Source organism: Coptis chinensis, chromosome 4 (assembly GCF_015680905.1).
Source record: "Coptis chinensis isolate HL-2020 chromosome 4, ASM1568090v1, whole genome shotgun sequence".
NCBI classification, from domain to species: Eukaryota; Viridiplantae; Streptophyta; class Magnoliopsida; order Ranunculales; family Ranunculaceae; genus Coptis; species Coptis chinensis.
In genome coordinates this window covers 11537167-11609255 of record NC_141459.1, presented here as the reverse complement: position 1 = coordinate 11609255, position 72089 = coordinate 11537167, and the positions used below count along the sequence as shown (strand labels likewise).

The 72089-nt window shown below is 35.7% G+C and overlaps 4 protein-coding genes, 1 long non-coding RNA gene and 1 pseudogene across 12 annotated transcripts; 4 read left to right on the top strand and 2 right to left on the bottom strand.

Annotated features, from left to right (window-relative positions):
* Positions 1-3518: 3518 nt before the first annotated feature.
* On the top strand, positions 3519-7077 carry LOC147501886 (uncharacterized). The gene is made up of 3 exons (XM_086606899.1): positions 3519-4296; positions 5175-5285; positions 6669-7077. The coding sequence occupies exons 1-3, from the start codon at positions 3667-3669 to the stop codon at positions 6864-6866; spliced, it is 939 nt and encodes a 312-aa protein (XP_086463025.1). The 5' UTR covers positions 3519-3666; the 3' UTR covers positions 6867-7077.
* A 3178-nt stretch (positions 7078-10255) lies between these two features.
* Positions 10256-11333, bottom strand: LOC147501885 (uncharacterized). Its single transcript, XR_015221505.1, has 2 exons — positions 11203-11333; positions 10256-11128 (listed from the first exon to the last, which is right to left on the bottom strand). It is a non-coding gene; the product is annotated as an uncharacterized LOC147501885 (long non-coding RNA).
* Positions 11334-11347: 14 nt separating this feature from the next.
* Positions 11348-12462, top strand: LOC147501884 (uncharacterized). Its single transcript, XM_086604407.1, has 2 exons — positions 11348-11815; positions 11899-12462. The coding sequence occupies exons 1-2, from the start codon at positions 11348-11350 to the stop codon at positions 12460-12462; spliced, it is 1032 nt and encodes a 343-aa protein (XP_086460533.1).
* A 27500-nt stretch (positions 12463-39962) lies between these two features.
* Positions 39963-42320, top strand: LOC147501883 (serine carboxypeptidase-like 45; annotated as a pseudogene).
* Positions 42321-46334: 4014 nt separating this feature from the next.
* LOC147501882 (ATP synthase subunit B) lies at positions 46335-62146 on the top strand. Of its 3 annotated transcripts, none has more exons than XM_086606897.1 (15): positions 46336-46523; positions 46613-46678; positions 46751-46805; positions 46883-47013; positions 47907-48008; positions 48717-48785; positions 48875-48978; positions 49077-49158; positions 50132-50224; positions 59120-59184; positions 60125-60137; positions 60226-60306; positions 60815-60923; positions 61016-61135; positions 61780-62146. In XM_086606897.1, exons 1-14 carry the CDS (start codon positions 46416-46418, stop codon positions 61132-61134), a joined length of 1197 nt encoding a protein of 398 aa, XP_086463023.1. In that variant the 5' UTR covers positions 46336-46415; the 3' UTR covers position 61135; positions 61780-62146. The 3 variants fall into 3 exon arrangements, with proteins under 3 accessions (XP_086463024.1, XP_086463023.1, XP_086463022.1); XM_086606896.1 differs by having other exon boundaries at positions 46336-46526; XM_086606898.1 differs by lacking the exons at positions 60125-60137; positions 60226-60306; positions 60815-60923; positions 61016-61135; positions 61780-62146 and having other exon boundaries at positions 46335-46526; positions 59120-59188.
* A 4354-nt stretch (positions 62147-66500) lies between these two features.
* FBW2 (F-BOX WITH WD-40 2) lies at positions 66501-69558 on the bottom strand. 6 transcript variants are annotated; one of them, XM_086606894.1, is made up of 5 exons: positions 69394-69532; positions 69210-69288; positions 68148-68477; positions 67201-67913; positions 66501-66784 (listed from the first exon to the last, which is right to left on the bottom strand). In XM_086606894.1, the coding sequence occupies exons 3-4, from the start codon at positions 68456-68458 to the stop codon at positions 67244-67246; spliced, it is 981 nt and encodes a 326-aa protein (XP_086463020.1). In that variant the 5' UTR covers positions 68459-68477; positions 69210-69288; positions 69394-69532; the 3' UTR covers positions 66501-66784; positions 67201-67243. The 6 variants fall into 6 exon arrangements, with proteins under 6 accessions (XP_086463020.1, XP_086463017.1, XP_086463018.1 ...); XM_086606891.1 differs by having other exon boundaries at positions 66626-66784; positions 69210-69524; XM_086606892.1 differs by lacking the exon at positions 66501-66784 and having other exon boundaries at positions 67064-67913; positions 69394-69558.
* Positions 69559-72089: the final 2531 nt, after the last annotated feature.

Below are 72089 nucleotides of genomic sequence, written 5' to 3'. Positions count from 1 at the left end.
TAATTAAAAAAAAAAACACTCTTAAAAATATGAAAATTTCAAAACAAACCTGTGATAAAAATTTCAATTTTGTTATACGAAAGAAATCTATTAATTAGAACCCCATCACAAATTAAAGTGAAGTAAAGCATAAGAAATAGTCGAATTAACACTGAATCACAGCATCACTCTATATTAGAAATGAATTCAGACTACAACACTAACAAAAACAAAAAGTTGGATAAGTTGCCTTTAAATATATATCAGTTGCTTTGTAGAGTCCATCATCAATAACTCGGGTATAGTCAAACAAGATTTCAATGATAGTAATGAATTTCCGTAGATCTAACATGGATCAGGCGCAATTTTCGCTAGATAAGCATCAATGAGTCGTCCAACCTTTAGGACTGAGTCATGACTTGGAGAACCAAAACCTTCAAATTCATACTCAAAATGTGATGTTTTTTTAGATTTTTCGTCTTCGATTTATTGCAAAAGAAACCAAGTGTTAAGAAATCTTTCATTTTGTAATTGTAAGTGGAACGAAAGTACCGATGAAGTAGCTTAAGGCTAACAAAAATATAGTAAAGCAACACATGTGAAAGAAAATCAGCATTATATTATATTAATAGCACATCTGAATCTAAGAACATACAAAACAATCAGGTTAGAAAATCAATCAAACGTATCCAACTAGGTCGAAAAACGCAATACTGACTGCTTTAACTTTAAGATACATTAAACATTAACTTTAACCTTAGAAGTACAGTTTCAAGTTTTGAATATATAGTCCAATAACTTCACAAAACACAAAACTCAGTTATATCGTATTAGATTTGCAAAGTTTACTTATGATTATGATTATGATTATGATTATTATTATTATTATTATTATTATTATAACTGAGTTTTCAGCTCATTTGGAAATCTCTAACATGGGCAAAAAATAATTACAAAAATTCAACATTTCTGGACTGTTAGATTTTTTTTTTAAAGATGACAACAATTTTTATCTATGTTAGACGTTTCCAAATGAGTTGAAATTTTGGAAAGATAATCATTATGGTAAGTGCTTCATAACCACAAAAAATTAGGGTTGAATTCATTTTGTAGGTGAAGTTTTACGTACGTACTTATTTTCAGTTAACTTAAGTAGCTACTTTTTAGATATATATATATTTTTTAGAATATATATATATAAGGTTGAATATATAAGGGTAGCTATATATATATATATATATTATATATATATATATATATATATATATATATATATATATATATATATATATATATATAACATAAAACATACCCTAAAAATAAGAAAACCTCATTTAAGTCTACTAACTTACCTTCTGTTGAAGAATCTCCTATTTGTGTTTCCATGTAAGAATCTCCTATTTCTGGCAGTGCCACTGACACTCCTTGAGAAATTTATTTACTCCAAAATACCATCGGCATGCAAACTACTAACACACAAACCTTAAACATGTACAAAGTAATTCATTCCCACTTGAGTACACTACTAACACCAAGAACCCCATTCAAAATTTAAACAACGATTATGAACTTATCAGATTATACAAATATAACCAAATAACACAACCATGAAAGTAAGTTTGGATTACTTCAACTTCTAAAGATATTATGGATAGAATCATTGATGTCTACCCATGCATGAATTGGACTAGAAATGCTCTTAGGAAATTAAAAGTGAAGAATAAAAAATAACAACCACATATTGAAACAAATAAAAACAATATAGAATATGGGGAAAAAACACTTGGTTATCAGATCCATCAATAAGTAACTACATTTAGATATTTAGGATGCACTAAAATCTTATTATTATGTCAAAAGAAGTTTATCCATTAGCATGGATGGGGCATGCTAATAACTATAGAAAAAAGAAATATAAGTCTTAAACACATTATATAAAATACAACTAGTAGATGAGGATTAGGTGAGTGAAAATAGTTACTTGAAAATTTTTATTGATCAAGAATTGCTCATATGAAAGAGAAGTTCAAAGCTTCAAAAACTATACATGTAAAGTTTAAAGTTTTAGATCCACTTACTAACGTTCTTATGGAACATACTAAAATATGTGGATAGTATATAGATATTGACGACTAAAATAAATAACTTAACCTTCTCCCTAGATGAGGAAGTAAATTGAGTTGGTAAACAATTAGGGTTGGTATATATACGTAAAGTGTATGGTTTGTCAATCTTTGAAGTCACAGTCAAATATTCTAATGTTAGACCTGCATTACCTTCTCCCTTAACACTCAAAACTTTATGGTAAACACAAATAAAAAGAAAGAAGACTTTTGAAATCAGCACATATTGGGGAGGTAGAGAAAGAAGACTTATAGAAATAAGACTTTTGAAATCAGCACAATAGTTGTACATTGAAGAACTCGAGAATATGAGATACTTAGAAGTTCAAGAATTGAGACTTTTAGTTCCTATTTAGTTTTTTTTCTTGCAGCTTGTTTCTCTAGCTTTTTTATCAGCAATTTTTTCTCTTGATTTGAATAGAGTCTCTCCTCTAATCTTTATTATTCTTTATTTGGATATGTATAGATTAGGAACATGAAACATAATTAATTAGGACTCTTGAAGAAGAGAGTCTCTCCTGTAATCCTTATTATTTTTTGTTTGGATATGTATAGATTAGGAAATATGAAACATAATTAATGAATTAGGACTCTTGATAAGAGATTTAGTATATAAAAGAAACATAATTAATTGAGACTCTTACTTACTATTTTTTTTCTCCTATTTTTTCTTAATCTCACTGCTTATGTGGACAGCCCTAATGATCCCGAAAAGGGACTGCTATTATATATATATATAAAGATTATGCAGAAAACATGTCTCTAACTTTCACTCCGATGGATTAATTAGCTCACTCTTCGTGTGGGGTGTAGATGAACAAACTCTTAAACTCTAGATAGAAAAATTCATTTCATAGTACTCATGGATGGATAGGGCTTTTAATGGATTGATTTTGGTCGGGTTCTAAAAAATCTGAACCCGAATCCATAAGAAAATTGGGAACAGAAACTGAACCAAATCGATAAGAAAATTGGAAACCCGAAACCGAACCGAATTGATAAATATATGTTACAAATGCAAACCGAACCGATCCAAATCGCAAACTATAAAATCAATTAAATCCAAAATTAAATCAATTAATTTCAGCAACACAATTGATAAACATATACAAAATTAATCATAAATATTACTAAAATGTCATCATATCGGTTCGGGTTCATATCGGTTCGCTGGAAGACAAACCCAAAACCAAACTAATATTTTATCAATTTGGTTTAGTTTCGGGTTGGTGGAGAGCAAACCAAATTACCGAAACTCAAACCGTTTTTTATCGATTGACAAACCAATTGACGTTGCTACTCATGGAGTAAGGGTAGATCACCAAACTAGTTTACTTTGGAACTATATAGGATTATAGGCCACTAAGTATATGCACTATTGCATCACTTAAAAAAAGAGTTGCATCCTACCACCATGTGAACACATTGTACAAATCGTCCCACCTGTCTTTTTATTCACACTAAAATTTACAAAAAATCCACACTAGTATTTCTACTTCCTCTGGAAATCCAGCAAAACAATTAGAAAAGAGAAGACGCAGCTGATTCTCTATGTAATTCAATCATGCCCATTTCTACTCAAAACCTCTTACAATCAAATCTTTATTATTTCCATTCACCCTCTCACATTCTTCCTAATTCTCTTAAACCCCCCCTCAAATTTCCTCAAAAAATCACAAACTCATCAAAATTGAAAATTGAGTCCTGCCCAAGTCGTCAATTGTTGCAAATGAGAGTATACAACTCAAATGGTTCATTACAAGGACAAGATGGTTTTGAGTCTAAGTTTAATTTTGATTATTTTTTATCAGTAGCTGAAGTTGTATGTTTAATTCCATCTGCTATAATTTCAATTGGGTGTATTGTAAATTGGACTAGTACTCAAAAACTAGTTCAATTGAACAGTAATAATAAGATTCTAGTTTGGCAAATTGGGCTGTTGGTTTTTGCTGTTTTTATTGGTGGAGTGATTAGAAGAAGACAGTGGGGGAGAATAAATCGAGGAGGAGGGGTGTCGTTGAATTCATGGCAGGGTTTGGGGTTGTCCAAGTTGGATTTAGTTGGGAGAATTGAGAAACTTGAGGAGGATTTGAGAAGTTCTACGACGATTATTAGGATGTTGTCTAGGCAACTTGAGAAGCTGGGGATTAGGTTTAGAGTTACTAGAAAGTCTTTGAAAGAACCCATTTCTGAGGTAATTAGTTGTTTATATCGTGGTTAAAATGTGGAAAGTGATGTACATTGTGAATGCTTGTTTGCTTGTTCAGTTAGTGTTTAGTCAACCCTTGAACTGCATGCTAGTCAAGAAATTGTTGCTGTGAACATGTTTATATTTGTAGATTTTTTATCAGTTATATCTTGCTTCCTTATATGCATGAAAAAAAATGAGACGGAAAAAAAATTATGTTAGTAGTGTTGGTATTGGGTTATATTCTTGAAGAACAAGTGACTTAAGTTTAGATTATTTGTTAAGAATTGTGTTTCTTAAAGTAAAAGATGCTTAGCTTTGTAAGACACCCCTCCACCCCCTCTGTCTATTGTTTGTCTTGTCCCCCTCCTTTGTCTATGTTTTGAACGGATTAGAATTAGTAAAAACAACTAGACCATCAGTTTACGCCCCTGGAAATGCATAAAATTTCGAGGTTACAACAGTTCTTCTGCTCCATACTTGCTCAGCTGGGTTTAGCAATTCATTTTTCTGAGTCTTGTTAGTCTTATCATATCTCAGAAACTAAATCTAATGAATGGATACACTAAGTTCTCAATAAAATCTGTTTTCCACAAACATTACCTCATCAATCAACCATACCTGTATTCGTCTAATGGGGAAAACCATCTTACCAATACTCAGTAAATTGGAAGAATTGTTTTGTATTTCTTACAGTTATATTACCAATCACAAATCTAACAGTAAGTTATGAGGCAACTGTTAACCTGCATATATTGGAGCTGGCCTATTATTCGTAGTCAGTAGGGTTTCTCTTGTATATTGCTTTTATAACTGTATTCAGCGCCAATATATAGAAAGAGGTCTTATTAACTAGAACTGTCAACTTTTGTTATTGTTTGCAGGCTGCGGCATTGGCCCTGAAAAATTCTGAGGCCACTCAAGCTCTACAAATGCAAGAAAACATTCTTGAAAAAGAACTCGGTGAAATGCAAAAAGTCTTGTTGGCAATGCAGGTTCTCTCAGGATATTATTTAACTGCTTTATTATGTATACAAGTTATATAATATCTAAGAACACTCGCCTACAGTGTACTTCGGGCTTCGTTTCTATGAAAATTTGCTTTGGCCTTAACCACTAGGCATGGCCTTTGTTACTGACATTGTGAAAGGTACCTGGAAAGGATAAACCAACCTTGTATTTTAATCAGGTGCGGATCAGAACCCACTTAAGATTTGCTTGAGAGAATTGAAACTCAGTGATAATTCTGACTCTTAGAACAGTTGGTGTTTAGCTAAGTTATATTGAGACTGATACGTGTGTCCGTATACGACACGGCGAAATTTTAAAAGTTGAGGTACATCACATAAAATATATGTCCGTGTCATGTCCAACATGAGCATGTGGATACATATCCAACACGGGTTATTTTAAAAATATCGCGTGTCCATGTAACATAGTTGTTTAGAAACTTAAAGCACCAAGTTCCTACTTCTTTGCATTATGTCTTGTAAGTAGTTTCTTTCTTTAAGAGCAAGTCCAATGGAGGGCTACTAAAACCATGCCACATAGGATTTTTAGGGTTTATACCTTGTCGGCCAAATATGGCAAGCCAAAACCTTGAATTTCATTCCAATCGCCCTTTCTGTTTTGAAGTGCTAAATAGATACGGACGGTACAGTTTCTGCCATCCATCCATTAATTTGTAACTTGAGTTGATTTTTTTTTTGGACAAACGACAGAAAGTCTGTTGTCCGTCGAAATTTAGCACACGGACGACAGAAAGTCTGTCATCTGTCTCCCGAAACTTAATTATGGCAACTGCTAAACAAGGCCACAAATTTGGCTGGGTTTATCACACCAACCAAATTTAAGACCCTTTTAGCAGCCCTATTGGAATGGTCATTTGGTGTTTGGGGTGCTATATGGCTTTAAGCAGCCCCATATAGCACCTCATTGGACTTGCTCTAACAAATAACTTTGACCAATAATGATTGTAACTTTGTAAGCGGTTTTCATGGTTAGACCTTGTAATCTGTGTTATATAAAGATAAAATAATCGGATGGTGATCAAGTGAACTATTTGAGATCCTATTTGTTGGTTAGAATCCGAGTTGGTACTGTGGCTATACCAGTTTTGAATACTTGGAACCTGGAATCTAACTCTAACCTTCAAAACTGACAATCAATTTGATGAAATCCTCCCAAGATGCCTAATAAGTCACTATGCTAATAAAATGTTGGTGGCTTCACTGCAACTTTCTGCTGCAGTAAATTGTTTGTGGCTGACAGATCCATAAATTGACTTGTTTCTTCATTCAAATCCTTTGTTTCTATGCATATCTTACACGAATCGCTGATATTGGTTGTCCTTGTTTCTATGGACTATGTTTCAACAGGAACAACAGCACAAGCAACTCGAGCTGATTCTTGCTATTGGGAAGGCGGGAAAGTTGAGGGAAAGCAAGAAAGAATCTGTTGTAGAAGGTACAACACAACCATTAAACTCAGTTGCAGGGAGCAAGGAAGGAAAGCAGATGGAAGGCCAACCTAAAACTGGGGTAAGACAGAGGATAGTAAGCAGCGAGAGTGCATGACTGTTTGAACTTAAAAATGCAAGCAGGAGGGGATCGTCCTGATGGAATTTACAAGTTTGATTTATTTGATATAAGGTGGTCTAAATCACTGATCTCCGCATATTCGTGTTGGATCAATCAGTTCTTCCCAATTACAAAATCTCAAGGACTTGTTCAGATACCTTTCACATAAATGTCACCATTGTAGCTTTCTTGTACAAGTTTTTAAAAATGAGACCGGTTCCTCTATAACCGGGTACCACACACACACATCTCGTATCTCGGCGTGCACACACACATCTCGGAGCATATACACAGGTATCGAGGCACACACACACCTTGGATTTGGATCAACGGCGAGATAATACAGTTACAGAGATGATCTCTGTACCGGTTGTAGAGATCTCGAGTCCTTTTAAAATTACATCTTGTAGCTGACTTGTTCATTGCATCATCATTCCTTAATAATAGTTCTTGAATATACTCGTATTGAAATGGTTGGTTATAGCAAGGCCGAAAGTTTCGGGATTTGAAGATATTTCAAACCCTCCCAAAACCAATACATATCGGAAAAATTGAAAAATCGGATTGATATATCGTTTTTGTCATTTTGGTAATAATATTCAAAAAAATTGAAAAATCGAGATATATTGGAAATATTGTTGATATATATCGGGATATATCAGTCAACAGTCAACAAAATTGGTCAAAAGTCAAATTGTCTAACTAAGTCAAATGATATATATATATTAAATATATTGTTGATATATATCTTTTATATCGGTTTTACTGATATATATCGATTTAAATTTAATTTAATTTTAGGAGCTGATATTTCAAATGTTTTGAAATCGATAGGCTGAAAAAATGATAAATATTAGCAAAAAATTGATTTTTCGACCGATATTTTCGGCCCTGGGTTATAGTCTCAACTCTGGGGTCTCTAGTGTATTAGAAGGATGCCATGTGTTATGCACGTGTTTCATTATTTTGGCACATCTGTTGTGTCTCTTAGAGCATAATCAACGCATTGCCAAATCTCATTTCTAATGTAACGAATGGAAATAAATTTGGCAATTTTGACCCCCTAATGCTTGGGCTGTCAATGGGCCTGGCCTAGATTGAATCCAACCGATAAGATAGGGACGTAGAACTTTAAATGTTGTATGATAAGACTATTGGGCCAGTTATAGATATACCCCGTCCGACCCGATAGCGAACTAAGGTTATTTTTTTAGTTTTTCAAATAAGTACTATTAAATTTGTAACTACTAGTATACATAAAATGTTAGAGTCCGGTTCCTTTAACCGGTTACAAACACACACACACACGTATCTCGGCCTTTTCACACACGCCTTAAATTTTTCGTCGAACTCTCATGAAGTTGTATACTCGAACCCAAAATGTTAAGAGGCTTGATGGATTAGTGTTGTAGTGCCACCTATAAAGCTTAGGTTTGAGCCTTACTACACTCTATTTCAGTTTTTTTTAGAGAAATAATAAAAAAAATACACTATTTCCATGTAACCTTATTGGACCTAGACCAGGCCCGAATCCGATAATGTCCAACGGGACCTAGACTGAGACTTGGACCTTCTAAATTTAAATATAATTTGGACGAGACTTGGACATAGGTGAGTCCTGTTCAAGTTCGACCCGTTAACAACCCTACCCAACGTGCTGCCAAAACACAATTTTTATTCTAACAATTGTCAAATTCCAAACCATAATACTGAGAAAAATAGAAATGAGTCGCACGGGATAAGTTGTCCCGTCCAAACAGTTGATGATGTGTCACAACGAGTTTAAATAGAATTTTAGAAACGCGACAAGTTTAAATAAATTTTTTTGTCTGGATGGGATAAGTTTTGTCGTCCAGAAATAGAAACCACAATTTCTCTATTTTTGCGTTGGTATGTAAAGTTAATTTAACCATTTGGATTGATCTAAATTGTTGATGTGTCACAACGAAATTTAGAAATGCATTGATGATGCTCTTAGTTCAACTGAAATAATTGACCAAACCAAAAAGTAAACATGATTTCATTAGTCGCCCGTGGTCTTAGAACCATTTCATTTTCCAATAAACCAAGGTTCAAGTCTATAAAGGTTAGTTTTTTTTTCCTTTTGTATGGGTTGAACGACATTGGACGCCGTTGACCGGGGCCTTCCGGCCTCTCCCGGGCCGTTGACTTACCAGAAAATGGAATCCTCTAAAGGTACTCAAGCTAAAGAGGGGTGCTTTTGCCCCTAGTCTTTTTTAGATGGTTTAGATAAAGCATCAGACAAAACAGGAGGCTTCGTAGTCTACAACAACGGTGGTTGAGCATGAAAAATCCAATTCCCCTTCCAGATCCTATGCAAATGTTACCAGAACTAAACATGGTTGAGATGTTGATACATCAACTCTCCCTACCCCAGGTATGCAAGGAGAATACCCAACAATCACCATTCAAGTAGAGGATGTTGAAAAAGGCATTAACTTTTGTAAACTTTCTCTGGTGGGGAGTTTAGACTTGGTGAAAATCAGTCTTGATAGAGTTAAAGAAATTGCATTAACTACTTGGAAACCGAAAGGCAAATGGCAAATTACTCCTCTTGGAAGGGGTTATATCATGATTCGATTAACAAATTTAGAAGATTATGGTCGTATCTGGGGACAAGGGACTTGGATTTTTGATAATCAAGTACTTCGCTTGAGCAAATGGTCTCCCAACTTCTCCACTGATAGAGAAAATATTTCTAATGCTTTAGTCTGGATTCATTTCCCTGGCCTCAGTCTAGAGTACTGGGAAGTGAAGACTCTTCTCTCTTTGGGTAAAGCTCTTGGACGACCGCTTCATGTTGATGATAACACTGCAAAGCGCTCTTTGGGTTACTATGCCAGCGTATGTGTGGACTTGGATTTGTCTCAAAAGATCCCTGATAAAATTTTTGGTTGAAGTAACAATTTTATTTAATATTTACCATTATATTTCAAATAAATATGGAAAGGAAAGAAAAATAAAATAATATATCAAGAAATTCTATAATATTTTAGATATTTTTTGATATTTTAGAAATATCCACTTTTCCATGGAAACAAAATCATATATCCTCAAAGGTTTATATCCACAATACATCCCCGAAAATTTTGTGGAAAGAAAATATCCCGATAGATAGATGTACTATGCTACTAATACACCAATGACCCAATAATTCAATTATTCCTTTTCATTTCCCGCTTTTGCAAAACAAATATGATTATTCTTTTTCCCAGTTTTTACTTTCCTTTCCCCAGTTTACCAAACACATACCATTTAAAATTATTTCCTTTCCATTCCATTCTATAGTGGACCACCCATTTTATTTCCTTTCCTTTCCATGAGTTAAAATTTAACAAACACACCCTAAGTTCTGGCAACGCGTAGAGCATGGCAAACTCCCCAAATTTTGTAACCATTGTAAGACAGTTGGTCACTTAGTTACTGATTGCAGAACTCTGAAAGCCTCTCTTGAGAAAGACAAAACAAGTGAAGGTTCTTTGCCGGAATCAAGCACATAACAGCTCACAAAAAATCAGAAAAAGAGAAATAAAAAGAAAAACAAACAATCGACTTCTACTGCTTAGTGGAAACCAGTTGATACTGCTCATGCTTCTCCCTCAGCTACCAACACCACTACTTCCATTGGTGGTGACCCTAGCGCCTTTACTATAGCTGATGCCTCTCCGGCAGTGGTTGAAGTCATTAATATTTCAGATGTGGGCTCGGCCTCACTGTCTGATGATAGTCTTCTTCCCCCTACAAATCCAGATGCTGTCGATATAGAACTGATCAATCCACATGATCAAGCAGACACTCAGATTGTGCCCCATATCAACACTGAGCTTCGAATGAAACAGCGACAGTCATATACATACTGAAGCTACCAATCAGCTTAGTCCCAAGGAAGCAGAAATTTCACCAACTGATGCCCTCATGGAAGATGCCACTGGTGTGGATAAACAGGTGGTACCCGTGGAAGCTGAGAATCAGATTGTGTCCTTTATTCACTCTACCACGACCACTCCACCTAGAGAAGAACTTCTGACCAGCAATAACTTTGCAGCTTTTGCTTTAATGGATGAAGTCACTTCCCAAGAGTTCCTCAATGAAGCATGGCAGGATCTTACAAAGAGCCCTTAAAAGCAAATCAACTCTTCGGCTAGCAAAAAGAAGAAGACTACAGGGAAGAGTAAACCTCATATTCATCCCAATCAATCTAAGCATCAACAGCAGGTGCACCCTAACTCATCTCGTTCCTAATGAAGATTATTTACTGGAATGTTAGAGGTTTTAGAAAATTAAATTATGTAGATAGAATGAAGGATCTTACCAGGTCCCATTGCCCTGATTTATTATGCATTGCTGAACAGATGATTGAACCACAACATGATTATCTATCTAGATGTGGTATCAACTATTATGAAAATACTATTCTCCACAACCACCTACCCAACCGTACTGGCAACATCTGGGTCATGTGGAGGAAAGGAATAAATGTCTCTTTTATTTGCTCATCTGATCAACATATTACAGTGTTTTCAGATAATTGTTATATATCTTTTGTCCATGCTAATTGCTCTTTGATTCAAAGAAGAAGATTATGGGATGAGCTCAAACTTCTCAATCAACTAGGTCCTTGCCCGATTGCTGGAGATTTCAATGCAATTTTGAGATATGAAGAGAAAAAAGGAGGAGGAAATCCTAACAGAAGATCTATGGCCGAATTCCAAGATTTTGTGAACAGCTACAACTTGATTGAAAGCAACCAAGAAGGAATCACTTTCACTTGGTGTAATAATAGAAGGGGCACAAACAGAGTAGCAGCAAAGCTGGATAGAATTTTCTATAATGACCTTTGGAATCGAAAATACGCTAGTTGGAAATATAAAGCAGGGGCAAGACAGGCCTCAGACAATTATCCTCTTTTGGGATTCCATGCTTATGTACCTAAACCAGCAAATGCACCGTTTCGATTTCAAAAAGTTTGGTTGTCTCACCCAACTTTTATGGATCTGGTCAAACATAGCTGGTCTCAAGACTTATATGCTCCACCACTCCTAAAAGTCATGAAAAACTCCAGCGTCTGAAAGCTCACATCAAGGCTTGGAATACATATGTTTTTGGACAAATAGATGTGACTATCAGAAAAGCTCAACATGATCTTCTTGATGCCCAACTTCTCTTGGAGCAAAATGTAGAAGATGATGACCTTATTGCTACTGCAGTACAGAAGGAAGGAGAGCTAGGTGCGACCAGAAATAATAGAGCAAGTCTATGGAAACAGAAGTCGAGAATAAAGAGTGATATAGAAGGTGACAGAAACTCAGCTTATTTTCACAATATATACAAAATCAGACAGGGTGCTTCGTTTATCACTGAGCTCCACAATGATGAAGGAAACATTCTTACTGACCAAGATCAAATCAAAAGTCACATTCTGCAGTTTTATGAAGAGAAGTTTAAGCAACTTCCTACACAACAAGACTTCCACCTTCTAAGCTTGATTCCAAACCTGATTTCTGCAAAAGAAAATTACAGCTTGTGTAAAATCCCGATTATCTTGAAATTCAACAAGCTATTTTCAGCATGAAGGCAAATAGTTCCCCAGGACCTGATGGTTTTCAGGGACACTTCTTCCATAGCTGTAGAGATATCATTAAACAAGACACTTGTGCTGCCATACAATCCTTCTTCACTCAAGTCTCGGTTCCGGGAGGACTCAATGCAAATTTTATCAGTCTCATTCCCAAGGAAAAAGGTGCAAAGAAGCTGAACCACTTTAGGCCCATATGCATGGGCAATTTCCTTATGGAAGCCATTACTAAAATCATGCAACTTAGATTGAATGTGATTGCTCCGAAGATCATTTCTAAAGAGCAAGTGGGTTTTGTCCCTTCAAGATGCTCTCAAGCAACTATTGGGCTGGCTTTTGAACTCTTTAATGATCGAGCTGCAAATCAAAAGGCATGGAGGGAATGTGGCCATTAAAATAGATATTTCCCAAGCCTATGACACCATGAGTTGGGAATTTCTATTTGTTGTTCTCTCTAAACTGGGTTTCTCTAATATTTGGATGAACTGGCTTAAAGCAATTATGGAATCAGCAAGCTAAGGATCTCTATTCTTTTCAATGGTGGTCCGATTGGTTTCTTTGCTATGGAAAGGGGGCTTAAACAAGGAGATCCCATATCTTCTCTTCTCTTTGCTATTGCCGAGGATGCTCTTAGTAGATGTATGCATTATTTATCACAAAATAATCATTTAAGACCTCTTATTTCTATTCGAGGATTTGCTGCTCCCACTCACTTGTTATTTGCTGATGATATTATCATTTTCTCAAATGGTAACATCAGATATTTGAGAAATATTATTATCCTGCTGGAATCCTATGAGAAAGCTTCAGGTCAAGCTATGAACAAAGCCAAATGCAAGATTTTTATGGGTGGTTTTTCTCAAAGAAGAAAGGATAGAGTGGTGTATGAACTGGGCATTGAAGAAGGTATTTTACTTGAAAAGTACTTGGGAGTTCCACTGGATCAGAAGAAAGTCACGAGAGCCCTTGTTACTCCTGTTTTGGATAGAGTAAAGAGGAAACTCACCAGCTGGAAATGTTCTATGATGTCTTTCCAAGGAAGAATTATCTTTATTAACTCGGTCCTTAACAGTATTCCTGTCTACAATATGTCCATTTACAAATGGCCATCATCTATCATCAAAGAAGCTGAGAACACTATAAGAAACTTCTTATGGACAGGAGATCCATCTCAATCAAGAGTTACAATAGTGAGTTGGGATAGGGTTTGCAAACCACTGAGAGAGGGTGGTCTGGGCATCAGAAGATTGAAGGACATTAATTCCTCAATGATTATGAAGATGGCTTGGCGGATACTGACTGAAAAGGATGACTTCTCCACTTTTCTGAAACTGAAATATTTCAATAGAGACGGTGATATTATCTAATACTACAAAGCTTCATCTATATGGTCGGGTATTCGCGCAGCTCTTCAAGAAGTAAAGGATAGAAGTCAGTGGGTGATTGGAAATGGTTATAAAACAGACTTGATTAGAGGTAACTGGCTTGGCACTACCTCCCTTCAAGTAGCTCTGAACCTCTCCACTTCTTAACTTAGAGGGTTTAATGCCAAAGTAAGTTATATTCTAGTCAATAATTCTTGGACCATTCCGACTATTCTCCAAAATATGCTTGATGCATCAGGCTTCAACATTTCCAAAGTGCACAGAATTGACCCAGAATAAGATGATTACCTGATTTGGTCCCCTGACCTAAAAGGTGTTTTCTCATGCAAGTCGGCTCACCATTCCATCAGGACACCAACTAACCTTATTGCTTGGGCAAAATATATTTGGAATCCTTATGTGCACCCTAAACTTGCAGCTAACACCTGGAAGTTTTTCAAAAACTGTGCAGCTACATATGTCATGGTTCAAAAAAAGGGCATCCACATGGCCTTTTCTTGCAGGTTTTGCAAATCTGACATCGAATCTCTGCAACACATTCTTTGGGAGTGCCCCTTCTCAAAAGAACTATAAGTATGGACCTCAAGCAGATTTCAAACCTGTTTCGACCCCCACCTACGTGGCAAACGTCCATTAGTAGGGGCCTCTATTTTATTCGTTTAATCAACAGGGCTAAAGCCCAATTTGCAATACCATAGATAAATGTATAGGCCCATTAACTCATGTGTCTAAGGCTGAACCTTAGCCGCATGGCTTGCCACTAATGTACATTGATTTATGTCCAGATTCATTTCTTATCAAAGAGATAGTTATCAGTTGACGGTTATGCTCTATCACAATTACTCAAGATACAAGATTACTTGAGCTACAAGGACTCTCTACTCTATCGATATAAATACCAAACCATTTTTCATAAGGAACTACGTGGAAACTTGATCCCTAGAGAACAGATCTTGGGTACGTAGGAAGCCATTATTTGGTTCAGTTTCATCTCCCCCAACATCAAATTCCTCTGTTTCTTAGTGTGTTCTTTACCATTGCTCGTTGTGTTGAAGCGGTTTCTTGCCGAAACATAATTACGCGCCCGTGGGAATTTAGAATTCATTATCACGTTGAAACAATCAAGATGGTAAAAGCGCAAGAAGCGGACCAAATAGTCAACATATTCTTCCCGCTAATAGGAATTGCAACCCTCGAAATTCAAATCGCCAATGCAAGAACCGTTGAACAATCAAGTTGCTCTAGTGGTAAGATCAATTCTCAACATCCAACCGTGTAGCGGCCAATACCACCATACGCATCATCCTCCTCCGCTACCGCCACTCCTAATACGGTTGAAGCGTGAGTTACGACGAAGTCATGATTAGTGCACACTCTAAGAGTAATGACCTCATTACCCGTACTTATGGGAGAATCGGATTAGCGAGGGATAACTACTACCCTAGACATGTTCGATCTCAAATGGAAGATTTACCTCGGAAGCAATTTCGGGGAAGACCGCCATCCGAGATATGTCCGACATGACCGGGAAGGCGGGCATCCCGCAAAGAGCAACAAAACATGGAGAAGTGGTATAATTATACCGCCACCCGCCAAGGGTGACTACCGCCTAGACAGCCGGTTACTGAGGGATAGACAAAGGCAATCACCGGTCGGAGCGATCGTCGCGTGCATCGCCAAGGATCTCTAACTCCAATAAGAGATAATGGAAGGTATCCTTCTCCACATGGGCACGACCGGGCGTCCCAATTTTTCGATCCAATACTTTAACTCTAACGTAACAACAAATGAAAAGAGTTGATTGCAAAAGAACTTAACGATAGAGTCAAGGGATGTAAAATGAAAAACTTGACAATGATGATGGCGTGCTTGATAAGTTTTATTTCCGACATTCAAGAAGCTTACCACCATCCCGACTTCAAACAACCAGATTTTAAACTTTATGATGAGAGTCCTGAAGGAGATCCCGGCTTGCATGTTCTATCGTTCAAAAATAAGTTGGTGTTATGGGGTGGAGATGATCCGCTCATATGTAAGCTCTTTCCATCAACTCTAAAAGGAGAAGCATTACACCGTTTTAATGAGTTGCCTTCAAGATCGATTCACCAATTCAATGAACTAGAAAATCGGTTTTGTTAATCGTTTCCGCGCCACAATTGCAAGACGCGTCAAAGAATGTCGGGCTCACTTCTAAACATCAAGCAATAACGGACGAAAAGTTACGTGCTTTTTGTTACTAGGTTTTGAAGGCGCTAAGACCGCCGCTTACCGCGAAACGGCGATACAAATGCCTCCGGAAGAAAGCGCCACGGAAGAAAGTATAAGGAAAAACTTCATCCCGATTGACCGACCGACAGGGAAGGCCGACCTCGCAGATTTGCGAAAAATTGCCATCCTAGACAGGTCCGTCCAGACAGGGAAAAAAGGCGTCACGGAAGAAAGTATAAGGAAAAACTTCATCCCAGATTGACCGACTGACGGGGAAGGCCGACCTCGCAGATTTTGGAAAATCGCCATCCTAGACAAAGTCCGGCCCGCATGGGAAAAGGCGTCACGGAAGAAAGTATAAGGAAAAACTTCATCCCAGATTGGACCGACCTGACAAGGAAGGCCGACCTCGCAGATTTGCGGAAAATCGTCATCCTAGACAGGGCCGTCTAGACAGGGAAAAAAGGCGTCACAGAAGAAAGTATAAGGAAAAACTTCATCCTGAATCGACCGACTTGGCGACAAGGCCGACTTCCTCAGATTTTGGAAAATCGCCATCCTAGACAGTCCATCCGCATTGGAAAAAAAGCGCCACGAAAGAAAGTATAATGAAAACCTTCATCCTAGATTGGACCAGACCGGACAGGAAGGCCGACCTCGCAGATTTGAGAAAAAGCGCCATCCCGCATGTCCCACTGTGCAGGGATGGAAGGTGTCACGTATAACTAGAGGGAAGACCACAATCCCGCACAAACTACCGACCTAGATAGGTTGGTTACCGCAAAAAAAAGACAATCTCCATTCCGGACCCAAAGTGTGTAAAAGCCCTAAAATCTCTAACTCTTGTAAGAGATAATGGCGAGTGTCATCTTCCACATAGGACCGGGCGCCTCAATACTGTTTAAATCTTACGGGTGAAATGGATTTTACTCTTCAATACAATTTTTTCCGATCGTTGGAAAAATAATGGAGGCTTATATCGATGATATAGTCGTTAAATCGAACAATCTGGTGATCATCTTTTTCCGATCTTTAACTTGTTTTGATAGGCTTAACAAGTTATAACATGATACTCAATCCCCAAATGTTCTTTTTGGGCCTCTCTTACGGAAAATTTCGGATACCTCATGACTCGTAGAGGTATTGAGGCTAATCCCCGATCAAATCGCTACCGCCGTTATTGATATGCCATCATCCAAAAATAAAGAAGGAAATTCAACGACTTCGGGTCGGGTTTGCCGCTCTTTATAGATTTATTTCTAAATATTCCGATCGTTGTCATCCCTTCTTCCAGACTTTAAAGAGGGCGGCAACTTGGAACATTGATTGTGAGATGACATTGCAACAACTGAAGAAATACTTGGTTAGTCCTCCTATATTAACAAGTCCTTCAATGGGTCAACCTAGTGGCATATAGATCGAGAAATACTTGGTCAGTCCTCTTATATTGACAAGTCCTTCAACGGGTCAACCTAGTGGCATATACCTGGCAGCTACAACTCAAGCTGTTAGTGCTGTTCTTTTCATTGATGATGGTAGACCCGTCTTTTTCATCAGTAAGACTTTAACCGGAGATGAGTCTCGTTATTCAAAGATGGAATAAATTGCACTTGCATTTGTTCGTGTCGCTCGCCGATTGAAACCATACTTCCAAGGGAGGTTGGTCATAATTATACTGAAAATCCCTTACGCAAGATCTTTCGTGATGCACAAGAATCAAGTTGATTAGCCGAATGGGAAAGTTATCTTAGTGCATATAGCATTGTCTTTGGCCATACTACTCTTGAAAAAGACGACATGCTCCGCTTTTGATAGTTGATTTTCCGATTAATGATTCTCCTATTGATGATTTCTTGCGCCAGAAGAATCTATGGAAGACATTCTCAACCAATAACTAGGGGCTTACGAAGACCAACATGAAAACGCAAATTCCTAATCCCATTGACTTATGGATTGTTTATCGAGATGGCTCCCATAGTAATCTGGGTTTGGAATTGGATGCATTTTTGTTAAACCCGGCGGGAGAAAAGATTGGGAAATATGTACGACTTAGTTTTGCCGCTTCAAATAACGGTTTCGTATGAGGCTACCATTTGTGCCTTGAGAATAGCTTTTTGACAATGGGGCGCCGAAAGCTCGGTTATACACGGATTCTCGCCTTTGTTGCCAATCGGTTTGGTGGGTCTTTTGAAGCAAGAGATGAAATATGGCGGCTTATCTTAGTTTGATAATAGTCTTGCTCGACAATTTGATAGCATCTCTATTACTCAAAGACCACAAAATGACATGCGTCATGCGATTCATTGGCTTATCTCTCCGCCCCGTTAGAAGCGAAGGTCAAGACACATCACTTTTGCGTCATCTTTTTCGTCGGTTTAAGTTTAAAAGCGTTTTTACTTTTAGTTCATTACTATCATTACTGAAAAAATCGACAAAGTTACCACATTTAGCCGTCGGTTCACGTTTGAACGTTTTTTACGCTTCGCTAGTTCATTACTATCATTACTTAAAAAATCGGTTTGGTTACCACATTTAACCGTTAGTTTACGCTTTGAACGTTTTTTACGCCAATTAATCATTACTATCGCTCGACAAAAATCGGACGGTTACTACTTTTAACTTCGTCCGGTCCTAAGTTTGAACGCTTTTAATCATTACTATCATTACGACAAAATCTAACGAAGCTACTACTTTTAACTTCGCCAGTCTAAGTTTGAACGTTTTGAATCATTACTATCGCTACGACAAAATCTGACGAAGTTACTACTTTTAACTTCGCCAGTCTAAGTTTGAACGCTTTTACGCTCGCTTAGTTCGTTACTATTGTTCCGACAAAATCTGACGAGGTTACCACGTTTAGCTTTGTCAGTCTAAGTTTGAACGCTTTTATGCTCGCTTAGCCTAATTTTGCAAAATTAAGTATGCATTGGGGGCGTTTTTCTCTACGTGGGGACATCTCGTTCTATTTCATTTCAACTATATAAATCAACAACATTGTCGGGTTTTCCACGGGTATGTTATCTATCACAACAACAACATTCAATAGCAAAAACGATACTTTATTTTTTTTTCATCAAAAGAAGTTTTAGCTCTATGGTATTACATTCACACAATTACCTAATCAATTGTCTCACAATTATCTTACGGATTAAACTCAATTAAATCTTCATTTTCTTCTTCGAAAATCTGCATTCGGCCGCTTTAGCACTTTCGGTTAATTATCTTCCGCATTCATTATTTTTTTCTAAGGCATTTGCGCCGCTCTTTCTCAACGAACTTTCCGCGGCTTCTAAGGCATTGGGCGATATTTCGAGAGATTTTTTCATCAATTTTTCTGAGCGAAAATTTTCTCCGACTTCTTTATTTCTTCTCGGCGGCATTGCGGGCGCGATCACCCCGAGCAAAACCTTTCTTCATCTTCCTTTATTTTTCTAAGGCCTTGTGCCGATCTTTCTAAGTACAACTTTTCGAAAGTTAAACTTTCCGACAGCTTCATTATTTAATTTCTTCTACGACATTACTTGACATCTTTTTGCGCGAAACTTTTCTCCGTCGACTCTTTGTAACTATATTTTGCTCGTAATTCCGCCATTTCAACCTGCGACAAAAATACAAATCATTTCGTCGCTTTTTCGGACTTAACCACAATTTTACGATAATTGATAAATAAAAATACTAACATACCTGTTTCATGTCATCAATAATCATTGGCACCGCTTTTAAAGTATTTTTCGAAGTTCATCCACGGTGAATCGACACTTTTTCTTTAGCCATTGGTTTTGAATAGTCACCCCGACATTCTCTATCATTCTTTCCTTTACAATCCAGTTCTTTTATTTTCCGCTTTCGGTTAACTATATTCCGCTATCGAAATATATATTCGCTTCGCTTAGCGCTTTCGGTTAATTATTTTCCGCAGTCATTCTTTTTCTAAGGCATTGTGTCGCTCTTTCTCAACGAAACTTCAGTCAGCTTCTTTAATTCTTCTACTTTACATTAATTAACGCCTTTCAGTGCTAAACTTTTTTCTCCATCGACTCTTTATGAATATAATTTGCTCATAATACCGCCGTTTCTCCGTGCGGCGAGAATTCGCATTACGTCACATTTTTTCGCGAAAACTTTATTCAGCTTTATTATTTTTTCTAAGGCATTGTGCCGATCTTTCTCTGAAAAATTTTCCGAAATAAAATTTTCGTCGTCGTCATCATTATTTTTCTATGGCATTGTGCCGATCTTTCTCCTCAAAAATTTTCCGAAAGTGAAAATTTCCGTCGGATCATCATTATTTTTTCAAGGCATTCTCCGATCTTTCTACTGAGAAATTTACCAAGTGAAATTTTTGACAACTTCATTATTTTAAGGCATTAAAGTTTAACTTTCGAGTGGATTGAAAATTATCTTCACCTTATTTATTTTTACAAGGCATTGAGATCATGCGGAGGCTTAAACTTTTCTTCGCGGTATTTTCGAAATATTCTTTCTCCCGTCGTACCCTGTTTCTACCGCGGCGACAAAAGAATAAATTTTTCGGTTTTTCGGACTTAACCAAAATTTTACGACAACTTATAAAAAATACTAACATATCCTCGTTTTACACCGCCTCTGTTATATTCTTTCCGTTGTCTCCGTTTTCTTCGTCTTCGACAAAGCTAAATTTAAGTTTTATCGAAACTCAATAATTTAAAGCAATATCCTAGCCGATCCAATTTGAAGTCGCTTTCGATCCCGAAGCTAGATTATGTCGTGGCCTCGCGGTATTCGTTATATCCGTCACCTTCTTTCCACCTCACCAAGTCTGCGATCGTCATCGAAGTTTTCTTCTCAGTGTTTTTAAGCCAGATATAGTATCACGGTAGTTTCTACCCAAAAAAGCAAATAAAACCGGATCGGATAGGTCAAAAATCGGGTCGAAACCTCAAAACCGGGTTCATCGGGCGTTATTAATGGAACACAGTATGCGGTGCCCTTCCTTTGCTGGTGTTGCACCGTATCTTGTTTGTTATTTCATATTTCGGATGCACCGGACCAGGTTGTTAAGTGCGGTTATGATGCCCTCCTTTACTAGAGATGCACTATATCGTGTTTAAAGTTTCCCTTTTGTAACCGCCAGCCAGTAATAGCTTTCTTCCACGCTCGTCTGCTTTTCACTTCCGTGAGCCTCCACATTATTATAAACGGCAAGATATCAACAATTCAAGGATTACACTGTTGCATCAAGCCATTACGCAACATGTCACACCCCGAATTTCGACAGAGCGTCAATGGGGGCAAATAAAACCCCAGATTCGCTTTTGGTTTTGTTGTTTTGCTCTAGTTGGATTTTGGTTGTTGTATTATTGTTGTTGGGGTTGAGTCTGGTTGGTTGTTGGGAGCCTTGAACCTTGAACAATCCGCGTATCCGAACGCCATTCTTGATATAATCGAGTTGAACTTTTGTAGTTTTCATTGGTTGGATTTCGGCCGGCCAAGGGTTAGTTTGGTTGTTGATGTATGAGGGAAGGTCGAATTTGGGTGGGCTGTTGGAAGCTTGAAGCCCGATAATTAATGGCGGCAAGAAATATTCCTAGATCTAGTTTTGTGATGTTTGGATTGGACGATTTGGGCTTGTTGTTTTCATTAATGTTGTTTGGTTTCTTATGGGAGTCTAACCGAATTAATGGAATGGGAGTGGGTGGCCGGAAAAAAATTGGTGGCCGTGGTGGCGGAGGAGAAGAAGAAGAAGCATTGGCGCTTGGCTTGGGCTGGGTCGGTTCGATTTTTGGGCGGTCTAATTTCATAAGTGGTTGGTCGAAATGTTTAGGTGGCTTGGCGAAATTTCGATGGAGGAACTCCAAATTCGCTTTTAATTTTTGTGGGCGAAATCTAATTTAAGTGGTTGGGCCATTTCTATTTGTTTTGTAATTTGTGGACCCGGTTCGGCTTAAATTGATGGGCGAACCATTTGTGTGTTGGACCGGTTTGATTAGTTTCCTTTTGGGCCCGATCAACTTAACTATTTTGGGCGGTTCTAATATTGCTTTGGACGATCCATTGGACTTAAAATAGATCTGTTTGGGTTTTCCAATGTTTAAACTTTCGGGTTTTAAGGTTGGACTTCGCCACAAGGTCCGAACCACGACCGTGGTCATGAGCCCAATGAAGTCATGCACCCTTGACCTTTTAGCCATGAACCATGGCTATGATCATGAACCCGTCGAAAATGGAAACGACAGGTTTGACTTTAGCGATGACATTTTGACTTTGACTTGGACGGTTTTTGACTTTGACTAGATGCGGTTTGACTTTTGACTATCGACGGTTGACTTTGACCTTTGACCATGGACGGTTGAATTTCACCTTTGACTTTGACAATGACAGTTTGACTTTGACTAGGACAGTTTGACTTTGACCATCGACCGTTGACTTTGATGGTTGACTTTGACCTTTGACCATGGACGGTTGACTTTCACCTTTGACTTTGACGATGACAGTTTGGCTTTGACCATGACATGTTGAGTTTGACCTTGACCATGAGGTGTTGACCTTTGACCGTTGACTTTGACCGTTGACTTTGACCGTTGACTGTGAATGTTGACTTTTTCCAGTTTTTCATATGTTTGTTTATATGGATATATGTAGTAATAAAAATACTGTCGGATATTGTATAACTTGGTTGGTAAATTATCTAATTTAGATTTGACGTGAGTAGTGTGTAAAGCATATTGGGCTTTGATTGTGGACTGTGGACTGTTTAATTGTGCTACGTTTTATGTGTATATTATATGGACACATATAGTAATAAAATGCTATGGAAGCTTGTATATATTTGGTTGTCATTATCTAATAAAGATTTGACATCGATATTGTGTATTTTTGACACGCGTGATATTGAGATGTTAGGAGATATTATATTCCTAATAACGTTATAATGGATGTGATCGTTGAAGCATTGTGACATGATATAATATGCTTTAGATAGTTGTATTAATGCAATATCTTGGAGAAATGTATTTACACTCCATTATTTTATATGTGAGATGCTAATATAGCATTGGTGAATATTTGCCAGGGAGTGTGGTGTAGTCTGATAAGATATTGGCACGTGAAAGTATGAAATATGGTTATGAGATATATTGAGATATTTCTAGAGATTGTGGCTTAGTGCAATAAGGTAATTGACCCGCACGTGATATAGTAGAAATGTTTATGAGTCATAGATGTATGACACCGAATAAATTACGTAAATCGAAAATCCTAGAACCTCTACCCACAACTCATGTGATTGGCCGCCTCGGCGTTTCGATTAAAATTTGAATGGCCTTGGTCCGGGCGCGTTTGCTTAAAATTTGAATGGCCTTCGGCGACCCCTCGGGCGAGCGAATAGTGGCTTGATTATTCCGTTCAAGCAAAATAGAACGATGATGCATAATATTTTATGCCCAATAATTGGCGAAGGCTTACATAGATTTGGCTTCCGTGTGAGGATTTACGGTGTCGCGGCATCCCGGCCAGTGGTGGTTACGCACGGAGTGGCTCATTATGTAAAGGGAGGCATGTGGATGTACATGTTACATGTTGGGTTCGCGATTGTGGTAGCCAGGAAACTAGGTAAGACATAGATACGACGTGATTTTAGGGACACGCAAAGAAAGCCCGAAATAATCTAATTATGGTAATATATTTAGTTGGTTATTTGTTTAGTTAGAACCTAAAACCTCGATGGAGGAACTACATGCCTTATTTATTATAATGTATAGTCCGGTTGGGTAGTTAGTGAGAAGTTAAAGGCTTCGATGGAGGAACTACACCGCCTAAATTATTATACTTAAAAGATGTTGTAATAGTTGTTGAAAGTTAAAGCCTTCGATGGAGGAACTAACTGCATTATGGTTTGTGTATATATTGGTATAAATATATGTTGTATTTTAGAGCTACTCACACCAAAGATTTTATAATGTTGACCGATTTGCATGTTTGCTTATCGGGTGTGTTCATTCAATGAACATAGTTGATAAGTTTTGACAGTTTTAGTGTTGAAGAAGATCGGTTCTTTGCTTGTGGTTTTCATAAGTTAGCATTGCATCTCGTGTTGTGTTTTGTTTTCCTTGAGGTGATATAGATTTTCAGTTGAGATAATATTATTTGCATTTTCATTTGTAAATTGTTTTATAATGAAGAGGACTTTGTTTAAGTTAAAATTTTTATTGGTTTTAATTATCCGCATATTTTAAATCATTTATATGGGCTTTTGGAAGTGGAGAGTCGTCACACCTCGGAGATCGAAGAGTCGGGGAACAAATAATGTTTTTCCAATTCTGTCGAAAATCGGGGTGTGACAACAACAGTCTTGTGACCAACCAACTTGAGCACTACTGGCCGATCCCACAATTGCTAGAACTTCGGGATGGAGTAACATCAACGTTTTTCGACTCCAGCATTTCCCCGGGCGGTTGTTTCTCCTTGTGGTTCCTCCTAAACTCTAGCATCAATGAAGAGAAGCCTCAAAGTCAGTTGACTCGATTGCAACAGGAAGAAGACTACCTTGTTCATCTCTAGCTCCAAAGCCACCAGCTCGTACAACATCGTCGGCTTTCATGTTCACTTTCACCGATCTGTTGGTAGTGTGGCATACTATCGGCTAGTTTGGTTATGGGATCAAGTCGTGCTAAAACACTTAACACCACCAAAAACAAGCAAAAACCAACCCAAAAACAAAAGAGGTTGTGCTGCGATGCGATCCAATCACGACAAACACATACCTCAGTACAAGCAGTAATGCACAGCAAAGCAGTACTAACCTTTTCTTCGTCTACACGCAGCCTTTCTTCGTCGAAACTAATGGCTGGTTTGGATCGAGCCTCTCTGTTCTCTGTTTATATATTCTTTGAGCTGGTCCCGTATTTCAGTCCATGTGTAATTCTATTAGCTAAACCAAACCGAATTCATGTGCAAGACTTGATGATAAGCATTATCCAATCCGGATTTAATTTTGGAGTCCTAGTTTCTGTGGTATTTTCACGTTCACATCTTCTCGTTATTTCGGACATATTCGAATTCCAATTATTTCGTTCACAGACATTCGCGGATTTTTCTCCACAGTTTTCAACGGTATAATCCGAGTATCGCTATTCCGTTGGCACGCTTCATCGCATTCAAATTTCGCGTTATCACGTGACGCGTTCGGTACATTTTCGCCAATCAATTTCTTTTGCAATTTTATTTATGTGCATCTTTTATTTTATCTTTGCATTTTTGGCCATTTTTTATTTAACTACGTCATTGCGTCCCGTATACGTTAATTCGTTAATTTGACATTTTTTCATTTCCGCTAATTCACGAATTTTTTCCGATTGTCCATTTTTCTTATCGCTTTCGTTCACACGACATTTTGTTATACACTTCTCTTACTCTTTTATTATTTCAAGTTTTCCATGATTTTTCTTCTCTTCTTTGCCATGTGAACTTTGTTCGCATGACAAAGAGGGGGCGGTGTTTCGACCCCCACCTACGTGGCAAACGTCCATTAGTAGGGGCCTCTATTTTATTCGTTTAATCAACAGGGCTAAAGCCCAATTTGCAATACCATAGATAAATGTACAGACCCATTAACTCATGTGTCTAAGGCTGAACCTTAGCCACATGGCTTGCCACTAATGTACATTGATTTATGTCCAGATTCATTTCTTATCAAAGAAATAGTTATCAGTTGACGGTTATGCTCTATCACAATTACTCAAGATACAAGATTACTTGAGCTACAAGGACTCTCTACTCTATCGATATAAATACCAAACCATTTTTCATAAGGAACTACGTGGAAACTTGATCCCTAGAGAACAGATCTTGGGTACGTAGGCAGCCATTATTTGGTTCAGTTTCATCTCCCCCAACATCAAATTCCTCTGTTTCTTAGTGTGTTCTTTACCATTGCTCTCGTTGTGTTGAAGCAGTTTACTGCCGAAACAAAACCCAAATGAATTTCAACCTTTTCAACCAGGCAATGCAAATTGCTAAGTAGTGGAGCCCGAGAGTCAAGAATTTATGGACTACTGCTGTTGCGAGTACCATGGTGTGTCTTTGGCGACTAAGAAATAATATCTTTTTTTATGAAAAATAGCTGGACATTAACAAGTGTAGGTACTATATCACCCACCAGATTTGGACCACTTCACACTTGTCATTAGCTCCATCCTTTAATGATGTAAGGGATATCCATGTAGCATATGCTTGGAATGTCTCTCTTCGGCCGTCACCAGCTCCAAACATAAAACAAGGTGTATGGATTCCACCTGATCCACAAATCATAAAGCTTAATACTGATGGGGCTACAAGAGGAAATCCTGGCCCTGCGGGCATAGGAGTTTGCTTAAGAGATCAATCTGGCACATTTAAGCTTTCTTTGTGGAGATCAATTGGAATCAACACCAACTATATTGTTGAATTCTTGGCAATCCTTGAAGGGACTGAACTAGCAATTGCAAAGAATTGGCTGCATATATGGATCGAATCTGACTCTATGGCAGCAGTACTAGCCTTTGAATCTCATCAACTCCCATGGGACATTGCACCTAGATGGACAAGATGCCTCAAGAAACTCCTTTTCATCAAGATAACACATTTATGGAGAGAAGGAAACATCTTGGCCGATGCCCTTTCTAAAGAAGGTGCAAGACTTCAAGACCAATATCCTCGTTTATGGGAAGGTAAACCAAATTATGTAAAACGGTGGGAAGTCCCTTATGGTACTTTCTATATATTTACTTAGAGTTTGTAGTGAGCATATGAGCGTTGAAACTTAGGGAAGGCATCATTGATCATTCCCGAAACCCCTGTATTTTTTCTATTTTTAATTAAATTCTAACTTACCTAGCAAAAAATAAAAAACATGACTAAATTTGTCAATCTAAACTATTTTGCAGGACTAAATTTGTCAATCTAAACTATTTTAAAAATTGCGACCCTTATTTACAATCCCGCAACAGTAAAATATTATTTTTTATGTAACTTTGAAACACTTTGTCAGTTTTGGGCTCATTAAAAAAGTTAAACTCCAACCATTACATTAGTTTATAAATGAGTAAATATCTAAAATTTTTAGGATACAAATGTAATTATAAAATATTATATATTAAAGATTAGTCAACATTCAACAATAACGGCTTGAGTGCTCCCACCCTCTCATTTCTTTTTGAAGTCCTTAAAACACACGTGCCACATCCTAGTATTTTAATAATAACCGCGTCTATCATCTATAGTCCCCCAATAGTATTTTAATATATATTTTTATGTATCTCTATATCACTTCATCACTTTTTATCTGATTTAATATAGTTTTGCCCATATACTTTTTCATATTTACAAATTTAGTCTTGTTTATGTGATGTACCTCAACTTTTGATATTTCGCTGTGTCAGATACGGACACTGTATCAGTCTCAATATCTACTATCACCTCTCTCTATATTAGAGCATAGTACATTTTATGTGGTATTCCATGTGGACACTCTTAAATCTTAAGAAGTTTCATAATACAACATGAGTTCTTAATCTTAAGAAGTTTTCTAATACAACCCCAACTCTAATAAGTCAATCAACATCTCGCAAGGAAATTTTATATAACTCCAATCCCTAAATCAACTGTAACGCCCGTATTTAAAAATACTGTATTTATCTATTTATTAATTAATTTAATTATTTATTTAAAATTCGCTGGATTGGATTTGGGATACGTGGGCCTGATTTCTGGATCGAGTATGTGTTGGGCTTAGGTTTCAAACCCAGGTATATATACATATTTTTTTCTAGAGAATAGGGTTTTGAGATAAAAAAAAATAAAAAAAAATAAAAAAATAAAAAAAAATAGAGGCGGAGATAAAAGCTCGTTGGCTAGAGCGTTGGAGCGCGATAATTCAGACTAGGAGGGATTCGTCGAGCTGTTAATTAGGTGAGTAGTTAGTTTTTCTATTTCATGGAATCCAGAGTTTTACTGGTATACAGACAAAATTCTACTGTCCAATGTTTCCGTTCATTTTTCTGTTTGTTCTTCTGTAGTTATTCTGTGATATTGTTGAATTGTTAAACTAGGTAATGTTAGTATATCGTTTTGCTTAGTTATTGAACTGTTGAGGCTTATTGGGCTGTCAATGGAGGCGCGAGCCCCAATCCTCGTCCTGTCCCGGATACTTTTGAACCGTGATACTGTGGGGGTGTTAATATTATATTTTGAACTGTTAATTTGTGTTACTTTTTGTTGGTTGATGTTGGGGGTAAGTATTTGATGTTGGTTTGGTTGATTGAGTGTCGAAGATGGGTGCTAGCGAAGCTCTGTTATTGAAGCTCGGTAACTGTATTAATGGCGGCACTAGGAAATCGCCAGGAAAATTTATGTAACTGTTATTGTTATTTGTGTGTTGATTGAATTGTGTTTAGGGATGGATGTTGGGTTGGTGTTGTATATGGTTTGGGGTGTTGTGGAAGCTTTGAACCGGTGTTAATGGAGGCGCCAGCCCATAGAGATCGGTACTGTTAACTATTTTGAACCTTGATAATGTTTATTATGTGGTGGTTGTGGGTTAGTTATGTTTGGTCGATTGAGTATTGGGTAGGTTGATCGAGTGTTAGAGATGGGAGCTGTCAAAGCTTGTGGAAGCCATTAATGGAGGTCGAAAACTTCCAGATCTAGTTCGGAAGGAGTGAGATCGAGGTAGCGAATTGAGTGGGGGATTTTATTAAAGTTGTTTGGTTTTTGCCAAGGGTCAAAACCGATACGAGGAAGTTGGAGGAGGAGGAGAACCCGGTGGTGGCTGGTGGGGGAAGCTGCTGGTGATGGAGCTGGCGAGGAAGATGACCAATTGGGCCTTGGGCCAAAATCTGTTGGGGTTGGGCCTTAGAGTGTTTAGTTTGGGCCCGGTTTAGTTTAAGTTGTTTGGGCCAAAACTAATTAGTTTTTCTTGGGCCGGTTCTATTTAGTCATTGGGCCGAACCCATTTGTGTTTTGAACCAGTTTCTCATTTGGTTTTGGGCCGGTCCATATGACTTAAAAATGGGTCCAATTGGATCTTTAAATATGTAGACTTTTGGGTTTTGGTTTTGGGCTTTGATTGTGGATTGTTGACTGTTTAATTGTGCTACGTTTTTATATATTAAATTGTATGGACAAAGCAAATACTAAAATGGTGCGAAACCACACTAATTTATCATCACCCATAGTATAAATTGGTTTGTCATTATCTAATTAAGATTTGACGTGAGTATTGTGTAAAACATATAATATATTGGCACGTAACAAACGGGGAATTTTTATAAGACTTAGAAATATATGTTTTTATGAGAATTAAACTACATACGGACTTAGATTCATGGACTTTATTATTGAGCTTTGATGGTGAATTGAGTTCACATAAATATATTGAATGAATACGTTACATAATTGATTACTATTACTATGCATGTGGTTGACAAACAAATTTATTACGGAATATATATATGAAGAAGGTTAGTAAAGTATGTGAATTTGGGTGATGTAAGTATTGGTTAGTGTAACATGCATAGGGACTTATTTAAAGTTTGTTTGACGACCATTACATAAATATTACATTCAAAAAGCACAAATCCGGACGCATTATGAAATTTATTGGTAGCTTTTGAAGAAAGGAATTGTATCATAAACTTTGACATGTTTTTTTATATTGACAGGTGAGTTTCTGAGGCCAATAATAAGGAATTGAAAAGGCAGAGGGGGACTGAACTTATTGGTTTGAATCGTAAAGTGACAAAAAGGGCCCAAAACTTCAATTGTTCATATAGCAGGAATCCTTCTTTGTTGCTTCCATCACCACACTTTGAGAGGGCGGGTGAGGGCAATACAATGAAGCACTGCTATAATGTATAAACCAGGAAGAACATCCAATTATGAGTACTACTCTCGGCATCGAAAGTAAAAAAAAATGAATTCTATACTAACATATTTGAGTCTGGAAATAGGTCCCTAAACCCTAACAAATGTTTCTAAGCTAGTTTGTTTTTTTCCATCCTCGAAAATGACGATGTGCAATCTAACACTGGATTGCTTATATACAAACTAATTGGTAACTGAAATCAGAAACTAAACACAATTCGAAAAGGATTGAAAAATGGTGAATGAATAAGTTGTCCGTAACAGACAGTTCAAGACAATTAGAAAACAATAAGAAGAGGAGGCAATACCTTCCAGCGCGGTCATCACATGAACTTAGATGATAAAATCCCTATAGAGTAGATAAATAACAGGACGAATAGGGAAAAAAAAATTAAACATAACACGTATAATGGCTTGAATTTATAGCAAACGCTCATCACCATGAATTTAGAAAAATGGTGAACGCATGTAAACTGTCGGTATCAGTTGCAAGGCTAAAGGAAATAACACATATAGGCGTATAGATGACCGAAACACTTATTTACATTGATGAACAACTCAATTGCATACTAAGCGTATGGAAAATTGAGACGTATGGAATACTAAGGAACCAATGGTCTAATCAACAGAAATAATAGGCCATCCATTCAACAACACCCGCCTATTCTCATGGGCAGCAACATCTTTTACTTACACTAGGCCATTGATTTGAAACCAACTCTTCAGTGGTGTTTGATGTTGGTGTTATTATTCATGATACTGTAGCATTTTGGATAGCCAAATACTACGGGTCTCGCTTTGGAATTTATTATTTTCAACTTTTAGGCTCAGGTAGTCAGGTGTAACAACACTACATACATCGCCAAGGATGTCGGTCGCAACAATGCAACAAAGAACAATCCAGTGTATTTGTAAGTTGTAAGTTGTAACTATGTATTGTAGGTATGTAAACAATAATGATGTTATAGATGAGACAATATCATCAGAAGGAAGAAAATCAAACCGTCTCGAATAATTATATTGATAATAATACACAAACCCTATCATTATACATACTTGAACTCTACATTTAATATATATATGAATAAATACATTGATAGGTTCTTCATTACAGTCTTTGAAGGACTTGAATTTCCTAATAAATGATCTTGCTGCTATAGTGCCAGACAGTTTGTTGCTTTGAGCAATGGCTTTCGCTTTTCTCCAAATGTTCAACTGAAACAAATAGTTTACCAATACATCATTTGGGTCCACAAAGAGAATAATTATTGATTTGTTATATCAGGAAACAAAATAATTATTGAAGCTACGAAATGGAACTTATCATGTCATCACCACTTTTGGGGCCTTCATAGTAACCATCTTCATTTTCAATACACATGTGTTGCATTGCATTGTGAAGGGTAAAGAGAACAAAAGGAAAAAACAATAAGCAATAGACTTTTGCTGTCTGTGGGAGCCTTTTTCTATTAGGTTACATGTGCTCCACTACATTTGCGTGTGTGTGTGTGTGTTTTTTTTTTTTGGGGTGATTTGTTTGTCAAACACCCTGGACCTGGCCCTTAAATTTCATTCCGGGTCCTAATTGAAACATCATGTTCTTTGGAATAGAAAAGCATAAATGAAGGTAAGAAGAATTAGGATCCGTCTTTGGAGGAAAAAAAACGAAGCTTAAAAGTACTGAAAAATCCGATTTCAAAATTTCCAAACTTCTAATTAGAAACAGTTCAAGATTAAGATTCAAACCTCAGTATGCAAAACATAAGCACATCCATTGTTACATCCGAAAATAGTCAGATACTTCAATTCGAGGAATTGTTCTGCAAAGGAGAAACTGGTTATGATCAAAATATATAGAGACAATGCACTAAAATTCTAAACAGTACATATTCATTTCTTATGTACTATAAAGATTGAGCAAGCTGTATCTTGATATACAAGATCATTAACCAGATCGACTTTCAGACGGTTAAGAATCCAAGCGGCATGATACTATTAATGAACCAAATGTCTCCCAACACTCCAACAGGGGAACAAAATTGTTGTGATTGGATCTAGATTCTATATTGATTCTGTAAATTGTATTAATATTTAGAATGATGTTGCCTATAACCAAAACAAATAACCTTTACCTTTAATTTCAAGATGTTTTGGTCACAAGAAAGTATTGGTTTGGATGGTTAATCCCAAAGATCACAAGAGGTTCCATGAACTGCTTCAAATGTTAAAGTGCATGCCAAGTGCAAATGTATATCCACATTATTAGGCCACATTGAGAAAAGCTTAATAAATAAGAGTTTAACAATGAACTTGATTTAATAGACAGTTGGGAATTACAAACCTGGTAATGGCGATTCCTAACTTTTTCCATCACGTCTTCCATAGAGCGACCACCAACTCCCATCTTACTAAGTGCAGCTCTCAAGTTCTCCTCACTTTAAAATTTACAAATAAAGTTCATACAAATCTATAATGGTTAAGAATATCATAGCAGATACATAGTTGACCAGTGACCACAAGTCCACAATATCACTTGTGAGATCCTTCATGGGCATGGGGGATACATATTTACAGTAACACATTGATACCTAGTGATCTTCTGTGGAACTGAATAATTAATTATCTAGGTCGCGGTAAGATAGACACACATCTTGGTCTTTAAAGTAACACAAGATTACATGTTATGTTGTGCTTTCAGGAAAAACGTAAGCAGAAATTTCTGTGCATGTGTAATAAGCCGAAGTATACCAAACAGAACTAAAAATAGACAATATGTTAACTTAAAAACAAATATAATGTCTTCTAGAATCTAGATCCGTTCAATACCTAAAGATGAGGAAGCCTTTCATGAGAAACTTATCAAACAACTAAGGGGGCTATCAGCAACCGCCATGTACAACATATTCACTGTGTCCCTGCACTTAGTAGATTAAGAGTAACTTGTAAGCATACATCACCTTTTCAGGGCCTTTCATTTATCTTTTGGACAAAATTTGCAACCTCTTTGTCGAGCTTTGTTGAGCAATCAGTTGCCTCATTTTTTCTTGTTTGGGTACTCTTAGAATATCCGCATTTTAGTCTCCCTTAATGTCACCCGCTTTTCAGTTTCAACGATGCCAGTTGGATCACCATTCAATCTGTTAAACCCAACACGGAAAAAAAGATCTTTGAGAAATCCATCACACAAGTCAAACTATTCATTTCACTGATGCAACACTCTGGATGGAAGCCACCTGCTAATTCTACAATCCCTTCCAAGCTTAGTATAGATTTATTAGAAGGAAAAAAAAAAACAAGCTAGAGATGGACAAAAGTGGTGTTTATTCAAATACAAAATAATTATACAACAATTCTCCTAAACAGTATGTCTTCATAACGTATTGAGAAACTTAAACAATAATAAGAAATTAATGGACACATATTAAGACTCACCAAAAAAACAAACCCACCCCCACCTTCACTGCTCCTCAACAACCTCTTTGTGGAGCTTTGTTGAGCAATCAGTTGCTTCAGTTTTTCTTGTTCGGGTACTCTTACAATATCCGCCTTTTAGTCGCCCATCTTTTTCTCTGTTTCTATGCTCGATTAGCCGTGTTGTTGACCCCTTTATTTTTTTGAGATGGGAGAGGTCTTCTAAGAGATTTTATGTGAGACAAAGAAGGGGTAAGCATCGGTTTTAGGCTTCTGTGCTAGTTCCAGGATGTGGGAGAGAATGAAAAAGAATCGGTTCTTATTCTCTAATTAGATTTTTCCATTTCTTAACCTCTTATTAAATAACACAATTATTGCTAATTAAATGACATTAATAGTAATACGTACAAATGAGAATGGCGTGGATTTGGTTTTCTAATATACTCCCACATGAAAAGACTGATTGGCCCTATTTAAAGGTGTTAAACAATTGTTTTATTTAAGGACAATATCGGTACTGAAAATTTATAAACACATAAAAAGACAAAGTAATCCTCATTAATAAATAGCTAGGCATCTGATTTTATTATTCATTAAGGGTATTATGCGTCAGAAAAAGTCTTGGATGAATTTAAGAGGCCACGATCATTATAGGCTATACTAGTAGTAGAGATGAGCTGCTACTTAAATGAATTGTAGTATGTATGAAGGCTTGAGATATTCTATATGGTATAGTGTAATATATGATTGGCACGTGAAATAATAAATTTTGAGATTTGATATAGAGATACTTGGATATTGTGCAATGAATAGTATTGGCACGTGATAATGTGGATTGTATTATAACGAGAAACATTGAGCTTCAGTACAATTAAGAATACTGACATGAGATAGAACATGAATTATTATTGAGATATTTCCAAATATGGTGGCTTAGTGCAATAATTTATTTGGCACGTGATAGAAGTGAAATGGTTATGAGATACTAATGTATGACACCTGAATAAATTACGTAACGAAAATCCTAGAACCTAGCTACCACAACTTATGTGATTTAGCCCTAGTGATAGGCGTATGTGATATGATTGGCCCTTCGGGCGTTTCAGTGAATCAGAATGGCCCTTCTGGCGTAAGTAATGTGATTGACCCTTCTGGCGTTTCAGTGAAGCTGAATGACCCTTTGGGCATAGCCTAATGGTGACTTGATTATTCCGTTCGCAAAATTAGAACGAGACGAGCAATATTTTATGCCGAATAGTGGCAGTACTTACATAATGCCTTTCGTGTGAGGGTTACCTGGTGTGCGGCATCCCGCTAAGGGTAGTTACGCACGGAGTGGTTCATTATGTGAGGGGAGGCATGCGGATGTACATGTTCGGCGTTGGGTAGCGATTGTGGTAGCTAGGGAAACTAGGTAAGACATAGATATAACGTGATTTTAGGGACACGCAAAGAAAGCCTTAATTAATATAATTATGGTAATATGTTGGTTAATAATATATCTTTAGATAGATTATTGTATATGGTTTTGCAGAAGGGTGGATCAAACTAATTACTTGTGTAGGGACGACCCACTCTGTAATTGAGTATGAAATGCGGTAAGTATAGAATATGCTTAGCTGGTCATTAGTTTAGTTAGAACCTAAGGCGCCTCGTGGAGGAACTAAATGCCTTTTTATTATGCGTATGGTTTGTTGTGTGGTTAGTGGGAAGTTAAGGCGCCTCAGTGGAGGAACTACATGCCTTACTTATTGTAGTTAAGAATGTCGTATTAGTTATTGGAAGTTAAGGCGCCTCAGTGGAGGAACTAACTGCCTTATGGATTGTGTATGTATATGTATAAGTATATGTTGTATTTTAGGGCTACTCACACCAGCATTGGTTATAATGTTGATCCGATTTGCATGTTTGCTTATTGGGTGTGTTCATTAAATGAACATAGTTGATAAGTCTTGACAGGTTTAGTGTTGAAGAAGGTTGGTTGCTGCTTGTGGTTTGCATTAGCGTCGCATTTCAAGATAAGTTTTGTTTTCCCTTGAGGTGATATAGACTTTCAATTGAGACAATGTTTTTTGTATTTTCATTTGTAATTTTAAATAAAGAGCTATTGAAAAGAGATTTGTAACCTAATCTTAATTGTGAGATTTTTGAAATGAATAGGACTTTTGTTTATCTTAAATTTTTATTGGTTTTTTATTATTCGCATATTTAAACTGTTTATGGGTTTTTAGAAGTTGAGAGTGCATCACACCTCGAAAATCGAAGAGTTGGGAATAAATATGGTTTTTCCGAATTCTATCGAAATTCGGGGTGTGACATCAACTCTAAAAAATTATGCTAATAATTGTCTGTCATTGAATTCCTAGCAAAAATTTATGGGCTGTGAATTTTAGAAATGATTCCGGCCATATGGCTGGGTCTAAAACCTTGTCTATATACTAAAGCAAATACCTCTAAAAGAGATTTTTCTCACTCCTATGTGGCACTCTAATATGAGAGATAATATTTCTCTCTCCTATGTGGCACTCTGATATGAAATATAGTCTTTTCTAAAAACCTACAATCCCACATACATGGAACTTCTTTGGAGAGTTTGGGTGTATTTCTAATTCTTATATTTGGAGAGTTTAAATGTATTTCCAATTCTTATATATTTGATCAAATAATAAAATTACTAAAAAATAGGTGATTTGTAGAAGGTAATTTTCTATTACAAATCAAACACTTTTAGTGTTCCAATTCTTATATATATTTGATCGAATAAAATAAAATTGCTAAAAAATAGTTGATTTGTAGAAGTTAATTCTCTATTACAAATCATACATTTTAGTGTCTATGATAAAGCACCGACTTATTTCGAATATATCCTTAACGCAACTTCAAAAATACTACATATTCTTCATTTAATAACTTAGTATAGGGTGTAAAATCAGCTTACAACGGTTCCTCATATTCTCTAAGGATTATGTGAGATATGCCAAATTAGAACACTCAAAATGTTATTCGCATAACCCTTTCATATACCTGAAATTTGCATTTGTTGTTGGGTTATTAACTTCTTAAGAAGCAGACTAATATACTTCCCGAGTAAGTGCCCGAATATCCATCACGCACTCTCACAATTTTAACATATGCACTTTTCTTCATTTTCGTTTTTCTTCCTAGCTTGGATCTCATTCTAATTTGTGTGAGACATTTTATAAAGCCTTTTCAGCACATATCTTTATATATATATATATATATATATATATATATATATATATATATATATATATATATATATATATATATATATATATATATATATATATATATATATATTATATTACCCTCTTCAATTGAGGAAAGAGTGTCCACGTGTCATGACTAATTAAGAAAAAGTAGGAGATAAAATAGGATTTATATATATATTAGAGCTCTACCTACCCTCTTCAATTGAGGAAACGTTTCTAGAGTGTCCACATGTGTCATGGCTAATTAAGAAAAAGTAGGAGATAAAATAGGAAACAAATATTTATCTTTATCCTTAGATATATATTATAGCTATACCCTCATAGAGACTCCATTTTTTCCTAAATTCTATTACTAAATATAAAAAAGTATGATATAAATAATGAAACAATCCCATCTAGAGTTTCACAAACTCTCTAACTTTTCCTAAACACTATAGCTAATTACGAAAAAAAAAATCTTATCTAGAGTTTCACAGAATCTCCAACTTTTCCTAAACAATATAGCTAATTACCCAAAAAAAAAAAAAAAAAAAAAAAAAAAACAAAACAAAAACTAATTTTCACCGAAACAATTTTCCTAAAACCCTTTTCCTAAAACCCTTTGATTTGTGCCCATCCACTATGTGATTTAGACATTTATTTAGTTAAAGATTCAAAAAATCACCATTACGGGCACAATAATTACGACATATTCTAATTTCTTAGATATATATTATAGTTATACCCTCACCAATCTATTTTTTTGGAATACTCGTAGGAACTCCAGTTTTTTCTAAACTCTATTACTATTTATAAAAAAACATGATATAAATAAGAAAACAATCCCATATAAAGTTTTTGAGAGTCTCTAACTTTTCCTAAACACTATAACTAATTATGAAAAAATAATCCCATCTAGAGTGTCACACAGTCTCCAACTTTTCCTAAACAATATAGCTGAAAAAAAAATATGAGACAAAAAACTAAATTGTTAAAAACAATAGTTTCCACCGAAAACGATTTTCCTAAAACCCTTTCGATTTGATGCGCCATCTACAATGGGATTTAAACATTTATTCATAGTTAAGGATTCCAAAAATCACAATTCTAGCTACAATAATTACGACATATTCCAATTAAATTTATAAATTTATTTATAAATTTTCAACACTATATATATATATATATATATATTTGATGTAACTCACTACCAAAAAAATGAGTTTACCCAACAGACCCCATAGAGATTACCCGACGGTTCCCATCTGTAGGACGTTCCCTGCAAAGTTTATCCGTCGGGTATTATTTTGCCATCCGTCCCATTGAGTTATTCCAAAGACTTCACGTGTTTTGGTTATAACCGACGCTTATCACGAGAGTTTTTATCCGTCGGATAGTTTGACGGTTTTTAACCCTCATTTCTTTCCGACAGACACCATAAATATGCCGACTGTTGATTAAATTTTTGTTGTACTTATTAACCGTCCGATTTGTTCATGCGAGTTTCAGCTGTTGGCATATCTATTCCAATTATCAGGGCGCCAAACCAATTTCAGTTCCCACTCTAAATTTTCTGAAAAAATCAAAAAATAAAGAAAACCCTAACTATTATTCCTCTCACTCAAGCCTGCTGTCGGTTGCCTTCCCCTCACTCACGCTTCAAGAAGGTAACACCTTCTCAAATCCCTCACTCCCTCTCACTCAGTCTCTCTCTCACCCACATTCAATTCAATGTAAAATCAAGTTTTAATTGCATTAATACGAATAATCTCTTGTTTTGACGATTTTGTAGGTTGTTTTGTAACACTTCATCGTAAATAATTAGGGTTAGTTTGAGTATTTTCTAATAAATTTGATTATTTAAGAAATGGGGTTTAGTTAAAATTTGAGTTTTTTTTGTAGTTGAGTTCAACTGGAACTCCGTTGCCATAATTTATGGTAAGTTTTCCAATTTGCTTTCTGTGTTTTGATGAATACTTTGCAAAGTATATGTCACCAAAATTTATCAACAACTTAAATGCACAAGCTATATGAGCTAAGATTTCTTATCTCTATAACTCACGAATGAAATTTGACAAGTTGTTATTTTTCATTGTTACATCAAGAATTTCATTTCCCACGATAAATTTGTTCAGACCAACAAATTAGGTCAACAAAATAATAATTAAAAAAAAACAGAAAAACAAAATAATAACTTTGCCGCTTCATCCCTCTCTCACTCTCACTCTCACAATTCCACTCGAAAAGGTAACGACTCACTCTCAATCTTAAACATTTAATTTTAAATTCATTAATTCTCAATATCAAAATTTGATTTCTTTTGTTTTGGTGTTTTTTAGGTTGCTTTGTAGCACTTTATTAGGTTGAAGCCATCAAGGTAAATAATTGGTTAAAATTTATAAGCCATCAAGGTAATAAATTTGATTATTTTGATTAAAATTTGATTTTTTTCCTTTTGCATTTGGTTTTTTTTGTAGTAGTTATGTTGTACAACTTCACCTCTGTAAGTAAACGTTCCTCTTCTGTTAAACAAATATTTCATCAACGTTTTAGTTCTTGAAATTGGATTGAACCTGTTTTTTTATTTCATTACATGTTTTCAGTTTTACGTAAACTTTATGTATCTTGATTAAGCCTCATGAAAGTACTTCTCTTGTTGGCGGTACTACTTTGTTGTTGTTCCTCATTAAAGTACTACTGTCATATTTGTTTTGTGTTTTTAGTGTTTTATAAGTAGGATTTAAGTAATACCAACTGTGGGCTTAGTTTCTTTTTTGGATTACTATGTGTTAAATTGTTTAGATTTGTTGAAACTTGTGTTTTGATGGTCATAAACCAACTTGAGCTAGGTTTTGTTTATTATGTTTTAACTTCTTGGTAGACTAATTAGCTTTTTATACATGTATAGTGGTTATAACTTATAAGATGACTTTATATTTAGCTTGTTTGTATCTAATATAATTGCGAAAAATATAAGCTGTTCATTGCATTGATCTATTCCAAAACATAAGTATGTGGTTTTTTGGGAAATTATTTAAGATGTGTTTTCCTTTTAAATGATGTATTAATATGTGTTTGACTCTAGTTTCATCTAATTTTGTACTGTTAGCTTAGAGTATGCGTAGAGTGTAGAGTTAGTGTATGCGTAGAGCTTAGAGTATACATCATTCCTTTTAAATGATGTATTAATATGTGTTTGACTCTAGTTTCATCTAGTTTCATCTAATTTTGATGGTTAGTGTATGCGTAGAGTTAGCTTAAAGTCAATGTATGCTTAGAGTTAGCATTGCAAGTCCCTCCACAGTTCACGCTTCACACTGGGCAGCATCTCAAATCTTTATTTACCTCTACACTTCCCTTTTCCTACTACATTCTTTCTACCTGAAATAATGCATGCACTGTAATGGAAAACCATGGTGTTGGTTGTAGTACTAGCACTGCTTCAGCCAATGCTTTTTATGAAGGTAGAGTCCTTTCCAAAATTATCGACAAAATAACTCGTCTTTGCCCGGCAACCCTCCAACAAGATTCAAAGGCTATGTTACTATAGTTGTGAAGAAAAAAAAAAATCTCTATTTTACTACTTTGTTGAAGCGGAGATGGATCCAGCTTCAAAGCCTCTTGCTCTCTACGGGTTGAATCCGGTCGGCACTTCCGCCTCACTTAATTATAAGACGTTTATGTGTAGGGGAAAGAAGGAGCAAACTCTTTTTTTTTCTATGTTCCTATGAGAAGATTCAAATATCTTTTTGTTTTCTTTGTAGGTCCTGGTTGTTCTTCTTTGGGTGTTGGAGCATTTTCTGAAAATGGGCCTTTTAGACCAAGTGGAAAGGTTTTGGTGAGAAATGAGCATAGCTGGAATACAGGTATCCATTTAATATCTCTTGAATGTACTTTCTCTTTACATTTATGTACAATGAGTGGTTTAAGATCAGCTTTGCAAATTGATACTTGATTCACATTTGTTCTGCAGAAGCAAATATGTTATACTTAGAGACTCCAGTGGGTGTTGGATTCTCTTTCTCCAATCAAATCTCTTTTGAGACTGTATATGACAAGATAACAGGCATGTCTCATCACTTTGAACAATTACTTATTGACACTACTTGAAATCAAGTTAGTTTGTGATACATTTTAAGTGCTACTACTTGGATTCAAATTAAAGTCCATTTGTATTTAGATTACCAAAAATCTCTTTGAGGAACTGTTGCGAATTTGGATGCTTAAGCTAGGGATAATCTTCTCGCTTTTGCTACACTTGGTTTGATAAGTTTTCCAAGATAGCATGCAAAACGGAACTATTTATTACCAGGGAAAGCTATGCAGGTAAAACTAGAATGTTTGTCAATCTCATCGTCATTTGTTCATCGTAGAACATAAGAGCAAGACTGATTACAAGAATGTTGCAATTACCAGGGCATTATATCCCACAACTTGCAGAGATGATGATTCAATTCAACAAAAATAAAATGTTGTTTAATTTGAAAGGAATTGCTATAAGTAGTTAAAAGAATTCAACTTAAGGAGTTTATTTGAAATGATAATAAGTTAAACATAAATCTTGTTGGATGATTTTGTTTGAGCTGATGTCTTAATTTTCCATTCCAAATAAGCAATCATTGCTTTCGAATTTGAGACAGATTTCAATTCAAGAGCTGAGTACTTCTGGTCTCTTGGTTTGATATCAGATGTTACATACAAAATTTTCACATCAGCTTGTAATTATTGTTGATATGTGAGCGAATACTATAGGGAATCTGTTTCTCCTATATGCTCAATGGTAATGTCCCAAGTGGGTAAAGAAGCAAGTAGATTTGTAGATAAGTACAATGTCACCCTAGATGTTTGCACATCACGGTCTTCTCACAATCCAAGATTATCAGTCCCCAAGTGAGTTGATCCATAGTATTTCTACTCTTCTCTAATGAACTGATTTAGTTTACCCCTCTTTCTTTCTTGTCCCTCAATATATCTTACAATGTCAATTTTGGCTTCCTTCTAATCCACATCAAGTCACTTAGAGTGTTGATGTCTGCATTGAAGATGAAACTGTAAATTATTTGAACCGAAATGATGTACAGAAAGCTCTCCGTGCCCGTCTCGTGGGAGTAAACAGGTGGATAGTTTGCAGCAGGTAAAATCTCTTACCTTAGTCCAACAAATTATACAGTTAAAGCATTTGTGATGAGTGTACTGATGACATTAACCTTAAAATAGGTAAGCACCATTGTGCCACTAGTTCAGAATGTTGACTTGATGAGTACCTCATGAAAGGAGAATATATAACTAATCAACTCTAACATTAGAATCATAAAGAATATATAACTAATCAACTCTAACATTAGAATCATAAAGTTAACAGTCGTAACGGACGAACCAAACTCCTATGAACATTAGAAGTCTATTTCATGAGGATCCTTTTTTAGAATCCTTGTGGTGATTACTCTCCACCAAGTATACTGTAAGTGTATATTAACACTGCAAAGCTCTTACGAAGAAGCTTTTATCATGTTAAGTTTTATGTTCTCTCTAAATAAGCTATTCATTGATTTTTTTTTTTTTTTTATTGGTACCCTCTTTCTTTTGTAGTGCTGCCATTTCTTGGATCCATATCTTCTCAAGTGAAGTGAATAATTGTTTAATTCTTTCTTAACATGTATGCAACATCCTGGATTATGATGTACTTAACGAAGAGATACCCACGATCAATGTTGTAGGCTGAATTGTCAAAGCAGGAATCCCAGTCCTAGTTTACAAGTGAAGTATCAATGATAGCAGCAGTAAGAGTAGGCTAAGTACCTTCCTGTCTACAACATGGGGAAAAACTCCTAGCTCGGCCTTTACAACTTTTGGGCTAGGCATTTTTTCAGAGGTTTCCCTTGGGGTTTCACTCATGCTTTCAAGGAGTGAACTCAACAGAGGACTTGCGAGATCTAGTTGGGGAAACTTTGCTATATGGTCTTCTTTTGTCCGCAACATTTATTATTTAGGAGTGGGTATTTCTTCTTAGAGTCAACACCGACGGCCACTGCCGACCGAGCGTTTTCTGACGGTCTTGTGATGTTGGGATGGATTATTTGAAGAGTTTTTTTTTGTAATAATTGTGATGTTAGGATACTTGGAAAGATTTTTTTTTTTTTAATGACCAATATTTTTTTTTTTAATAAACAAAACTAATATCCGACGAACAAAGGCTGTCGCGTAGAAGCAATACCCGACATTCATTAACAGCAGCAACAATTGTTGGAATACCCAACTGTCACTAGCACCTGACCTACCCGATGGCCTATAACACTCGTCCTATCCGACGGCTAGTGGCAGCAGGTTTATCCGACGGTTCACAACAGCAGTCCATATCCGACGGTTCACAACAGCAGGCATACCCGACGGTCCAAGGCAGTGGGAGTAGCTGTCGGCAAAGATCATCAAACCCGACGGCTTGTTCTGACTGTTAATAACTGTCGGAAGCCTATGCCGACCGAGCTTTTTTCGATGGTCGTGCGACAGTTTTGGTCTGTCGGGTAATACCTTTGGCGACAGTCATTATCAGTCGGGTAAAGTCGTTTCTTTTGTATTGACTGCATTGAACTAACCTTAAAAAATAATTAACGGAAAATCGGAAACTGGATGCAAATGCACGCATTAAACTAATCTTAAAAAGTAATTAATAGAAAATCGGAATATGGATACAACTGCATTAAACTAACCTCAAATAATAATTAACGAGAAATCAAAACTTGGATGCAAATACATCAAACTAATATAAAAAAATAATTGTCGGGAAATCGGATCTGGATGCAAATGCATTGAACTAACCGTCAAAGATTAAATTAATGAGAAATAAAAAACTAGATGCAACTGCATTGAACTAACCTCAAAGAAAAATTAATTATAAATTGAAAACATGATACAAATGCGTGGAACTAATCTTAAAGAATAATTAATGGAAAATCGGAAACCTACTGCAACTGCACTGAACTAATCTTAAAAAATAAATTTGATACAAATGTTTTGAACTAACCTCAAGAAATAATTAACAGGAAATTGGAAACTGGATGCAAATTCATTAAATTAATATCAAACAATAATTAACGTAAAATCGAAAACTAGATGCAAATGCAACCTTATCAAATAATAAACGGGAAATCAAAAATTGTATGCAAATACATTAAACTAATCTCACAGAATAATTAACTGGAAATCAGAAACTGAATGCAAATGCATTGAGCTAACCTCAAAGAACAATTATCAGGGAATTGGAAATTGGATGGAAATGTATTGAACTAACTATAAAGAATAATTAATGAGAAATCGGAAACTAGATGCAACCGTATTGAACTAACCTAAAAAAAAAAACGGGAATCAGAAATTAGATTCAACTGCATTGAACTAACCTCAAGATATAAATAACGGAAAATTAGACACTGGATGCAAATGCATTAAACTAACCTCAAAACATAGTTAGATTATATGTTGTAAGAATGTCTCGATAAGTATAATTTTGCATTTAAAATTGTGTTTATCTTATCTTTTTCCGTATGATTGATAACTTATTACTATTCAAGTAGCTTCAATATATATGAACTTCGCCTTATTAGGCAATCTCACAAAACTTCAATTAAACTTCAATTATTAAACAACAAAATAAAATTGAAGGATTTTATCAAATGTGAGTTTTTGTTAATGGAGAGTGAGGTTTTCACGTTATAAGAAATTTGGATGAGTGACAAATATAATATTAATATATAATAGTTCTGCATATTTGCAAATATTTTTTAGAATAGTTAATATAACAACACCCGTTCGTATATAATCTTTGCGGATTTCACATAGTGAGTCATGCATAATTTAAAGAATAATTAACGGAAAATTGGAAACTAGATAATCTTTGATGATCCAACATAGTAAATCAAACATAATTTATTTTTTATGTCATGTTTGGAAGGACACTATAGATAGATTAGTAGAAGTTGATATTACGCACCACATTGGATAATTTAAATAAAATTGAAAACTGGATTCAAATACATAACTAAGCTCAAAGAGTAATTAACGGAAAATCGAAAACTTTTTGCAAATGTAATAAACTAAACTCAAAAAGTAATTAACTATAAATCGAAAACTTGATGCAATTGTATTAAACTAACGTCAGAGAACAACTAACGGAAAATTAGAAAATAGATGCAAATCCTTGAAAAATATTTAATGGGAAATCGTAAATGGTATGCATTAAACATTAAACAAACCTCAAATAATAATTAATGGGAAACCAGAAACTGGATGCAAATGCATTGAACTAAACGCAAAAAATAATTAACATAAAATCAAAAACCAAATGCAACTGCATTGAACTAACCTTATAGATCGAATAATTGGTGGGAAATCAGAAACTGAATACAAATATGCACTGAAATAACCTCAAAGAATAGTTAACGAGAAATCAGAAACCGGAAGTAATTGCATTGAACTAACCTTAAAGCATAAATAATAAATTGGATGCAAATACATTGAACTAATCTCAAGAAATAATTAACTGAAAATCGGAATTTGGATGCAAATTCATTGAACTAACCTTAAACAATAATTAACTAGAAATCGGGAACTAGATGCAAATGCAATTTTATCAAATAATAAACGAGAAATAAAAAACTGGATGCAAATACATTAAACTAATCTCACAGAATAATTAATCGAAAATCAGAAACTTGGTGCAACTGCATTGAACTGACCTCAAAGAACAATTAACATGAAATTGAAAATTGGATGCAGATGTATTGAACTAATCACAAATAATAATTAATGAGAAATCGGAAACTAGATGCAACTGCATTGAACTAACCTCAAAAATTAAATAACGGGAATCGAAAATTAGATGCAACTGCATTCAACTAACCTCAAAATATAAATAACGAAAAATCAGAAACTGAATGCAGATGTATTGAACTAATCTCAAAGAGTAATTAACAGGAGATTGGAACCTTGATGCAAATGCATTGAACTAATATCAAAGACTAATTAATTAAACATAAAAAATTGGATGCAACTGTACTAAATTAACTTTAATGAATAACTAACAGGAAATTATAAAGTGGATGCAATTGCACTGAACTAACCTCAAATAATAATTAACGGGAAATCGAAAACTTGATGCAACTACATATATTGAACTAACCTCAAAGAATAATTAATGAGAAATTGGAAACTGAATGCAATGTACTACATTGAACTAACTTCAATGAATAATTAATGGAAAATCATAAACTTAATGCAAATGCATTGAACTAATAACCCTAAAACATGTTTGTATTATAAGTAGAGGGAATAAATGTCTCGACAAATATAGTTTTTCATTTTAAGTAGTGTTTATCATAATTTTTTTTTATTATGATTAAGAATGTCATGCTATTCAAGTAGTTTCAATATTATCTTCGTCACATTAGACATTTTCACAAAATTTCAATCAAACTTCTATTTTTAAACCTAACAACAAAAAGAAGTCGATAATGAGTTTTATCGAGGTTTGATCTTCATTTTATAGAGAGTGATGCAAGAAATTTGAATAACTGATTAATATAATTTTCATATCTCATAGCTATGCATAGTTGCTAATATTTTTTACAATAATTTAATATAACGACACCCGTTCGTAAGTAGTTTTTTATAGTTAATTTACTATTGCAGGAGTGTAGATGACGCGATTATTAAAATATTTTATTTAAATATGTTACTGCCAGCTGGATAAAGACTCTTAGTCCAAACTACTAGGCATGTTGGGCTCCAGTCCAAGTCGAAAAGGCCACAATAGAATGAGTCGGTCTGAAAAGTGAAAGCCGAAAGAGAGAAGAAAGAAAAGGAGATGGAAGCACTTCGTGAGCTAGAGCGAGTTCAGAAAATGGTCTCTTCCATGCGTGCCCACGATAACAACGAATCAACTCGTTTCCTTGCAGATTTCTTCCTCTTCATAGTAGTACTAGTCTCAAAATTTCTTTTACTCAACACGTTAAAAGTCATTCTTGTTTATTTGATTTTTTTTTTTTTTGTTTTTGTTCCAAGGTCAAACCATATGGAACTCTCGACATGAAGAAAAAATTTACTTTAATTTCCGAAATTACCCCCAAGGTAGATATGCTTATGTTACTGACTTTGTTCACTACCTAGTTTACTTTTCGCTGATATTATTATTTTTGACAGATTTCTCCAGATTTTCTCCAAGAAGAACAAGTTTTGTTTTCTTGTGATGGACAAGGTATATAATTAATTAACTATTTATTGTGTTTACTTGGCTTTATTGTAAATTGGAACTGAGGCTGTACATTTTTGCAGATGAGCAGTTCAGTTCTCCATATCTAACTGAGCATTGTGTTAATAATGAAAGTAATCTTAGTAAGCGTGAAGAAATGCCCATGGTTGGACTGGATGCAATGCAGCGAGCAAATTCTACACTAGAGGATTTTGTGAGTAATTTATTGTTTCCATTTGTTAAATTTCTAGAAAAGGTCATGTGATTTTCTGAGTGTGCATCATCTGTTTTTAGTTTTTTTTTTCCTTTTTAGTGGAACCTAAATGAAGTATTAAAGTGTTTGCATGTCCACATTTCCTCCATCCTGCAAAGATTTGTATTTTCTTGCTTGCTTTGTAAACGTTAACTATGACGGTGTGTGGAGCTCAATATGGATAAATTCAATAACTCGGAAGTTTTATATCACGAGCCCGATGTAGGTTATAGTAGAACTTTTATGTAAGCTAGTGTGTTTGGATACTGGGTTTAAGGGGTATTGTGAAAGTGTCATGGAGTTGCATTTTAGTGCCTTTGAGATGTTTGGGGGGAGGGTGGGAACTTGATTCCTTTGGATGAAAAATCGAGATAGTTGGTTGATGCTATTCTATGAGTTCCACTTTACTGGTTAGAACTTAGACGTACTTTGTGATCATCCTCTTGGGTATATTGCCAGAATGCCAGTAGAGAATCTGTGTAGGAGGCTAGTAGCCATTAATTAGCGGGTTCTAACTTCCTTGTTCTGTGCTTCATGAATAAATTACCATTTGTTGCCTGCTCGGCTGCTCCTATTCGTTCATGATTCTAGCATAGGAAATTAGGAACCTCCTTTCCTTTTCAACATCCTTATCTTTTAGGTGCTAACGACTAGTGGGATTTTTGCACTAAGAATCATACGCTATAGTAGAGGTAGGAACACTAGTCTTTCGCGTTTATTTTGTCTCTCTCCTTTCTTCTTGGCTTGACTCTTCAATATATTTTGGATATGCTGGTATTATTTTGAGCATGTGCACACAGATATAGTAAAAATTATTCAAATATAGTGTAATAATTGGTCTGTACAATTTACAGTGCAGGTCTTATTTCATGTTTCATGGAATGGATGTGAACAAACCAGAATCTGTATTCAGACATCTTCCTGTGCTTTCATTTACAGAAAGTTACATTTATCAGGTAAAGGGGACACCTCCACTATCAAGGTTATATTAATTACAGATTAATGGAAAGATTCAAGGACTTAATAAATATATCAAATTAGTATTGTGGAATTTGACTGGGTGACAATGGTTTCAATTTCTTAAAGTTTTGATCATGAGAAACTTGAAAAGGCGAGGAATTATGTAGAAAGCTTCTCATTCAAGTGTCAGTTTCTGTGTATATAATAAGTCAATAAGTATAACTCCCTCCCTCCCCACCCCCACAAAAGGAAAAAAAAATGAAAAGGGTGGGGGGGAGGTGGAATTAGAGAAGTAATAGTTCGGGGCAGGCATTCTTAAGTATGACCTAGTTTTCATAGTAACACTTCCTCTTGACCTATGGCCTATTTCGTCATCAATGCCTATTTGATATAGACATGGACAAAGGTAGGTGAAATCCAATACTGATCCTGCAGCATATAACATTCAGGCCTCATATACATTATACTGTGAATTACAGCTTATCCGACACAATACTCCATTCATTTTGAACAATCCAGCTACCATACATTTGGACCAAGTTGACATAAGCAATCAATAGTACATGTTTTTCTAGGAAGTTCAGACACTTTATACTTGGTGATGGAGCCAGCTATCCTCTCTCTCTCTCTGCTAATGGACCAGCATTTCACATTTCTTTATTTTAAGTTTCTTCTTTAGCAGTTTAGTTTCTTGAATAATGCAGCTGGACAGCTTCAATGAAGAACTTGTGAATATATCAGGGAAGATATCTGTTGGTAATACTTCTAACACGGTAAGTTTGACAATTTTGGTATTTGGTAACGAGACCTTTTACGCATATAACTAATTAATATGGTCATTCTGATTTATGAGAATATGCAGGAAAAGAACGAGAAGTTAGCTGATCACATTGTAAAAGCTTTCCAAACAGGTGCACTTAGACCATTGATTTTTGTACTAGAGCGTCATGGGCTTATGACTGACAGGTTTATCATCTCTGTCACTGATCATTGTTTTTTGGTATAAAATTTATTTCTCTTTGGTAGGTAAGAATCTAACATTTTTTTTTATTCACTTGAGTTAGAATAAGAGTGGAGCTGAGTTTTGGAGAAGAGTATTGGGCTCTAGAAAGAAAGCTTTGTCATGCGCTTGTCAGCAGAAAAAAGGTACTTGATTACCAACACCTATATGGCTATATGATTAAGATAGCACTTCCACGATATCATCCATTCAAATTGAGAACGATTGTTTTTGGCTCAATGTTTATACACGCATCATATCTTAAACAGCGACTACCTAAAAAAATTGGATTAACTACCATATTTATTAGAAATGGTTGGGGCACCCTTGTCCTTCACGGCTTCCACCACCATTACCACCCTTGCCGCCATAGACACAACTTTTCCTGGAAAGCTTGAAGTTTGGTGGTTTTTAATATTACGAGAGGAAAGTGCAAAGTTCCAAAAATGTCGGGTTTTGGTTAAAATTTGGAATTTTCAGTTTGTTGGAATTTCATGAATTCTGAAGTTCTTGTCTATGATCACCACAGTAGACACCACCACTACCATTTTCACCTCCTCCTTTCCCACTCCTATAATTCCTCCATCTTCTGGTAAAAAAGCAGAGAAGGTGAAAAAGTTTCTTATCAATTATGTCGGAGCTGCACCACCGATAATTACTCGTATGGTCGCCACCGACCAAGTGAACCTGTGACAGTTACCAATGTGATAAAAAGGTGGGAAGCAACCACATCATATTCGCTTGATCGTTGGTACTCCCCAAGAAAATGTGTAATGGTCGATGGTACAACACCGACCAAACTTGTAGTTGTTGTGTTTTTTGGCTATTTGAGGAAAGAAGGTAGTGGTGGTGGGACTAGTGGTTGCTGTCTGATTTTGAGGAGCCAAAGATGAAGTAAGGAAGTGAAGAGGAGGAGAAGAGATGAATCTATTAAGAAAACTTAGCTAGCACTAATAGGCATTAGTACTATGCTAGATATAAGGTTAGAGAGAAAGATATTCAGGTTTATTTGTAGTAAAGATAAGGTCAGAGAGAAATATATTCAGATTTATTTGCAATAAAGATTAAGCTCACTTTTGGTGGCCCTATTGGAATTTGTAATAAAGATGTATTGTGCAGATTTCGATTGAGGATGTGATGCGAGCAATTCATCTGAAGTCCTTTGATTATCGAGTTTTAAGTCTTTTATTGTACCAATTGAAGGAAACACAGGTGAATCTTTACTGAACTCATATAAATTTGTTGGTTGTATTAAATGATATAAGATGAGAAAAAAAGCATACTTTTGTTTGAGCATTTTCATATATGTGGTCCTTGTATCTGGTCGTTCCTACACATGGAAGGTTCTTGTTCTCGTAAATCGTATCATTTCTTTCTTTGGAAGGTGCTATCCCTAAGCTCTTAGAGCATAGATGAACAATTAGTCTATTACATCGCACAAAAATATATTGGAAGTGTCTCTATCATTCTGCATCAATTTTGTAAATCTCCAATTAAAGTCTTATGATCTAGTTTCTGGAGAGACTAAATATGATTGAACTTAACCCTAGGATTTTATTTGGGAAAGACTAAATTTGGCCTTTGTAAGAAAAAAGTACCACCATTTCATACCAAGGCCCAAAATATCGAATTTGGTGAATATATTGGTGTACCCAAAAACCGATATATATCGGATATATTGGAAATATTGGATATATCCATTTTTTTTTTTGACCAGTCCAAACTATCTAAAATATTGGAAATATCGGATATATCGGAAGACATAATAGCAACATTTATTTATCAAGAAAACCATAAAAAAATATTGACAAATAATTAACCACAATGTCATAATCTAATGTACTCAAAGTTTCAAATTACAAAATAAGATAAATAAGTTACATCAATACATAAACGAGTGACGTGGCTGGTCAACTTCCATATCCGATTCTTGAATCCTAACTGCTTCACAATACCCTACCCAAGTGTATACAGAGTTATACCAACCGTTGAGAAATTGTCGAACATGCCATTCATATTTTTGTGTTGGAAATTTTAACATGATTTCAATTCGAGGAGTGTTGGTGTAAGTATACATTGGGCACAATGCAACAAATCCAGGTGCAGTTCCAACAGATTCATAATTTGGATAGAGTTGTCCATATGTTGGTTTAGGTTGTGGTGCGCCATAAAGTTGTTGATCAACCCCCATCCAATATCCATATGAAGAACCATATGACGCACTACTCGCAGGTGACTGATCATGCCACTAGAAGAATCGTTATCTCTTGATTGGTTGTATCCCCAACTATTACTATATACCCTCTCATTGTCATGGTTGAGTGTCCCTGAACTCATACTCATTGCTTCAAAATTAGAAGAAATTGAATCAATATCAACATCATTTCGTATAATGTGTCATCGTTATCTTCTTTGACCAACACTTCCACGCCCTGGCTCATACATTTTTTGGGAATTGTCATTAAGAACTCCTCTACCACTATTGTTTCTAGGTGCAACCTCATATACTTGTGGGTCCAATGGAGTTTCCTCATCAGTTGAGTCATGCAATTGAACGTTAAAATTACCTCCACCACCACCACCACCACCACCACTGTTGTTGTCACCATCACCACCACCACTATCATCATCATCAGTATCAGGTTCTTGTGTCTCGTCATCACCAAAGATGTTCTCGGACAAATTATCTTGTGTTTGGAGAGGTGTGTCAAATTCGGGGCCCAAATCAAACTAAAGATCGCCATCTTCTTTATTACTCTCATTTAACCATATCTTCAACATCCGGGTCAAGCCTGCGATTTCCGTATCCAACACAAAGCTTAAAAGATTTTTATCAATAACCCAGTCAGCCAATGGAGCAACTTGTTCACTATCCATAAATACTTGGGTGAGGTCAATAATTTGATCATTATTTGTATTTTGTGCACGTCTTTGCTTCAAATGCAAGTTGTAGTGGACCTTCACCAACATCATCAATTTTGGCGCGCGCCAATATGGTTCCTAAGTTTCGTGTGAATTAGGCCGAATGTGCTCCAATTGCACTCACACCCAGATGATGAAGCTATTTGAGAAAGGATTTTGATCACCAACTCTTTTAGCTCTTCTGTATCACCACCATACAACTCCCACCATTCAGCTGCATTATTTAAACAAAAAAAACACATATTAATTATCTATAGACAATGCATTTGAGTGATTGAGAGTATGAAAAAATTATTTCATTTACCCGGGTGTGAAATTGCTATTCCAAATTTGCAGTAGTGTACCAAATTCCCCAACACGATCCCGAAACGACATCATCTAATAGACCAAAGTGTTAGTGACCCAGCATAAATGTAAAATTCAAATTCTAACTTGAGAATATAAAATTCTTATTTTTACCTGATACAATGCTTTTGCTTGTTTGCGACCATCACTAAATAATACTTTTGCTACTTTTATAACTGCTTATTTGTGGGGATCGGAGAATTTGAGCTTCAATGTGTATTGGTACTCTGGGTTCAGATACATTACTAGTAGAAATAAACATAACTTTTAGGAATATTTGAATACTCAAACTAAATCAAGTAAACTCACCAGCTGTGTGTAGCACATGCAATAATTGTTTTGTCCATTTTTTGTCAATAATATCAAGGACCCAACTACATCCAGGGATTTCAGAGATCTTCTCCCTCATTATTTCAAAGGCTTGCTGTACATATGACATTGTTGGCTTCTTGTCACCATCCAACAACTTTAGGCATCTGTACAAAGGTTCAAGAATTTGTACAACATAGTTAACATCATTCCAGAAAAGCTCTTGAGCAACTTGCTCCACTGCCATCATACCCTCTACAGAATTAGCCGATGGGGTGTCGAGATATCTTTGATCCACGAACATCTGCCTAAGCGATATCTTTTTCTGCTGGAGACTTTTGAGAAACAAGTAGTTTGTGGCGAATCTAGTTGTTGCAGATCTAACTATTTCGCCATCATATGTTTCCTTCATTAATGCTAAGACCCTGGATGCATTGTAAATGAACTTTGTAATTGAATGAGCTTTGCTGATACACCCCACCACCCGATGATACTTGGCAATATCTTTTAACATCAAGTCTATGCAATGACAAGCACGCGGTGTCCAAAATAAATTATATCTTGGTGTCTTCATCAGCAATTTTCTAGCCTTTTTGTAGGCAAACCTTGATCAGTTACTATCTGCACCACATTTGGTGCACCTATCTCATCAACAACTTCTTTCATTAACTTAAATACGGTTTTGTGATCTTTCGATTCAATGCTGATATCGAAAGACTTCTTGAAAATTCTTTCCCCGTCACAATAAACCATAAAGTTAACGAGGGATATCTTTCTTGTCACAGACCAACCATCACACATGATGGTGCATCCATAAGTTGGATACTTCTCTGCCACTCCCATTTTGAATTTGTCGATATCATCATTTTCCATCTTTAAATATTTTCCCAGTACATCTTCAGCAGTTGGTCTTTTCACTCCAGTAGGACATTTCGTGATGAAATCAATAGTTGGTTGGTAATATGGATTGTTTGTCGTTAATGCATGTGGAGGTATTCCGGCAAAATTGAACCATGAACTGATCCGTCTACCCAACTTCTACCTAAATGTCTTCATTTTACCCACGTCTTTGACACTAGGTTGGTCGTGTCCCGGCTGTCTAATAGTGTATGGATCAATTGTTGCTTGTCTCATGGTTTTGGACCTCCGCAAACCCATGAATCCCTTTCCTTTGTTGCTTGATCCAGAGCCACTTCCTGACAGAAAAGTAGTACGATGCCAAAAATTTATTACTTGTTCTCCTTCCCTTTCTAGCTGTCTTTCTTCCCATTGGTCAGCTACAGAGTTTCTTCGTGCATGTTGCATGCCCTGAAACTCCTCACCCCTCTCTTCGTATGCTCTTGCTTCTTCTTCTGCGTCAAAATCCTTGGAATCATTGTCCAAATTTGCACACATTGTCTCCTCGACTCGAGTTTCACGCTGCCGTCTTTTAAGTGTTTTATTTGTGCCATCTTGTAGTAGGTCTTGCATTGCAATTCTTACATGTCCGGGGACTTCCTTACACCTTGCCACTTGGTTACCAACCCCTTATAAGTGCTATTTTAGGCGACTGACCCCACCACTATGAAATTCTAGTTGGTAGTAATTGCATTTAAACTTCCCTTTGTTGTTATCTAACGGTACGCCATGAGACCAACCAATATCCGGTTTCTTAACCATTTTTCTCTTAGACAAATATGTAACTACGAAACAATTTTTCCGAACACGTTGAAATGTTGTACGTAAACAAATATAACTAATTAATCAAAATGTAAGACATACATTTAAAAAAGTGCCTACTCTTCAAATAGTCAAATACTACAACGGTACAACCCAATCCAATTTGAACTCTATAAAAAGGATAGACATACACCGAAAGGTAAACAATAGTGATCGAGCTATGCATATAACAACATAAAAGTCCAACATTCTCAATTTATCATTCATTTTCTCGACATAGGTTTATTCATTTTTTCAATGTAGATCAATTTAGTTCTTATGAATTTATGAGATTTCTTTTATTTTAACATAATAGCTACCTTAATTTATAGATAACATAATAGCTACATTAATTTTTGTAGAAAACTAATTAAATTTTCTTTGTGATCCTATCATATGCCCCATCAAAATGATCCCTTATGAGGGCTAATACTACCTTTAATCGGCGAAGTCGATTATCTATACCACGATAGTTTATTGCCAAAGAACATTGGAATATAGACTTCTCAACTCAGCACGTAATACCAATACCAACAATCGATGAAAGAAATTGTTTTGATCTGCTTTGGACATATACTACCACCTTAGGCAGGCACCGCCATCAAACTAATAACAAAAAGGATTGGAAATAGAAAAGGTAGAGAAATATTCTATATTTATCACTACTGAACCCAATCCGCCCTCAGTCGGCATATATTTATCTAAACCAGTGTAGTAAAGGCGTTAAAGCGCACCTAAGGCAAACACCTTCCTTGCCTTTTAGGCTAAGGCGCTGAGAGCGGGAGCTACCGATCGGCGGAGGCGCCAGTAGTAATAAAAAATAGATATATCAAATAAAAATAAAATAAATATTAAATATGACATGAATTATTACTGATTTGCTTAGCCAAACTTTAAAATTAATTTTATGTGATTATAAACATAAAACCATTGTAGTCATTTAAAAGAAAAATCTTAAGCAATAAGTAAAGAGCAAAATAAAACTTGTATCTCTCAATACAATTTAGCTCAACTTCAATAAACTAAAATAATGAACCGATAGAATTGAGTCAAATGAGTTTTCATAAAATAGAACACGGATTCAATTTTAGAATCCCGTGAAAACTTCATTTAAAATTTAATCCATCTTTGTGTTTTCTCTCAATCCATACAACTTAACATAAACTAGTCAAAATTAAGTTTAAAGTGTACTCCACAATGAAACTTACTAAATTTGTACAATTTCTTATATCATACAACAATTGGATCGAGTGTAAATGTGTCACGTATAGCAAAAATTGTAAAAAAAAACGAAAAAATTGTAAAAGTTGATAAGGCGCTTGTGTGTGCCTCAAAAAGACAAAAAGCAAAAAAAGCCTTTATATTACCTCTCGCTACTTTGGTCAAGGCGAGGCACTAAAAGTGTGTCTTTTATGCTTTAAAGCGCTTTTGACTATTGACTACACTGATCTAAACAATCGCCTAGACCTCTTCACTGTTTCACCGCCGATGTCATCTTCACTGCCAGATTAACCTTTGTAACCTTAATCGAATCTCAATCAAAACCACTACAAAACACTTGTCTAAAAGGTAGGAAGATAACCAAGATGAACAATACCTATAAAGAACACTGATCAAATCTATTCCGGTAAAAACAATCAATACTAATCACTAGGTAGCTAGCTAAGCACAACAAAAAGAAAGAAGAAGCACTAATCCAAGGCCGAAAATTTCGGACGACAAATTGATGTCGTTGAAATATTTCGTTATTTTAAGCAATCCGAAATTGAAAGATTCGATATTTCACAGCTCGAATATTTAAGCCTTTTTATCCCGATATATATCGGCAAAACCAAAATATATCTTTATTTCGACGATATAATCGATATTTCCGACTTATTCTACATATATCTTTTGACTTTGTTGACTTTGACCGATGTTTGACTGATTTTTTATTATTTTTTCTAATATATCGACAGTTCCGATATATTTCATTTTTTGAAGGGTCTAAAATATCGCCCGATTTCAAAATATTAGGCCTTGGAATCATGTATGGTAATGGTAATTTACATTTTTAGTTGTAAGGTGCATTTTGGTCACACATGTCCTACCATTCGGAAAAGCAATTTGGTCCATCCGCCCATGCCAATAGTGGGACCCTATGACCTTATCTTATGTCCAATCCGTTTTTTTCTCTCATGTCCCATATCAAGTCCACTTTTTGTTCTTTTAGTTTTTTTTTGTCAGAACTATAAACTAAATCAGTGTTTCTTCATCAGTTCATCCTCAAAATTCAACCGACATCTCTCATCAAGTAACACAGTGATCATGAAGAACACGTTAGTACTATTATTCCAACACATTTTCTGTTTCGTTTACTCACTTCATCATGGGCTCCTTTTATTTATTTGTTAACGAATTATAATGTGGTAGGTCTAATGTCTAGAAGAAAGAAAATAATCTTACTTAGATCAAGCATGAATAATGAAATTTGTAGATGTATCATATAAAGTTATAAACAACTCACCCAACACTCCCAAGTTCGGGATTGAGTAACATTAACAAAGCTAGCATTCAAAGATTAACAATTTGTGCATCACCATATAAAGTAATCTCATGATCAAAGTTAATATCTTTAGCAAACCTCTTTAACAAAAATGAAGATATTGGTTTTGCAGCTAGATGAGTAACTAAGTAGAAAACAAGTAACAACAGAACTGAAAATGAGTACCTGGGTACAAAAAATGCCGCTATCTTTTTTTCTCGTGGGTTATTGAAAGCTCATTTGAGTACTAGATTTTGGTTTATGAATCTGTGATGAGTTGGTGTGAAGGTTGAGGAGAGATGTTTTTTTTTTTTTGAAGTAATGGGGTTTGCTGACAAAGGGAATAGACTAAAAGTCTAAAAGAGATGCTAAAGCAGAAACCTTTTTTTTTCCACTTTATTCCAAACTCTCTAATCCACCAACGACCCCTTATTCCGATATTCTCATTACATTGCACATATATATCGGATATCTTGCCGATATATATTGGATATATTGGATATCTCACTGATATATATAGGATATTTTTATATTAAAAAATGGTCAAAAAGTCAAACGATATATATCGTAAATATCGTATATATCGGTTATATCGGCGATATAAAATTTTATATCGGAAATTCTGATATATATCGGGAAGAAAGGGTTCCATATTCGGTGGATATATATCAGATATATAGATGTCGGTATACTAAAAAAATGATATATATTGGTGATATATTGGATATATCGGCGATATTTTGGGCCTTGTTTCATACTGCATCATTATTATACTGTTTCATACTTAGTGTATCTCAATCTGTAAGTAGTATGAAAGTCCGTGTCTGCTTGTTGGGAGGAATGGTGAAGATCGTGTCTAACTAAAATATTGTTCCATCCCAACATTATAAAGCACACACTTTATCCCTAAAATATATGTCCCAGAAGTCGTTTACCCTTGGTCATTATCAGTGTAGTCAAGGTGCAAATAAGCATGCGCTAAAGCGCTAAGGCGAGACTTTTAGTGCCTCTCGCCTTGACCAAGGCCAGAGGTAACATAAAAGGTGTTTTTGTGCCTTTTTGTGTGCCTTTTTACAGTTTTTCATTTTTTTACAATTTTGCTATAATGCGACACATTTACACTGATCCAATTGTTGTATGATATAAAAAATTATACAAATTTAGTAAGTTTTTTTCATTTTTTTACAACTTTTTTGACTAGTTTTGTTAAGTTGTATGGATTGAGACATTTATTAAATTTTAAATAAAGTTTTACGGGATTCTAAACTTGGAATCACGTGTTCTATTTTATGAAGAACTCATTTGGCTCAATTCGATCGGTTCATTATTTTAGTTTATTGAAATTGAGCTAGATTGTATTGAGAGATACGAGTTTTATTTTGCTCTTTACTTATTGCTTAAGATTTTTCTTTTAAATGACTACAATGGTTTTATGTTTACAATCACATAAAATTAATTTTAAAGTTTGGCTAAACAAATCAGTGATAATTCATGTCATATTTAATATTTATTTTATTTTTTATTTGATATATCTATTTTTTTATTACTACGCGCCTCACTTCAATCAGGCACGTGCCACTCCTCGCGCCTTGCGCCTAAGGTACAAAAGGGTGTTGCACCTTAGGTGCGCTTTTAACGCCTTTACTACACTGGTCATTATTAGCAAGAAATGGATTAGGAACATCTTGAGATGTAGTTTGAGATGTAGTGTGGATAAATTTCTGAAAGGTTCTAAGCTTCCTTTTGCTTTGTAATATAAAAATAACTAACAAATAATTTAATATATTTTATTTCTGAATAAACTCAATGGAGTAACCTTAATTATTTATATTATTAGTAATTCACTATTTCTCTGCATATACTGATATACGCTTAGGATTGTAGTTGTAAATAAATATTTAGGTAAAAACAGAATAAACACAAGTCTTATCTTTTATCCGCCGATAATTGCAAAGGAGCTACCGTTTAGAAAATGTAAAAGGTAAAACACTTCGCACCTTGCCCACACTGAACGTTCAATACAATTATTTTTCTAGTACTTGAAAGTATGATTGTTTTTGGTTTCCAAGTAAGGACATCTCATTTTAATGACAAAACCGCGCGCGTGGGGTGGGGTGGGGTGGGGGGGTAGATGTTAAAGGACCTTTCATATTTTGTTATTTTTATTACTATGTAGAAGTTTGACAGTCTGCAAAACATTTAACCTTTCTTTGTTGATTTAAATTGGAATCTCTTGTTGTTTATCGGTGTCTGGAACTATCGTTTTCGAATATTACTTATTATAGTGTCCTTTCTTTCATTTTGTTAAGGTGAACGAGATGCATATGGATTTCCTGTCAATTTCAGAATTCCTTGTCGAGGTCTCTGACGATCTGTAAGGACTACTTCATGGTTTTTTCATTCCCTTTTTATATGCTGCAGTTTTTTGTGTTTTGTTTTTCAAAGAAGTAATACCATGTCATAAAATCATTAGAAAATTATTATGTAGGACGATTTGGCTGCAACAATAATACAGCAAAAGCCTAAAAGAAGAAAAAAAATGATAAAGAAAACACATTACAATATGTAATACTATGCTCAATCGCCCACATGACAAAGAATCCCAAGAAAAAGGCAAACATATTGAAAGGAATATCCCCCAACCAACGCCACTACTTGCATTTAAGGAAGATGATTCTGTTGATGTCGGAGATCCAATGACGATATTCAGAGCTCAATAGTCGAATTGCCTCTTGTTCTGTTTCAGCCAAATACCCTGTAGGAGTGCAAAAAGGAATTATGTTCCAAACTTCATAGACGGAGAAGCATTTCTGTGGGATGACCATGTGGGGGCGTGGGGCCCGACACATACTGTAGACATACCCATGCAAGAGAACCCTGAGAACTTATAAAGATAGTTAGAGCATTGCACTGCCCAGCAAAATTTTCAAGAAACTGTTTTGATCTTTTGGAAGTAGTAGTTGCACATATCTTAAAAGTTGGATATGGTTGGATAGGGATATAATTGTAGTTGTTATACCTGTAGATGCGAAGGGATGCATCAGTAGGTTTAGGCATTTATAATAGATTACAACTTTTGCATGTCCAACTCATTAAAACCTGTAAAATTATGTGTAAATGCTTATCAGTAAGAGGTCCTATTCATAGAACTGAATGCTCTCTTCTAGCACAGGGAGTAATGGGAGATCTATTAATCTATCCGAATACGTTGAACTTTATCTATTGTTACTGTTCTAGCTCATGTTTCTTATAAAATTTTCTTTTGCAAGCATGAACTCGTTCTCTATCAACAACATACAATGGTGATTATGTAGGTTTGATTACGAGGTGAGGCCATGTATTTTTACTTTTACGACTTTTTGGCTCTTTTTCACCTTAACCTTGTCTTATGTTTACAATGATCACATCCTTGTAGGATGATGTAATCGATAATAATTTCAACATTTTGCGCATGTTTGTTGGAGTGTATGGAGCTTCAGTTGCACCAATGATGTTGGTAAGTATTACTACTAAGAATGTCTATAGCAGTCACAAGGTTTGTATAAGCTTCTACACCATGCCCTGCCTGACTGAAATATCCAACGGCTTTCACACCTCGATCCGGTTGATGTTGAATCTGGAAAAGCAATGCTAGTTTACTAAAATAACGGTCAAAAATGGAATTTGAGCACATGGGTTTGCATCATTTCACACATGATGAAATCGAAGCGAACTTCTCTGTGTTCGATGAAGCGTAGAAAGCTGATTCTGATGCATACTTTTTTTTTTATCTAGGAGTATTCAAGTGATATCCTTGGAAAAAAGACTACCACTAATCCACTACTGCCACAACAATTAAATGAGGTTAACAGTAGTAGCAGTAGTCTGTTTTTGGTAAATATTCACTAATATCACATGCACGTGACTCTAGGCAGTGAGAATTTGATGCAAGCATATAAGGTAGTAGGTTCTAATGTTTGCCTTGCAATTAGTCTATCTTCATAGTTATTCTGGACATATTTCAGGCAAAGTACATTACTGAAGCTGAAGAAAAGTATGAAAATTTGTCGAAAACTTTAGATCCTGATCTCTTCATAAATTACATGAGACGATGTGAGGAAGCCACAAAAGAAGGTTTTTATTTGTTTCCTCCCTCACGGTTGAAAGCTCTTCTTTATTTTGCCTATACCTGACTTTAGTAATCTAAATATCACTCTCTTCTGCAGGAGGTAGTGGGGCAGGACATTCTCTTGGAACTTGGAGTATACCTCCTGTCATTGCAAATGAGGACTTTTATCGGTCAGAACGATTAACCTCCAACTCGGTAGATTCTAGTCCAGATTGAGGTACATCCATATTAAATTTGGTAGTTTCCTTCTATGCGTTTTTAGGGTTATACATTTTTTTCACCTCCTCAACCCTAACCCCATCACCCACCCACTCTATAACTGTACGTGTCTTGGGATAACTTGGTGGGGAAATTACATGATGCTATCTGGAAGCATTGAGATGCTGCTCCCTATACCTTAATGTATATGCTCTTTTATATTTTAATTTATGCAAGTCATTTTATTCTGTTCTACTTATTCTTGTTTTGCATCAAGTTAAAATATACTTTTATTTACTTCAGAAATTTTCATATTCTGCGTGTAATATATAAAAAAATTCTGGATTGAAATCATCCGCCGTGGTGTAGACAATCTGATATTCTGATATTGTTTATGTATAGGATTCAATCTGTTATTAATTCTTTGGATTGTATCTTGGATTTTATGGTTTAGTATCCAACCGCACGGACCTTTTTGTTGGACCCAGTATAGTAAATGGGTCAGATATGGTTCATGATAGTTAAATCCAAATTAAGATAGATCGAAAACTGACATACCTCCAACTCATAATTAAATTGTCATAAACCACATATTACGTTCTCTTGGTACGGTTAAGCATCTGTATAAGCATATCGTCTCACAGAAATGAAAACTTCTAACAGTACGAATCGGCTCAAAGTTGCAAATACAAGTGGACCTGGAGTCTGGACTATCGGAAATGGTGGAATATTGGTGTGACATTGAAAACCCAGCATCTAGTCCAACCATTATATGCTACTATGCCCTGCCTCTGGGTTCTGACTATAGTAACGCTCATGAACAGATATAGCTAGCTCTGGTGATCCAGCCATTTGAAACAGATCTTCCTTTGTAAATCATTTCCCTATATGAGGAAAGAGGTTTAATGATAAATATTTAACACTTCTCGAGTGAACAGCAGAAAAGTAACAAGTATTTTCCATTCTTGAGTGAAAAGATACTTTTCCTGTTTGGAGAAAGTTGTACGAAATAAAATCATCGTTGCTTATATGCCGAACCTCCTGTATTTGATTAAAGACATGTCTCGATTAAATTCCTTTTATGGGATGTTGGTAGGTTCGAATTTACTTGGTCTTTGGCATTTGTCCTATACTTTATCACGTTCGGTGTACACTCGTTTAAGAGTTTTTTGTTGAGCTTCTGTAACTGTGGACACACACTCGTTATAAATGAGTCCTGTCACGGTATTACCCAAGGGAGTTGGAGGAATTCTCTCAAGTCACCCTTAAGTCTATCTAATTACTTTTTTTTCCTGAATAATCAAACTCCACCAATGTGTGGTACTGTAGTAGTGTAGTGTACTCAAAAGGCTCAAAGCTAGATCATGCCACTCAAAGCTATGAAACCATGTAAGCAGTCTGAAATGTTCAACCTTATTTCAAAGTTTCACATTCATCGATATGGAAGAGTCCATTTGAGGTAGAACAATCTGAAACCTGGTCCATTTAGTATAACATTAATCGTTGACTGTTAATAAATAATCCGATCTGATTGAATTATGACACAGATCTGATTGAATTATGAAGGGAGGAATTGAAATAGTTCATAGTTGTAGGCTTTGTAGCCTGGGAGATCAGGAACATCTTTATAGTGTGTCTGAGATTGGGAATGTCAGATTGTGTAGTACATAGGATTGTGGAGGTATTCTGTATTCCTCGGAAATGCCAGTCTATTTACCGCGTTTCGCATACAGATTACAGCTGAAGGCTGAAGCAACATCTATCAGCAAATCCCACATTGTCTCACTTTGAATGCCTCAATCGTCAAAAATTATAAAAATATATATTAACCATACTGTAATTTATAATAATGCATGAGAGATTGAGTACTCCAACACATTAATTACGAAATCTTCACTAACTCATTGCTTAATATACATTTAAAATCAGTTATTACATGCACATGAAGACAAAGATACTCAATTCCTTAGAACAGATAGCTAAGATTCCCCATCATTTACCCTGATCTACTCTAGTAAATTAAAGGAAATAAGTGTAATAAAATGGATTGATAGATGGTGTGTGTCACTTTCAGCATTCAGGCATGTTGATGAAGACAGTGTGAGTGTAAATTTTGAATCTTGAAGGAAGAAGGGAGGGTTGGTTGTTGAGGCTAGGGATTATTATTGATTGATATTCACAAGGTAGCTATTTGGAAGTGTCTACTAATTGTGAACAACAATACTCCTTTTAAACTGTCACCATGCACATGCTTTCAGACAGACTCTGAGGTTCATATTCTCTATTTATTTAAAACAAACAATAATAACACCAAAACCATGATGAATGCAGGCCAACATAAACATGTGATGTATGTACCCTTTCTGTGTCCCTATTTCTCTCTCTTCTGATCTCCCCTAGTCGCATGGTGTACCATAAAATAAAATGAATCTAAACACAATGAATATGTTAAATCCGTTTCTGTTTTTATAAAACCAGTATTTTGGCACGTGTTAAGTGGAGCCTACCATATTGATACATATATTTTAAAGTATATAGGGGTAATTTTATAATTTTCATAAAAACACGGCGACATTATGGTATCCAAATCGTTCAAAATTACCTCTTTACCCTCACATTATACGTTATTTACATTTTTATCATCTCAATATGTGATTGTTTATTGTTATAAGAAAAAATAATTAGGGGTAAAACCAGAAACCGACACTGTAGATCGTGCCAATCTGTTTAAAGTAGAAAGATGACTAGAAGCTCAAACTTGTAATCATTCTCTAGGAACTAGGATCACAGGTTGATTGGGTAAATGATTTGTTTGACCAAATTCTTTTCTTCTTGGGAGGATTTTGTGCGAACTGGGATCAGCTGTACCACCCTTGGTAGACTGGTAGTTTCCCCCCTTGATTTACTTGGTCTGCAAAATTATCAGCTTGATCAAGTCGTTTTTAAACCACTATTGGTATTACACTGTAACACTATTACTTAGATGATGTTTGGCATTTTTTTTCTAGTATATATTCTTTACCCTCTGGTAGGATAGAGGTTGTTTCTTACAACCGAGACGTCCAATAATGAACATGACATGCCACTTATAACCTGCAACTCTAGAGAAATCTTTCCTAAGGGGAATTCATGGCAGGTCAAGTGGGCGAGGGCGGAATCGCAAGGTACCATATTTGTGGAGGGATACTGCCATACTGGGTGCACAGATATTGAGCCGTTGACTCATTTGCATGGATTATTCATTATTTACAAGCTCTATTACTAGTTTGTTATAAACTTTGCAGCCTTAAGAAGTTAAGAAAGAATTGGGCCAAGAATGATACAAGTTAAAAACCAAATCGAGTAGCTGATTTTTGTGGGGTAGTACATGATGGAAATAGGTAACAGTTCATCAGATTGTGAATCAAAAAGCTGTTCCTATATGTTCTAGGACTATAGAGTTTGGTAACTTTGTTATGGGGACCAAAATATTCCAACCTTCTATAGATGGGAGGAGGAATAGAGCAAGACCACACATGAGAGCAAACAGAACAAAACAGGGATCCATACTTCAGTACAGGGGACCCATAGCTGTCCATCCATCAATTTCTTACGATCACCAACAAGTCAAAATAGCATAAGTCACAGTTAAATACTTAGATAGTGTACTTACTGTGAATGTCATATTGACAAATCTCTGGAGCAGTGCTATTTCGCTCCCAAGTGGAATTAACTATAACTTTTGACGCGTGTGTTCCTTGGTAGAAAATCCACCCTAGTCGGTACTTAATAAACATTATTATTTGAACGATGCCTCGGGGCATTTCATCGAAACTAATTTGAATACTTGAATTGCCTGATAATGCTGACTTTTGCTGCATAAAGTTCACAAAGTGTGAGTCTAAAGTGCCAAAATTTCAGCTGAAAAGGTTTGCATATACCATGTGCCATCACAAGGAACATACAGGAGTTTTTCTGTCTTCGTACAGCGAAATGACGACTTCCACGAATCTAAGCTAAGCTAATGTTATATACTTATAGGGTCGTTCAGGTTAGATAAGCTCATATAATTTTCGAATATTTTTCCATATGACCTATTTTTTATTGAGAATGCTTATAACAATGATTAAGGCATACCTTTACTGGGTATATTCAAAACAGATTTTTAAGCTCAATGTAATTGATGACAGATTGAGATGGTGAGACCAAACTTGTGAAAAACTGAAAAACTCGAGTACTTTTAACGAGATTGCATAAAGAGCATGGTTTATTGAGTTGCCACACGTAGTTGAAACTTGTCATCCAAGAATGTTTTGCATACTATTATGTGAAATAGTAATATGATTTCTTAAATTTTACTGACAAATAGCATTTTCGTTGACAAGTTCGATTAGTAATATATGTGAGCCTAAGTAAGGGCCTAATATTGATTAGACTTCACTCTCTTGATTCTCCCACAACTAATTACTGATAATATCAACAATTGAAAGAGTAACTATACCAGTCTAATTTGCGTATATCCCGTAAAGAGTAACAATTAAATTCATTTCTGTCATTTCCCCAACAAATTTCCGTTGATATCCCATTCTTTATTATGAACCTGACCGCATGCAAACTGCAGAGTAGTCCATGCACCATTACCCACCCATCCCCGATGTACTGCCTCCTAGTCTCTCTGCACCCCAACAATGAGCAGAGGCACCTCTTCTTGCATTTACCACATAAGTCCAAAACCAAGGTAACTCTACTCACACTACTACCAATGAATGAAGTTTCTTGAATTCGATCTCTACTTCACCACAAATAGCTCTTTTGCGAATGTTTGAAATCCATTTGCTTTTGGGAATTGGTAATGGGACTTGTACAAAACTGCATGCTGTCTGACCATGCCTTCTTTATTTCTAATAATGTATTGTGTTGCTTACTTGCTTCTAAACAGAGAGCAGAATCTGACTTTACCAAAAGCTATAGAATGTGCTCTCTTTAGGGGCCAAGAAGATATATTTATGAGAGACCTAGCTAATCTTTTGCGGAAGAAATCAAATCAAAGATAAAGCAGTAGGTGTTGGCACTTGTCTCATCTTTTGTCAAGGGGTCATTTCTTTCTTTAGAATTTGAAGGGTTTCTCTGTGTCTGTGCAATCCAGATCCATTGCTAATCTTTTATGATTTTATCATATATATGCTCTAAAATAAAGCATAACGTTAATAAATAATAAGTATGCAAAAAGTCCCCGTGTTAAAGTAATTGTCATTTTTTTATTGGAATCTGTGTGATAATTATTCAATTTAAGAGTATAGTATTAACTAAAAATAGTAGGATAATTATTATAACATATACAATATTTATTAGGTATGGAAACATGATAAAATTCAGAAAGCTAAAGTAAGAATAGATAACAAGGGTTTTATCATTTTAATCATTTTCAAATAATGATGAAATAATTAAGAAAATAAAACGATCTCACACTTTCTATGGAATGATATGTTCGAGGTCAGATGGAAAACAATGACAGTAGCACATCCACAGATTTACCTTAATGTTGCGTTATGGAGTAATTGCCAAATGCCAATATTACAGTTTTCTTGGGAGTTTCGAATCTTCTTCGTTTAGGCAAGATGCAAAAAAACAATTTGACAAGTGTTATATTTTGATTTAACTCCTCCCAATTCTGACGAAGTATTACGACCTGCAAGAAAACCATGACTTGATGGAACGATCCAAACGTGACTTTTTTACTTGATTAAACAGGAAGATGACTTGAGTTAAGTCTTCTACTTCCCTCAAACAACCTATCCAGTGTGTGCATTCTTTGTCATTCCAAAAGCATTGATAGGTAAAGTTTTGAAGTTATCAAATTTACATCCAATACGCAACTAGATTGTGATTACTTGAAATAAGAGGATTTAATTACTCTTAAAGATCATTTATCATTAAACATAAAAGCGATCTAATATGAGAAGATATGTAACATACAAACCACGACTTCATTTTCATTGAAACAATTACACTTTAAAGCATATAGAAGTTCCAAGCAATGTAGAAGCAGCAGCCAAGTAGTAGTAACTCTATTAGTAGAGTAACAGTTATGGTAAAAGCACTGACCTTCATTCGGCACAACAGCACTCGAACTAATCACTAGTGATAATCAAGCATCTTGAGGCCAAGCATACCCAATAGGCCCATTGAATCCTTCATAGAACCTCAGTTCCAGCTCCTCCAGTCTCTGCTCATCGTCCCACATCTCGTCCCAGGCCTCATCAAAGCTGTCATTATCATCATCGGCGTCGCCCACTTGACCTGCCATGAATTCCCACGCCAAGTAGCTTGAGGAATCTGAAAAATCTGAGCAATCCTCCCAGATATTCCTCTCATAAGAGTCCTCCACATGGGGTCCCAACACCTTCACCCCTGAGAATTTCTCCTTGAGGAACTCTTCATCAAGTTTCACATCCCAACAACCTCTCAGGTCCAAGTATTCGAGCTGCCGACACTTAAAAAGGATCTCCCTTACAGCATCGGTGCTGACTAAAGCGTAGGCCAGTTCAAGGTGCTTAAGTTTAGGCATTGTGGTGGCAATAGCGTGGGCTTCTTCGTCTTGGCAGACCATTTGTTCAACCGTTAATGGGTGCATGACCCGCTGCAAAACTGCAAGTGACTTGCAATGGTTACCAATTGCCTCGAGAGCAGGCGCTCCAATGTAATGGCAGTAGCTCACATCCAAGAAACTGATGTTGGACAACTTCTTGACAATTGATTCCACCATTGAATTGCTTATATCACTTCTTGGCAACTTCAAGGTATGAAGGGAACGAGCACTTACAAAACCAAAAAGATAAAACACAATCACCAAATCCATGACTGAAAATAATACTAAGAATTTTCAAACATGAGTACATGAATGAATATAATCCTAAAAATATATCGAAAGTGAGTTCATGGGATTCATTTGCATTTCACATTTTCACCTAGTTGAGTTAACAGTACAACTTCTTCTAAAGCTAAAAGAATTGGAAGATGGAACATATGGAATATAGTGGTGTTCAACTTACTGGTCTGCAACGAAGGAGATAAGCTGGCCATTATTGGGGATTCCAGAGGCGCATAGCTTCCGAAAACAACCACCGCTTTGTGTAATCAGCATTCGGATCATCCGATCAAGTTGATCTGGCTCGACATTTAGGCTCCATTCCTCGATATCAATCTCTTGCCAGCAATAAGGTCCTGCAACAACTTTGCCCCAAGATTTGCATACTCTTGGAATCACAGTTAGTATTTGCTGAAGATTAAGATTTTTAAAGATCAGCGCAAGCGCATCCGGTATCAGTTCGTCCCAGCGCCGCAACTCGCCTCCCCCCTCCATCTACTTCTCAATTTTGTTCCTAATCACATAGCAATAAAACAAATGAACACCCACAACAAGAAACTAATCTCTTCAAATGAATCAAAGCAGTTACTTATATACAATAAGCATCCAGACAAATGAGGTATCACCATAACAAATATCAAATCACATACTATAAATGAAACAACATTAAAAGAAGAATCTTTACTTACCCAAAAAGAAAAGAATCAAAATTTGAGATAAGAAGAGTGAATTGAAATGAAGATATAGCACAAAACTCCAATATGTAAACAAACCCCACCAACCATTTGCCCCTCTATTTAACACTACAATTGATGATCTGTTGTACTAAAGAAACAAATGAGCCTTCTTTCAAACTTACAATTCCAAGCCAAAGACCTCAAAAGCAAGCAAGGGACAGGAGAAGAAAAGTAAGGCGAAGTCTAGAGTAGAAAAAAAGGTGGCTTCCATTGGGACTAGAAAACAAATGCAACAAAATTCAGAATTCTACAAATACAAGAAAGCAATAAATCAGACTTTATGAATCAGCTGTACCCCTCAAGTGAGAAAACCAGTCAAGAAACCATTTAACACACTCTCTAACATAAATGCCAAGAGAGAGAAAAAAAATCAACAAATCTTTCTTTCTACTAAACAAGTTACAAGTTACAAGATACTACTTATCTTTTCAACATAACAAAAAGTTTTGAGAAATGACAACACCCATTAAGAGAATGTAGCATGAAGTTACTACAAATTGACTACATACCCCAAAAAGAAGAGATCTTTCTCTTGGGCCTGCTTTTTTTTTTCTTGGATCTTTGAATATTTCACACCGTTTTCTTCGCCTTAAATGAAGGGGGGGTTGTGACTTGTGAGTTGTGAGATATAAGTAAAAAGAGTAAAGGAATGGTGGTAAATAAAGTGGAAGATAGGGAAGGAGAGCTACTTACACCAACTCCAAAGGTATCAGTGTATTACAGAACCACCAACAACAACAAGAAGAAAAATGACAAGATAAAAAACAACAAGACTTCAAGCAAAGAGAGTGAAGTGTGATGCCAAATGGGAATGTTCAGTGTGCGCGTGTGATGCTGTGAATGACCATTGTTAATGGCAATATGCAACTTGTTGCACGTTTTTACAGGTGATCAAGTTAGCTAAAAAACAAGTTGAGGAACTGACACTAGTCGGTGAAGTGAGCTTTTAAAAGGATAGTTAAGTATGCCATGTGATCTTGTTGAGGAGTTTTTAAATGTGTATGGTGTTTGGATTTTTAAGTTTTGTGTACTTTTATGTTTCCAAATTTCCAATTTTAGACGTCTGTATTGTATTGACTCTCTTTTTCATTGATTGCTATACTTTGTTAGTGTGAACTTTTTCATTGATTGCTATACTTTGTTAGTGTGAACTTTGTGGTAGAAACATAGTTCGGGATTTCGGAATTATTAGAATTCCGATAAATTCAAAACCGAAATTCATAATATTTCAACTCATGTCATATTTGAAATTTCAATTAATTTTGAAATCATTAATATTTCGATTATATATTGTTTTTTTCAGTTTTAAAAAATTGAAATATTAGGCAGAATTCCGATATTCCGTTCGGAATCATAAACACTAGGTAGAAATCAATTGCTGCAACAAAACAAAAAGAAACTGTGAATACAAAAAAATTGAGGTGCGGACTAGGTCGCTCTCTTTAAGCATTCTCAACGCAAGTAGGGCAGGAATCGGGTCGGGTAGACCCGAATCCGACCCGACCCGATTACCGAATACATTGGGTTCGAGTCGATTTTCATATCCGTTTATGTATTCGGGTCGGATTTGGGTATGTCGGGTTCGGATTCGGTTATAATTTTTGGACTTTTTTGAATTTTTAGTGTTATCCGATCGGATTAGTCGGATTCGGTCGGGTTCGGGTTGAATTCGGATATTAAATTTCGGATATAATCGGGTTCAGATTCGGATTCGAATACTGTGAAATTATTCGGATTCGGATATAGCCATATCCGACCTGAACCCGACCCGATCCGATCCCTGCCCTAAACGCAAGCAACAACTTGTTACCTCCACATAGGTGTCATATAAGACTATTTCCCCTCATAGTTACTTTCTTGGTGAGAAGCCATTAGGGGTTGCCCAATGCAAATGTGATTTTAAAATTCAGACAAAATGTTTTATTCCGTCTGAATGTAAAAAATGAAAAAATATTGGAAAAAATACGTTGGACGGAATGAGGAATCCCAAAAAAAAAAAAAAAAAAACACCTCACAGGACGGAATAAAAGGTTACGTCTGAAATTCACAACTCAGTAACAATCAAGGTAGCAAGTGTTACCCTCATTGTTACCTAGTGAAGAACTACCTACATAGTCATTCTTGCACTGGGCATTGCTTTTTACTCATAAAAGTGACAAATTATTATTTCCCCTCAAAGTCACCTGCATTGGGAATGCTTTAAGGTTGTTTCACATATGTTCTTCTTTGTGCAGACAGACCACACCAACCTCCAGGATACAACAGCCACAATAAGTAATCTTTGATGCTAACTGCACTCAACAAAGAAGAAAAAAGGACGAACACTAAATTGATACTTTGACTGCCTAGAAAACGTAGTAAAATAAAATAGAGTTTTTCATATCTATTTTAGGCTGTTGAAAGAGGCATTTATATTGAGGTAAAAACGATGGAGAAAGGTGGAGCACAAATAGATTCGCTAAATTAGGGAACTAATTAAGTTTCCCGTTTTGGATTGGAGTCCACTAGTCCACTACGTTTCTGTTTCCAATTCTAAAAGGAAACTATTAAGAAATTGGTTTACCAAAAAGATAAGAGATCAAAGAGCCTAAGCCCAAGCCTGAAACTCGAGCTTGGCCCGGTTCGATTTGGGGCGGTGCGCGCTCATGTGGTGTTGACTACATTCTCCCTCCTAACACAAAACCATTTGTACCCAAAGGGCACACCCTTAGTGTGAGGCTAGAGCTTATAAACACTATCCACTAGTGTTTCCTCTCTAATGTAGGACTAAAGTTCTTTACTTGGACAACTATCTCACAAAGAGGTCAAGGTATCAAACCACCACAAAACCACTCCAACATAACAACTTGTTTTATTCAAAATAGCACAACAATCCTCAACTTATTTTTTATAAAAATAGTATATATATACTTAAGTTAACGTAAAATAAGTACGTAAGTAGAACTTCACCTAGGAAATGAATCTAATCATAATTTTTTGTGGATATGGTATACTCACCATAAATATCATCTTCACAAAATTTTAGCTCATTTGAAAACCTCTAACATAGATAAAAATTGTTAGCATATTTAAAAAGAAATCTAATGATCCAGAAATGTTAAGTTTTTGTAATGGTTTTTTGCCAATGTTAGAGGTTTTCAAATGAGCTTAAATTTTGTAGAGATGATCTTAATATTGAGTATATTATATCTACAAAAAAATAGGTTTGAATTCATTTTGTAGGCGATTTTGTATTTACGTACTTATTTTAAAGTTAACTTAAGTAGCTACTTTTTATAGAAAGACTATATATATATAAATGAACGTGTCCAAACCTTTATCTTTATGTAGTGAAAATTACTCAAAGTATAAGATCCATAAGTAAACACAGTCTTAAACTTAGGTCTTGA

Bases quoted from the DNA above. Each gene is read 5' to 3' on its own strand.
- LOC147501886 (XM_086606899.1), top strand. From the start codon at position 3,667: ATGCCCATTTCTACTCAAAACCTCTTACAATCAAATCTTTATTATTTC. The intron at 4,297-5,174 runs GTAATTAGTTGT...TATTGTTTGCAG, and splicing joins TGAAAGAACCCATTTCTGAG to GCTGCGGCATTGGCCCTGAA. The intron at 5,286-6,668 runs GTTCTCTCAGGA...ATGTTTCAACAG, and splicing joins AAGTCTTGTTGGCAATGCAG to GAACAACAGCACAAGCAACT.
- LOC147501884 (XM_086604407.1), top strand. From the start codon at position 11,348: ATGTGGAGGAAAGGAATAAATGTCTCTTTTATTTGCTCATCTGATCAA. The intron at 11,816-11,898 runs GTACCTAAACCA...GGTCAAACATAG, and splicing joins TTTTGGGATTCCATGCTTAT to CTGGTCTCAAGACTTATATG.
- LOC147501882 (XM_086606896.1), top strand. From the start codon at position 46,416: ATGGAAGCACTTCGTGAGCTAGAGCGAGTTCAGAAAATGGTCTCTTCC. The intron at 46,527-46,612 runs GTACTAGTCTCA...TTTTGTTCCAAG, and splicing joins ATTTCTTCCTCTTCATAGTA to GTCAAACCATATGGAACTCT. The intron at 46,679-46,750 runs GTAGATATGCTT...TATTTTTGACAG, and splicing joins TTTCCGAAATTACCCCCAAG to ATTTCTCCAGATTTTCTCCA.
- FBW2 (XM_086606892.1), bottom strand. From the start codon at position 68,458: ATGGAGGGGGGAGGCGAGTTGCGGCGCTGGGACGAACTGATACCGGAT. The intron at 67,914-68,147 runs GTAAGTTGAACA...TGGTTTTGTAAG, and splicing joins ATCTCCTTCGTTGCAGACCA to TGCTCGTTCCCTTCATACCT.